Below are 66,018 nucleotides of genomic sequence, written 5' to 3' on the forward strand. Positions count from 1 at the left end.
CAGCAACACCGGATCCTTAATCCACTGAGCAGGCCAGGGATTGAACCCTCAACCTCATGATTCTTAGTCGGATTTGTTAACCAATGAGCCACAATGGGAACTCCCTGATGACTTTCTTGATCTTACAGTGGTCTCCCAGCATCCCCTGGGCTTCCCTCTTTATCTATGATCCCCTCTTGGGACTTCTACAACCACCTGTGCCTACTCCAGCCCTATCAGGACCCTGGAGCTCAGGTGGTAACCTGAATAGCGCTGCACTGATCCCTGAACATTTAGGGATCCAGAGCATGTCCAGCAGCAGCTGAGATGGTTTCCTAAAAATCTCTCCTTTCCCTGTGGAACTTCATAATGAAGTTCCATCACTGGATTTTATTTACATGGGCTTCTTCCTGCAACTTGATCTACATAGACATACACACCTAAACATGCCCCCAAGGAGTTCCAGGGTGATCGCTAGGCTCCATCACAACCATGAAGAAGAGCCACCACACTTCCCTCCAACACCTAGTGCTCCAGCTACACTAAATCACTTTCATACCTCCCCATGCCTTACACACGAGGTCTCTCCTGCCCATCCCCCCCCACCTCCACCTCCAGCACCCTCCTTCTTGGGTTTCTTTTGTGGGGCCTTCTTTGGCTCTAATTGTTATTCATGGTACCCCTCTCTAAACTTCATAGCACCTCTGGAGACTTTAGTAAAAGGTCTCCCCAGCTTTAAAAGTCCTCGTGTCTATGTGTCAATTATTTGTTTAGATCTGTTCCTCTTCCCCATAAAATCCTCAAAGCCTGGGATTTCCTTGGGTCCCCAGTACTTAATAGTGTCTGGCACAGGTGAAGTTCTTGATAAACACTTTTCCAACATTGAATGAATGAATGAATGAAACAATCTGAGAGCCACCAGCCCTCATTTGTGTATGAAGATGTTCCGAATCATGCCTTGCATTCGTTATCATGTTTTTAATGCTCTCAAAGCATTTCTTTTTTTTTTTTTTTGTCTTTTGTCTTTTTTTTTGTTGTTGTTGTTATTGTTGCTATTTCTTGGGCCGCTCCCGCGGCATATGGAGGTTCCCAGGCTAGGGGTTGAATCGGAGCTGTAGCCACCAGCCTACGCCAGAGCCACAGCAACGTGGGATCCGAGCCGCGTCTGCAACCTACACCACAGCTCACGGCAACGCTGGATCGTTAACCCCCTGAGCAAGGGCAGGGATCGAACCCGCAACCTCATGGTTCCTAGTCGGATTCGTTAACCACTGCGCCACGACGGGAACTCCTCAAAACATTTCTGACACTGCTTGTTACTTTGAGTCTCATCATATCCAAGAGGTAGGCAGGAAGAGGAATATGACTGCCTCTGGTAGACAAGGACCCCGAGATGCTGAGGGGTACAGTGACCTGCTGAAGGTCACAGGAGAGATGGCACAGAGTCATAGGAGAGTTCTGACCACCTGCCTCTGAAGCTGAGGCTCATCCCACCACAACCATTGGCTTCCTCATATCCCTGTGAGAGGGGATATCAGGAGAAGGAAAGGAGATTTGAGGCCAAGAATCCTTTGGTCCTTTGGGGGAACCATTCCTTCTTGACAAAAGCCCAAATTCACAGTTCTGGGAAGGAAGGTATCTGAGACTGTGGCTGCACTGAGCTCAGATTCTGCAGAGCTGGGCTTGTCTTCGTGTTTCCACTTTCTAGCTCTTTGATCCCGGATATGTCATTTACTTTCTCTGAGCCTCAGTTTCCTAAGAAGTGACATATATCTGCTTCACAGGGCGATTACAGAATCTGTCGGCATCCAGGGTTGAAAATAATTTATATCCTGTTAAAGTATCATATGTTTACATGGGAAAAGACAAAAATGATGTGGCAAATACAAAGGAAGGTGGACAAGGCCCCAGGGCCAGGGCCCCCCTGGGACATGTCCTCAGAGCTTTCTGTATGGGCAGAAGTCACTGGCACAGCACAGGGCCAACTGCCCTCTATCATATCATTCCTGATTCTCTTGCCACTGCCTATAGCCGACTGGGGAGAGCGCAGGGGAGAGGATTTCACTTCAACCTAAACCTGCACAAAGGCATTTTCCTAAATTCCTGGCCTTATAAAAATGATCTAAAAATGCCTGCACCGGAGTTCCTGATGTGGCGCAGCAGAAACAAATCCGACCAGGAACCTTGAGGTTGCGGATTTGATCCCTGGCCTTGCTCAGTGGGTTAAGGATCTGGCATTGCCGTGAGCTGTGGTGTAGGTCGCAGACATGGCTCATATTTGATGTGGCTGTGGCTGTGGCTGTGGCCGGCAACTGTAGCTCCAATTCGACCCCTAGCCTGGGAAACTCCACAGACAGAGGGTGCGGCCCTAAATAAATAAATAAAAATAAAGAAGGCAGCACAAAAGGCATTTTCCTAAATTCCTTGCCTTATAAAAATGATCTACTTACTGGGATAAGTAGATCGTTTACTGGATAGTGCTTACTGGGTAATAGATTCACCAGGTTCTGACCAGCAGCCTCTTCCCGTATTAGCCTTTGGCCATTTCACTACTTATTTCCCCCCCCACCCCCCGCAAGAGGTGGGTGGGAGGTCCAGAACATGCCAGCCCTGAGCCTGCGGGCTTTTACTGGGGTAGGGTTGGTATGCGCAGGGCCTTCAGGACAATTACTTTTAGTAAGGCCCCAGAAAAGCCACACTCACATCCTCAGTTACCCAAATATCATAAGGCCTTGCAGAGGGTAAAATGAAATGGCTGGCTACTGTCACACTGTCTACCCTCTCCCTGGAAATAGCCCGTTGCTCTCTGCTATTATTATTATTATTTTTTATTATACCACTGGGAACTATATCTAGTCACTTGTGATGGAGCATGAGGAGGATAATGTGAGAAAAAGAGTGTATATGTCTGTGTGACCGGGTCACTTTGCTGTACAGTAGAAAATTGACAGAACACTGTAAACCAACTATAATGGAAAAAATAAAAATCATTAAAAAAATTTTAACTTATTTTTTTTATGTTCCCATTATTGTGGAGTTCAGTCTCTGTTCTCACATAATTAACCACACCTAGAGACAGAGAGCTATTCCAAAGCTGTAGACAGTGGCGCTTTATTGCAGTGTTTGGTAAATGTTTACTTGCCTATTCTATCCACAAAAGAAACTCCTCAGAGGTCAGAAATCTGCCTATTCACGTATTTCCAGTAACTGGCACAGTGCCTGGCATGCTATAGAGATTTAATAATCATGGATACCCTTTATTATACCCTGTGCCAGGCACTATCTGATTATCATCTCATGTAATCCTTACAGCTCTATGAGGTACAAATATTATCATTCCCATTTTATAGATGTGGAAACTGAGGCTCAGAAAGGCAAAGTAACTTGCCAGGGTAACACTGCAAGGAAATAGCAGAACCAGGATTGGATAGAGGCCGACCAGTTTCAGAGTCTATTTTTCTTGTCATTCTTGTGGTTGGCTCACTGCCATCCACCTCCACTGCTGGGAAACCCTTTCCTTCCTTCATAGCACTGTTTCTTCAGCTGAGAGGCAGAGCCTGGCTCTGATTTTCTATCCTGTATTCCTGACTCTCTCTGGAGCCCTTACCCTTGGCTTTCCCAGCTGCCTTCAATTTTCCAATAGCAGAATGGGCCACTCACCCACTTTCCTATCCTCATACCTGATGTCTGCAGTGGTAGGGGCAAGAATTTCTTATCACAAGTGCACCGAAGCTGACTGCAAAGGAAAAATTCATGGTGATTAAAAGGATGAGGCAGTCAAGGGACACTTAGAGCTCCAGTCTGTCCTCAGGGGAGCCTTGCATCCTAACGTGGACTAAGCCACTGACTCCCTCCCCATTGGGGCTGATGTGATTGTCTGTAAAATGATGACAGTAATGCTGACCCTTCTCATGGGAAGGTGAAGGAGAGGAAGTACGTGGGAGGAGTTATGGCTTTGTGGGGGAGATTAGAGATGAAAAAGCTTGAGTTGCAGGCTGAATTTAGAGCATGACATCATTCTTTTTAGGAGTCAAGAGTCTCTTTTAATTCACGTTTATGAAACTGCTTTTTGGAGTTCCTCGAATTCCTCATTTTGCTAATTTTCCACCTCCTACAACAAAAGTCCAAAGCGGGGAGACTTGAGTCCAGGGGGTGCTGAGATTCAAGCCTTTACAGGAGAAACTAGAGACTCAGTGGCTCACACAGCCCTCCTACCCCCACCAAGGAATGAGGCTGGCAACAGCAGGAGAAACTGGTGACAGTACAAGGAGGCTTTGACTAGCTGCAGGTGGAGGAGAATTTTCAGTGGGAGACAAACAGGTCTTGAGGGGGGAGCTCACTCTGAGCTGGAGAGGGGTCCTTAACACCCGTGTATTCCCTCAGGCCCATGCGCAGACCACTAAAGCAGACACAGTTGTCTGAGGATGTGTGGGCTCAACAAAGATTTAAAAAAAAAATGGTATTTAACAGGAGAGAAAAATGTATTCATCTCCCAACCCAGTTATGAGTTAGATGCATCCGTGAGCAGAATAGCAATGAGCTCCGTATTTTAAGCAAGTGGTAGAGAGATGAAAATAGCTCGTGTGTTGAAGCAACCCAGGTTTTTGCAATCAGTGAATTGGATTGGAGACCACACCCTTAGTAGAGAGAGGAGAGAGAAATGTGAGGGGTCTTTCTTAAAAACGAAAGCCTCTCTTTTCAGAGAGGAGCATTCATATTGCTGCAGAGTGATTTTCATCTAAATCATCACTGGAGAAGGTTTAGACCCCATATTGGTGCTGGATTCAGAAAGGGAAGGAAACCGCAGCCCCTCCCCTTGGGCTTCTGGATCCAAGTAAGATCCTCTAAAAATAAGAGGACCATGGACTAGAGGGACCATCCAGGTTATCTGGCAAAAGCTATGGCAATGGCTCCCATTGATGATTTTGGTGCTGGCTACTTCATATATCTATTATGTCATTCCGACATCCTCATAAAGTAGGTACTTCTATCTACATGCAATACGCAGAGAAAAAAATGCTCAGGGTAAGAGTCTAGCTCAAGGTCACACAATGAAAAGGACAGAGCCAGGATCCGAACCTAGGCCTGTCTGGCCCCCACACCCAGGTTTTCTCTGCTATACCACGGAGGTCTTTGCTCAATTGCCAGTTCTAGGTGAAGCCTTCCGTGACCACCCAAGTAAACAGGCAATGCCTCCTCCCCGGCCCTCTACACCCATCCCTATTTTATTTCTCTTCTCAGCACTTAAAAGCATCTGGCACCATACCTTTACTTGTTTATTTTTTTATTTTCTGCTTTCTTGCCCCTCCAGCCTAGGCTCTATGAAGGCAAAGATTTTAATCCATATCCTTAGTGCCTAAGAACCGTGTGTGGAACATGAGTGAATATTCAGTAAATAAGTGAATGTGGAAGAAACTCGCTCCTGCCTTCCTGTCAGAAAGCTGGCAGAAATGATAAAAAGCAACCCAAAGGTCCTTTAGAAAACCTGAAGGTTCTAGACTCTGATGGAAGAAAAGGGAGAATACACAGACAGCAGGCCTGCTTTTTGGAAGAAAGGGCATTTGTAGGAGAAGATGGCATCCAAGCTGTCAAAGTGGGTGAGATGCAGATACGAGGTGCTAGTCCACAAGTTAATTTGAGCGCACACAGGGACCTGTGTGTAAGAAACTAAAACAGGTAACTAGAGATGCTGGGCAGACAACGGAGCTCAGTCTCTAGGAAGAATCAACAAAGCCTTTCCACAGCTTCGTTTGGCATGGACTGTGTATGTGGTCGTTGCCAATAACTTTTTTCTTCATTTAGGAAGATGGGGGGTGGGGGGTGGGGGTGAGGATGAGACTTCCCAGGAGCACAGGTATTGACTGTACCAGAGAAGAGATTCATGAAGTCCCTTTAAAGCAGGGGTTCTTTAACTTGCCCAAAATGATAACCTGATCTCAGGGAGGATTCAATGAGATTATGTATATAAAACCCTCCATAGAAGGTTCCAGGCCCACCTGGAACATGGGGGCCACTTGATAGTCACTATTAATATCTTTTCCTGAAAATCCATTAGACACAACAAATTCTCTCTCCAATGAAGTGCACATGTGACCATACACTCAAAATTTGGCATACAGTCTCAGAGGGGACTGGAGCCTTCCAGAGGGCCACTGAATCCGGGGTTAAGGACAAGGGCCTTAAGGAGACAGGTGGGCTCCTAGGCCAACAAGATTTGCCTATAACTTGCTAGAATATATTCATACACCTACAGAGACAGGGTAGTGTACAGAACAGGGGTTAGTCAACCTTGCGAGCACAGACATGGAGAGTTAAAGAGGCAAATACAGGCTGTCCCCACTCAAACACTACTAAGAGAAGGGTGCCCTGGCTCAAGAACCCCATCTGTCTGTCCCTGGTGGCAATGGCTTAGCCCTACCATGGAGATGTGTGCAGAGGCCTTAACCTGATGTGTTTAACGCAGGAATCACGTCACCTAATCCCCCTTGCTCTGACTGCATCCCTCTCACTAATCAATATGCTGATTATAACGTGTCTCTGCCAGCGGGGCCCTACAGGGAGAGAAATGGAGGGCCTGGTCCCCTCCACTTACACTTCTCTCTGTATGACTGAACCGGCCTTCTAGCTTTATAGAACCGCCTGTGAGTATGGCTCACCCCTCCGCCTCTGCTGACATACAGATCAGTTTTCTATGCCCGCCAGGCTGCTTGGGTGAGAGCCAGCAAACCCCAATGTGCTGTGATTGAAAGCTTATTTCTTACCGACTCTTCTTATGAGTAATTTCTCTCCTAGGACTCTACCCAAAGGAAATATTTAGAAGTTGAGAAGTACACAGGGTTGTACAAATGTTGTCCAACATAGTGGATTTTCAAAAACCATTTGAGTTAATTTTTAGATGAACAAAATAATATTGAGAGATTCCATATACTCTTCTCCCAGTTTAACCCAGTGGTAACTGTCTTAGTCTGTTTGTGCTATTATAATAAAAATACCATAGACTTGGGTGGTTTCAAAAACAATCATTTATACCATATGATATCACTTATATGTAGACTCTAAAATACAACACAAATGAACATATCTATGAAATAGAAACAGACTCACAGATACAGAAAACAGACTTGGGGTTGTCAAGGGGGAGAGGGGTTGGGGAAGGGAAGGACTGGGAGTTTGGAATTAGCAGATGCAAACCATTACATACAGAAAAAACAAACAGAAAGTTCCTACTGTACAGCACAGGGAACTATATTTGATATCCTGTGATAAGCCATAATGGAAAATAAAATGAAAAAGAATATATATGAGTCACTGAATCACTTTGTTATATAGTAGAAATTAACACATTTTAAATCAACTATACTTCAATAATTTTTTTTTTTTTTTTTGGCCATTTCTTGGGCCGCTCCCACGGCATATGGAGGTTCCCAGGCTAGGGGTCCAATCGGAGCTGTAGCCACCAGCCTACACCAGAGCCACAGCAACACGGGATCCGAGCCGCGTCTGCAGCCTTCACCACAGCTCACAGCAACGCTGGGTCCTTAACCCACTGAGCAAGGCCAGGGATCGAACCTGCAACCTCATGGTTCCTAGTCAGATTCGTTAACCACTGTGCCACAACGGGAACCCCCTTTTTTTTCTTTCTTTTTAGGGTTGTACCTGTGGCACAAAGAAGTTCCCAGGCTAGGGGTTGAATCTGAGCTGCAGCTGCCTGCCTACACCACAGCCACAGCAACACGGAATCCAAGCTGCATCTTTGACCTACACCACACTCACAGCAACGCCAGATCCTCAATCCACTGAGCAAGGCCAAGGATTGACCCTGCATCCTCATGGATCCTAGTCGGGTTCATTAACCACTGAGACATGAAGGGAACTCCAAAAGTTTTTTTAAAAAATCATTTATTTCTCACAGTTCTGGAGGCCGGGAAGTTCAAGATCAAGGCACCAGCCAAATATATGTCTAAGGAGAGTCCCTTTCCTGGTTCATAGAGGGCCATCCTCTCACTGTGTACTCAGGTGGTGGACAGGGCTAAGGAACTCCCTGGGGTCTCGGTCATAAGGGCACTAATCCCATTCGTGAGGGCTCCATCCTCTTGAATCTTCTCCTAATCACCTCCCAAAGGCCCCACCGCCAAATACCATCACATTGGGGATTAGGTTCAATGCAAGAATTTTGAGGAGACACAAACATTGTCTATGGCAATGATATCTTGTATAGTCAAAATCGAGGAATGAACATTCATATAATCCACACACCTTACTCAGATTTCACTATTTTATGGGTGCTCATTTGTGTTTATTTAGTTCTATACAATTGTATCACATGTAGATATGTGGGATCACCATCACAATCAAGACATAAAATAGTTCCATCACAAGAAATAATGTTGGAGTTCCCATTGTGGTGCAGTGGAAACCAATCCCACTATTAACCATGAGGTTGCCGGTTTGATCCCTGGCCTCGCTCAGTGGGTTAAGGATCCGGCATTGCCATGAGCTGTGGTGTAGGTCACAGACACAGCTCGAATCCTGTGTTGCTATGGCTGTGGTATAGGCCAGCAGCTACAGCTCCAATTCTACCCCTAGACTGGAAACCTCCATATGCAAACTGCATCAGCATCCATTAGGGGATTGCTTTCATAAATTATGGTACAGGTATAGAGTAAAATATTATTCAGTCATTTAAAATGAGGAATACCTAAATTATTATAAAATGTTTATAAAGATTGTTTAATATGGGAAAATGGTCAAAAGATACAATTTTGTTTTCTTTCTTGGCAGTACTTTTAGCATATGGAAGTTTCTAGGCCAGGGATCGAATCTGAGCCAGAGTCGTGATCTATGCCATAGCTGTACCAACCCTGGATCCTTAACTCAGAGTGCCAGAGCAGGAACTTCTAAGTTACAAAGTTTTATGTATGATATATATATATATATACACACACACATATATATACATACATACATATATATACACATGTATATATTAAGTGTTGAGGAATACTTGAAGGAAATTTGCTAGAAGTTTCTAATACTTCTTACCTTTAGATGGTAGGATAGGTTGTGCATTTCTTCTTCCTTTTTTTTTTTTGTTTTTTTGTATTTTTCAAAAATTTCTACACTAAGCATCTCTTATGGACTGAATGTTTGTGTTCCCCACCCCAAATTCATATGTTGAAAGCCTAACTCCCAGTGTGATAGTATTTGGAAGTGGCACCTTTGGGAGGTCATCAAGCTTAGGTGGGGTTATGAGTGTGGGTCCACAAGATAGAATTCATGGCTTTATAGGAAGAGGCAGAGATCACTCTCTCTGCCATGTGGGGAGAAGGCAGCTGTCTGCAGCTGTCTGCAAGCCAGGAAGGGGCCCGCACTCAGAACCAAATCACCTGGCACCTTCATCTTGGACCTCCCAGCCTCCAGAACTGTAAGAGCTAAATGTCTATTGTTTAAGGCACCCAGTCTCTGGTACTTTGTTATGGCAGCCTGAGCTAAGCCAGCATCTATTAATCAAGAATGGGGTGGGGTGGCCAGCTGTGGGAAAACACATGGGGGGGGGGGAAGGGAAATAAAACCAAATAAAAAACCAAATAAAAAGGGCAACTCAAGGCTGACACCCCAAAGTGAAGACGAACCGCTCCCTGAGGAGGCAATAGCTCTGTTTCCACCAGGGGTCCAGGGATCCAGGGGCTGTGACCTATCTTTTTTCTTAGCCACCCAAAGCAGTCTAGAGGAAATCTTATAGGCTGTGCAGCTTCAAGCTTGAATTGGGTGCAGCAGGAAGCTAAGGGCATCCTCTGGGCCTCAGTTTTATTTATCAAACATAAGGAGGATAGAGAGACTTTGTGGCAAGGGCCTGGGGGCAGGGGGCTGGGAGTGGAAGCAACCAGTTAGCTCACCCTGCCTGTTCCACCCTCACCTTCTGGGTTTGCAACCCAGGAGGGAGAGGAATCGGGTGTGGGGAGTGAGGCAAAAGGTGGGTGGAGCATCTGCTCAGGCCAACTGCCCAGGCAATGACCTATGGGAGACAAATGAGGGCAGAGTTTGGGCCTGGAATCTGTCCTGCCCCAGCCTACACCCAATCTGCCTGGAGACTGTGCCCTATCTGATAAGAGTACTGGCCTGGGAGTCAGCCATCTGAGTCTCAGTCCAACTGCGCTTCAAAGCAGGGCAGTTTGGCAAAGCCTATTTGATATGGGGGATGTTTGGACATGGGAGACATTTTGATAGAACTGAGTCAAATTATAAAATGACCATTAAAAAAAATTAAAGTAGGCGTTCCCATCGTGACTCAGCAGTAACGAACCCGATTAGTATCCATAAGGACACGGGTTCCATCCCTGGCCTTGCTCAGTGGGTTAAGATCAAGCATTGCCATGAGCTGCGGTGTAGGTCAAAGACTCGGCTTGGATCTGGCATTGCTGTGGCTGTGTGTAGGCTGGCACTTCCATAGGCTGAGGGGGTGGCCCTAAAAAGACTAAAAATAAAAATAAAAAATAAAATATTAAAGTAGCTTATAATGGAGTTCCCATCGTGGCGCAGCGGAAACGAATCCGACTTGGAACCATGAGGTTGAGGGTTCGATCCCCTGGCCTCGCTCAGTGGGTTAAGGAGCCAGCGTTGCTGTGAGCTATGGGGTAGTTTGCAGATGTGGCTCGGATCTGGCGTCGCTATGGCTCTGGTGTAGGCCGGCAGCAACAGCTCCGATTGGACCCCTAGCCTGGGAACCTCCGTATGCCACAGGTGCAGCCCTAAAAAGGCAAAAAAAAAAAAAAAATTTTTTAAAACAATAAAAAAAAATTAAAGTAGCTTATAAAAGACATACCCAATCCTTACTTTCCCTACCTATGATGTTCAGTCCATCATTAATCTTGACTCCATTCCTGATTTCTACCATGTCTCTGAGCCCCTCTCCCTTCCTGATTTCCAGAGGTAAGAGCTGGCATTGGGTGGAGCTCAGAGTGCAATTGGGGGTGTCTGCTTAGCATGTTCCACTTGAAATTAAAAAAAAAAAAAAATAGGAGTTCCCGTCGTGGCACAGTGGTTAACGAATCTGACTAGGAACCATGAGGTTGTGGGTTCGATCCCTGGCCTTGCTCAGTGGGTTAAGGATCCGGCGTGGCCGTGAGCTGTGGTGTAGGTCGCAGACGTGGCTCGGATCCCGCGTTGCTGTGGCTCTGGTGTAGGCTGGCGGCTACAGCTCCGATTAGACCCCTAGCCTGGGAACCTCCATATGCCGCGGGAGCGGCCCAAGAAATGGCAAAAAGACAAAATATATATATATATAAATTTAATGATTTGGTTTTTAAGGTAATTTTCCTCATATGAATAGAGGTGTATCAATGCCTCCATGGTTGAACGGCTGCTTTAAAATCTGCTAGAGGTATTGGAAGTACTTTCTAAACAAAGTGAGAGATTTTAGGATTCCCAAGTGAAGAAGCCGGAGGTCCCAGTAGGGAGAGACAGCTCCATCCAGGAATGAAATACCCTAAAATCCTCATGAAGATAGGGTTGGTCTGTCTGCCTGGAATTCTACCCTTTTGGAGCTGCCTGTCCTTCTGCTATCCCACATGGTTCTGGTAAACAGTCAGCCACCGTGCCATGCCTACTCTGGGCTCAGGCCTGGCTAATTTCAGTACCTACCTCCTGTCCAAAGTGATTCGTCCAAGAGAAGGGTACAGAACCCAAGCAGAGCCAGTCTCCTTCCGTGGGGGTCTAACAACATAGTCCCTGCAGAGAACATCTCCAGGATCTTTTTCTGGGAACGTGAACTATAGGATGAGGGGAATCTGGGGCTGCTGCCACCAGATGCAGACATCATACAGACATCGGCAACCCTACTTCAAATTTTTGAAGCTGATAAATTCTTTTTGCTTAAACTGGATCAAGTTTGTTTTCTGTCAGTCGCAACTAAAAGACCCCGAACACATATTCCACTTCTTATTTTGGCACTTACGGGGATCCCAAGACTGCCTAGAGGGATGCTTGCTTATTAACAGGGCCTGCCCACTTATCAGAGCCCATGATCAGACCTCCCAGTCAGGAAAGAGATCCTCTGTGAAAGGAAAACCTACACGCTTCAGAGGAAACCTAAACCAGCTATCTGTCTCTGCCAATCAACCAAGTCCTTTATTCATAAATGTCTTTCAATCAAAAAGAGGTGCATAAGGAGTTCCCGCTATGGCACAGTGGGTTAAGAATCCAACTATGGCAGCTTAGGTTGCTGTGGAGGCATGGGTTCGATCCCCAGCCTGAACAATGGGTTAAAGGATCCAGCATAGGTCACAGCTGCAGCTGGTTCAGTCCCTGCCTTAGAACTTCCATATGCATTAGTGTAGTCATAAGAAAAAAAAAAAAAAAAAAAGGAGTTCTCACTGTGGCTCAGGAAATGAATCTGATTAGCATCCATGAGGATGCAGGCTCCATCTCCGGCCTCGCTGAGTGGGTTAAGGATCTGGCGTTGCCATGAGCTTTGGTGTAGATTGCAGATGCGGCTTGGATTCCGTGTTGCTGTGGCTGTGGTGTAGGCTGGCAGCTACAGCTCCAATTCGACCCCTAGCCTGGGAACCTCCATATGCCGCAGGTGCAGCCCTAAAAAAAAAAAAAAAAAAAGACAAAAAAAAAAAAAAAAGGAAGAGATGCATAACTAGGTACATTTTGAAATGTCTGACCTTTGAGGATAAAGTTCGGCCTGGAACAAAAGGTCCAACACTTAGACTGGCATCAGATCTCACCCACAGTAGTGCATGCTGGAAGACAAAAGAGTGAGGTCTTCAAAGTTCAGAGGGAAAAAACAGATTTGAACCTAGAATTCTCTCCCCAGCCAAATCACCATATATAAGTTTGAGATCCTACAAGTTCCCCTTTCCTGCCTCACTTCAGAAAAAGGATACTTTCATTTTGCATACTCTAGCAAAATGAAAAATGAATCCCAGAAAGAAATGGACCTGAAATGGAGACAGGAAGCTAACCTAAGAGACCTATGAAGGTGGAATTTCATAAACTGCATGAACAATAGTCTCCAAATTATCAAATCCAGGTGGTGGATTTACAGGTGTTCCTTGTATTGCTATTTTAGCTTTTCTCTATGTTTGGATTTTTTTCATCATTTAAAGTTGGAAAAAATAGAAGTACAAGGATTAGAAAGAAAAAAATGATATATCTTTTATGTCACCAAGAAAAAAAGAGGCAGTTAAATGCTAAGATGAATTAAAATATTGGTTATTTAATGTTTTATTGACAACATAAATATTTCCTATTTTACTAGGTTCTACCATCTAAATAGTTGAACTATGTTCACTAAGAAATACGTGATTTTTGGGGTTGCACAACAATGAGAATGTAGTTAATATCACAGAACTCTACACTTAAAAATGGTTAAAATGCTAATTTTTTTGGCCACACCCATGGCATGCAGAAGTTCCTGGGCCAGGGATTAAACCCAGGCCACAGCAATTAGCCGAGCCACTGCAGTGACAACACCGGATCCTTAATTCACTGCGCTGCAAGGGAACACCAAAATGGTACATTTTATGTTAGGTATATTGTACCACAATTACACAAATTTATGAAATGTGATTTTTTTTTTTTTTTTTGTCTTTTCTAGGGCCTACGCCAGAGCCATAGCAACGCAGGATCCAAACCGCGTCTGCGACCTATACCACAGCTCACAGCAATGCCGGATCCTTAACCCACTGAGCAAGACCAGGGATCAATCCTGAACCTCATGGTTTCTAGTCGGATTCATTAACCATTGAGCCATGACAGGAACTCTTGAAATGTGACTTTTAAAAATTAAATATTTTCATGATTTTTAAAAATTTTATTTAGAGGTTTCTGGGAAACAACTTTTGTTATGAAGAAAGAGTTACATGCTGCAAGAACCACTTCTGTATGTGTTTCCTTTTACACACGTACACGAGCAAGGGTTTCTTCAGGCACATGCCTAGGGGTAGACTTGCTGGTTGGAGGGTAAGAGCATCTTCAACTCTGTAAGGCATTTCCAAAGTGGCCGCACCAATTTATGGCTGTCCCACCAGAAGGGCACGAGGGATCCAAGGCTCCACATTTTGCCAGCACTCATGTTTTCAGACTTGCACATTTGGGGTGTGAATTGAGTCATGGAGCAGGGGTAAGCTAGCTGTGTGTGATGCGTCAGCCTGGCTTAAAGAGTCAGGACAGCACCCAGCACCTGGCCCCGCAGTGACACAAGCAGGTATGATGTTGGCTGAAATGCACTGCCCAGGAACACTTGTCCCTCAGGAAGTCCTTTATGTTAAGGGGGAACTGGGGTGACCGCGAGGACCTGAGTAGGTTATACATACCAAGAGAAGTAAAACTAACAAACCTGAGGCATAGATCCAGAGCTGACAGCAGACAGGAGAGAGAAAATGCTGGAGCAGCTGGCACGAGGCTTGTGGGGTGGGATTCTTGGAGGATGAGAGTCAGCAGCAATGCTGGAAAGAGGGGAGGAGTGGAGCTTGGTGAAGAGAAGGGATGAGGAGGTATTAAGAGACTACAGCCTGATCCAAAGCTCAAAAGCAGCAGAAAATTCTTAAGCATTGAGGGAGAGAAGAGGTGTGTGTTCAGCAGAAAATAATTCAAACTAAAGGTGAGAAATCAGAAAATACACAACAGTGAGGGAAAATTACTAAACTGATTCATGCCTCAGTATCTTTGTTCATAAAACTCAGGATATGGATGGTACCTGTCTCAAAAAATTGTTGGGAAAGTTACATGAAATAATGTTTCTAAGGCACTTGGCATAATGCCTGGAACGAGTAAATGTAACGAGTATTAGCTCTTGTTAAATGAAGATCTTGTTAAACCAAGTCATCCAAGACCACACAGTCTTGTGTGGTCGGTAAGTGGTATCTAGGATTTGAGTAGTGTCTCCAATTCCAAACTCAACCACTGTGCTCTACCGAATGACTGTCATTTATTGAGCACAGTGCTCCCTACTCTACATTTGTTATTTAATTCCTGTAACATCCCTGAGCTGGGTATCGCCATTTTACAGACAGAGATATTGATCATCATTTAACTCACCTGCCCAAGTTCACATAGTTGGGATTCACACCCAGGCCTGTCTGGCTCCAGTACCCTCTCCCCAATACCACACTGGGAGTCAGGAGGCTCAGGTCCTAGTTCCAGATATGCCACTGATCAACCTGTGTCACTGAGCCTCAATTTCCTCTTTTTTTTTTTTTTTTTTTTTTTTTTTTTTTTTTTTTTTGGCTGCACTCACGGCAGGTGGAAGTTCTTTGGGCCAGAACTTCCCAAAGAAGTTGGGACCTGTGCTACTGCAGCAACCTGGGCTGCTGCAGTGATGGCCCCGGATCCTCAACCCACTGCTGCCCCAAGGGAACTCCAATTTCCTCATTTTTAAATTTTTTTTATTTTTTTGTCTTTTTGCTATTTCTTTGGGCCTCTCCCGCGGCATATGGAGGTTCCCAGGTGAGGGGTCGAATCGGAGCTGTAGCCACTGGCCTACGCCAGAGCCACAGCAACGCAGGATCCAAGCCGAGTCTGCAACCTACACCACAGCTCACGGCAATGCCGGATCCTTAACCCACTGAGCAAGGGCAGGGACCGAACCTGCAACCTCATGGTTCCTAGTCGGATTTGTTAACCACTGCGCCACAACGGGAACTCCCAATTTCCTCATTTTTAAATAACAGGGGCTAGGGTGGAGAATGGTCTCTCTGGTCTCTCTAAGCTCTGCTGTTCTGGGAAGGTGGATGTGATGAAGTCAGACCATGACCCAGGTAGGAGAGAGGATCCCCATCCCCATCGGATGGCATAACATGAACCAAGAGAGATCCAGAGGCGCCGAGAGATGAGTCCAGGTCTCCAAAGTATGAGTCATCGTCTGCTCCTGCTCCCCAGGGGACCAGCAGGGATGCTGTTCCAATTATGCTGGGATGATGAGGGACCTCTAGGATGATGAAAGGGTGGGAGAGGAGATGTCAGAGGACACAATGGGAGGGCTGACTCACTCAGCCCAGAGAAGAGAAAGCAAGAAGGGCCAGTCTTCAAGTCTCCAGTGAGTACGGGGGCTGGGTGGCAGGGTGGAGGGAACAGGAGGTGAAGAAACTCAGGGTGTCTGGGCCCTGGGCTCCGGTTCTGGCTCTGCTGCCAGCAAGCAGTATGACCTTTGTTTGACAAGTTACTTTACCTCCCGATCGTCAGTTTCCACGTGGAGGAGTTAGGGAAATAGCATTTTATACAAAGAAATGTATAATATCATAGCTAAAAACAACTAGATGTGGCTCAAACACCCTGGCAACGGAAAGAACTGCTAAGCAGACCCCAGGCGGTGGGAGGAGAGTTGATAACAAGAGAATGTTAAAATGCCATTTGGAATGCTGAATAATAACAAACATTTTTGGGTGTGTGTGTGTCTTTTTAGGGCTGCACCCGCCACATATGGAGGTTCCTAGGCTAGGTAGGGGTCGAATTGGAACTGTAGCCACTGGCCTACACCACAGCCACAGCATCACCAGATCCGAGCCGCATCTGCAACCTACACCACAGCTCACGGCAATGCCTGATTCTTTACCCATTGAGCCAGGCCATGGATCGAACCTGCATCCTCATGGATACTAATCAGATTCGTTTCCTTTCAGCCACGAGGGGAACTCCTTTTTAAAAACAAACAAACAAACATTTATTGAACAGTAGCTACACACCAGGCATGCGCCAGAGGTCTTGACACATACCATCTCATGTACCATGCTCAATATTATGTGAGGTGAGTATTATCACCTTCTTTCAGGGGAGTTAAGTGAAGCCACGAGAGGCTAAATCACCTGACAAGTTAATAAGTGATGACCTTGGGACTTATATCCAGAGGTCCATTTGACTCAGAGGACCATGCGCCCGACCTTTACACAGTACCGCCTTGGACTGTGTAAACTGTGAACACTGTGAAGAAATAGAAAAATGCATATATGGGAGTTCCTATTGTGGCTCAGCAGGTTAAGAATCTGACTTGTATCCACGAGGATGTGGGTTTGATCCCTGGCCTCACTCATTCGGTTAAGGATCTGGCATTGCTGTGGCTGCGGTGTAGGCCGGCAGCTGCAGTTCTGATTCGACCCCTAGCCTGGGAGCTTCCATGTGCCGTGGGTGTGACCCTAAAAAGAAAAAAAAAAGAAAGAAAAATGTACTATGAAACAGTGTTGAGGGAAAAAATCCTCTACAGTGATTATGTTAATGTAAGAATGTTGGCATCAATATTAGGTTTGGAATTTTATAAGCAGCAGGCAATTTAGGATGCTGGGAAAATATGTGGGGCTGCTAAAGTTTAGATATTTCGGCTTCTTTTTTTTTTTTTTTTTTTGCTTTTTAGGGCTGCACCAGCGGCATATGGAAGTTCCCAGGCTAGGGGTCTAATCAGAGCTACAACTGCAGGCCTACACCACAGCCACAGCAACACGGGATCCGAGCCATACCTGCGACCCACACCACAACTCACAGCAATGCCAGATTCTTAACCCACTGAGTGAGTCCAGGGATTGAACCTGCAACCTCATGGTTCCTAGTCAGATTCGTTTCCACTGCGCTACCACTGGAACTCCAATTTCTGCTTCATTTTTGTGGTAGAGATGATGAAACATAGAACACCTGAGTGAGGGGGTGAGTACAGGTGAGAGGGCCCTTCTGGTTCTAATATTTCATTTTCTAGGTGAACAGCGAAGTACAGCTGCATTTCCTCATCACTGAGAAAAGACTAGAAATCTAACCACATGCATCTCCTGCTTCAAGCTTCTCTGTTACTTCACGTTGCCTATAGCAATGGTTCTCAACCTTGGCTGCCTACTGGAATCACATGAGCAACTTTGAAAACTGCTGATGTTCAGGTCCACTTCCAGAGGTTTTTTTTTTTTTTTTTTTTTTTTTTGTCTTTTAGGGCCGCACCCAGGGCATATGGAGGTTCCCAAGCTAGGGGTCGAATCGGAGCTACAGCTGCCGGCCTACACCACAGCCACAGCAATGCCAGATCCGAGCTGCATCTGCAACCTATACCACAGCTCATGGCAACACCAGATCCTTAACCCACTAAGCAAAGCCAGGGTTTGAACCTGCCACCTCGTGAATACTACTCAGATTTGTTTCCACTGAGCCACGACGGGAACTCCCCAGAGATTCTTGTTTAATTGGTATGCTTGCAGCTTTGGCATTAGAAGTTTTAAATTTAATCCCATGATTCCAATACGCAGAAACATTTATTTGAAAACTATTGGCCTTTCCAATAAAGGTCTACCTCCTTCCCTTGGCATAGAAGGCCTTCTCTGATTTCTTCCATAAGCTTCTGTATATCCCTATTTTTCATCTATTTTCTCCAAGCCAGTTACAATGTCCTCAAACATGCTACGGTCTACTATTTACATTTCCGTGCCTTTGTATGTTATTTCCTCGGGCCGGAAGTCCTTTCTTCTTTCTCATCTATCTGGAAAACTCCATTCATCTTCAATAGCATGGTGGCCAGTCTCTAAGATGGCCCCTTTTGATCTCCACCTTCTTGTATTCACGCTCTTACAGGGTCCCCTCCCTCATGGACGAGGCCTGACCGGTGTGCTAAGATGATATTGTGGATGTGACAGTGTATGACTTCCAAGGATGGGTCATAAAAAGACACTGCAGCTCCCACCTTACCCTCTCTTGCAGTTGCTTTGGGAGAAGCCCCTGCCATGTCTTCAGCAGCCCTGTGGAGAGCTCCACGTGATAAGGAACTGAGGCCTCCTGCCAACAGCCACGTGCAGGAGCCAGCTTGGAAGTGGATCCTCCCATCCTTGTCAAGCCTTCAGATGACAGAAATCCCAGCTGACAACTTGACAGCAATCTCATGAGAGATCTTAAGCCAGAACCACCCAGCTAAGCCATCCCAGAATTCCTGAGCCACAAAATGTGAAATGTTGTTCTAAGCTGCTAAATGTGGGGGTAATTTATTATACAGCAATAAATAACTAATGCAAATACCAAGCTTAAGTCTACGATACTTCGTGCAGCCTTTTTAGCCTCTCTCCTCTGCTGAAGTTGAACTGACCCCCTTGTGGCACTTCTGAGCCTGATGCATCCCCTGTGATAGCACTCATCACAAGGAGCCCACCTGTGACTTGCCTTTCTTGCTCTCTGGACTCAGTCCCAGGAGGACAGGGCCAGCTATAGTGCAGGCTTCAGTAAGTGCTTATAGAATGAATGAGCACACAGGAAAACGGCCATTTGAGTCTAGCCTGGGTTATTTCCCTATAAAAACTCCAAGCTATGGTGGCTGGAAATTATCGATGTCATGGTGAATGGGTCCTGAAGATTTTCTTTTTTTCCTTCTTTTGTCTTTTTAGGGCCATACCCATGTCATATGGAGGTTCCCAGGCTACAGGTCTAATTGGATCTGCAGCTGCTGGCCTACGCCACAGCCACAGCCACACCAGATCCAAGCCGCAACTGCAACCTACACCTCAGCTCATGGCAACGCTGGATCCTTAACTTACTGAGAGAGGCCAGGGATCAAACATGCAACCTCACAGTTCCTAGTTGGATTTGTTTCCCCTGCACCGCGATGGGAACTCCGGATTTTCTTAATAATGCAACAAAACCCTGGGACCCATGGATGTATCTAAAATACTAGACTGAAGTCAGATGATCTGGATGTTAATTCAAGTCTGCCAACTACCTGATGAATTTCTCTGAGCTTCGGTTTCCTCTTGGACCAAAAGACTCTCTTCCAATTCTAAAATTTAATGATTTTATATTTTCAGCAAGAAATTACTCCTGATCCATAAAAGAAGGGAAAATAGGCTAATAGTGTTAAATCATAGCAAGGATTCTCAAACTTGGCTGCTTATCAGTAATATCCCTGGAGTTTCTCTCTTTCACACACACACACTGGAGTTTCTCTCTCTCCCTCTCACACACACACACAGTCCCCACCTTATACCTTCTGAATCAGCTTCTTCAGGTCTCTGGAGACATGGCCAGAGCATCTGTATTTTTATATAGTTCCAAAGTGATTCTGATGTGCGTCTAAAGCTGAAAATCATGAGTCTACAATATGTAGGTCAGAGACTTACAAGTTTTTTTTGGCCAGCTGGTTGGCTCTATAGTTTACAGAGTACAGTATTAATGGATTTATTCTCTAAACTGTTAACTTATATGTGGTGGATGGATGGATGGATAGATGGAACTAGTCTGCTTCCACTGCTAGAAAGACAATTGAAGAGTTCCCGTTATGGCTCAGTGGTTAATGAACCCAACTAGTATCCATGAGGACACAGGTTTGATCCCTGGCCTCGCTCAGTGGGTTAAGGATCTGGGGTTGCCGTGAGATGTGGCGTAGGTCGCAGACGCGGCTTGGATCCTGAGTTGCTGTGGCTGTGGTCTAGATTGGCAGCTGTAACTCTGATTCGACCCCTACGGAACCTCCATATACTGCGGGTGTGGCCCTAAAAAGACAAAAAGAAAAAGAAAGGCAATTCAAGGTGTACTGTCAGAACTCAGTCAGGTCTTCAACAGAAAGGACTCTTCGTATGACTTAACTGCTTGGGACATTTACTAGGGTATTTTAGCCTACATAAGGTAAAGAATCTGCTTTCTTTTTGTTATATAGGAATGAACAGGAATTAAGAGCACTGATTTTGGAACCCAAAAGCTTAGGTTCCTGGCTCCAGCACTTACATGCTGGATGACTGCGGCCTGGCTAGCAAACCTTTCTGAGCCTCACTTTCCTGATCTGCTGTATGGGGTAATGTGCACTTCCTTAAAGGAATGCTGTTAGGATTAAATGATATAATGTATGTAAAACACTTAGCACATAGTCTCTGGCACAGAACAGGTGCTCATCAAGTAGTAGCACACTAGGGCCAAAACAAAATGTGGCACCTTTATTATTAATAGCAACATATATTTGTCTAGTGCTTTGCAAATTACAAAGTGCTCTTACCTCTTACATTGAAGCCCTCCCCCCCCCCCCAAGAAATCCTGAAGTGGGCAAAGCAGGCATTAGCGACCCCATTTTACAGAAAAAGAGTGAGAGGCTCTGAAGGGCTCACTGGCTCTAGATCAAATGGCAAAAAAAAAAAAAAAAAAAAAAAAGTGTCAGTGTCTGGATTCAGACCTGGGTGTGATTCCACGAAAATGAATAATTATTATGCACACTTGGCAGGCTGAGCATCTAGGGACCATCTGGCTTAGCAGGCTGAGGAGGACTGTATTTCTGAGCAGCTTCTTTTTTTAGATGAAAGCAAGATGGGAAAAATAAGCTGGCAAACTACTTCCTCTCGTTTTCAACATTGGTGTGATTTGTGCTCAGTTTTGCCCTCTTTTTAACTCTCAAATGCTGCATGTCCATGATTTTCTGTTCATTCCACCTGCCCTTGGCTGCTCTGTCACTGGCTCTGCCCTGGGCCCCACAGCTGGGATCTGGGAACACCCACCCCCCACACGCACCCCCAAAAAGGAAGCAGGGGCAGCTGGAGATATCAGAGGGCTGGGCGAACACCAGCTGTTCCCATGTCTGGCTGAGGAACAAGAAGCCTGCTGATGGGGGAACGGGGGGAGGGGACAGTGATCCCTGCTCCCCGTGTCAGTCAACAGGAGGACGCTTTTCCCATCCAACAGATGGGTCCTGCTCCTGGAATAATGTAATGAAGTGCAATACTAAATATGGCACAGAATCCATGTCTCTTGGGGAGCAGGAGGCCAGGAGATCAAATGTTCGCTGAATCTAATCAAGAAGGCTCTCGCAGATGAGGTGGGCCTAAAGGAACAGTGGCGTTTGGATTTACAGAAAGGAAGTGGGCATGCATATTCGTTTGGGGGATGAGTGAGCAAATTAAGGAAACTGTGGAAAAAGAATGAATGGTAGGAAGCAGAGGACAGGAGAGGCAGGGCAAGAGAAGACAAAATGAGAAGAGATGCAGTTCTACAGGGAAAAGGGAGTCCTGTAGATTCTTGACAACTCAGTGACAGAGACTCGACCACCCCCCACATCCCAACTGACAGATAGGGAAACCAAAGTCACAAGAGAAAAGCATGAACACAGGTCCCTGAAGGAGGGAGAATGATGAGAGTAAAGAGAAGAACCTGGGGCTCCAGACAATCAGTTTGGTCCTCTTTCCATTAGACCACTCTTCCAGGCTGGTATTTTGTTACAAAAGTAGTGTTGCAGGCAGATCTGGCAGCAGAATGCAATGGAAAAGAGAAGTTCAAGTAGGAGACTGTAAAAATTATTCCAGGGCTGAGGTGATGGAGGGACCAGACTCAAGTGAAAAGGAAAGGATGGGCTGGGCATTGAGCACCAAAGAGATGGAAGAAACAAGAGCACTCAGTAGGAATCGGATACGGAAGCCAGGGAGAGAGCTATGCGGAGGAAATGTGCAGGCCAGCCTCAGGCCTGGGAGTTTCTCCTGAGGTCACAGGGCACTCTAATCCCCTGACCCCAGAGTCAAGGGCAGCAGACAAAAATTCATACAATTGGACTCTACGACAGCTTCCCTAACCCCAGGTCCTCGTCCCTTTGGTCAAATTCTACACAGACCTCCTCTGAGTCTCCAAGTCCACATTAAGTAGCTCCCATGATGGCTTAGTGGGTTAAGAACCTCATAGTGTCTGTGAGGGTGCGGCTTCAAGCCCTGACCTTGTCCAGTGTGTTAAGGATCCAGCAGTGCCGCAAGCTGTGTTGTAGGTCGCAGATGCAGCTCGGATCTGGTGTGACTGTGGCTGCAGCTCTGATTCAAGCCCTAGCCCAGGAACTTCCATATGCCGCAGGTGTGGACATAAAAAGAAAAAAATTTAAAAAAGCAAAAATGAAAAACATTTTAGGACCTTCGGTTTACATCTGGAGTTTAAATGTGTGTGTTTGGACGACGGGGTGTGAAATTGAAACCCAGACCAGAAGCTAAGTGTGTGGACGCTCCCTGGTGAAAAGCACCTACAGAGCCAGAACTGTGGTGCGGATTTTGATCTTTGGTGGGAGAGCCAGGAGATCAGAGCAAGGCGGATGGAAAATCTGTCTCTGTTCATTTAGCTCCACCCTCGCGCAACGGTAGTGGCTGAGTGGCAGTTAGCAGGCTTCCTGTGAGGGGAGCTAACTGAAACTGAAAAGCCTGGAATGGCAATTAAACCAAGTCCATCTGGGGCCACTCGGCCCAAGGGCAGATTCTATCTAACCTTATGGTTAGGCAGGGAGGACCAAATAAAACAATACTAGTAATGGCTAATGTTTATTAAGCCCTTAATACAGACACTGTGCTAAGGGCTTAACATGCATTACTTCATTTAATGATTACAACCACAAATTTTACCAACGAGGAAGGGGAAGCTCCCAGAAGTTAGTAAATTAGCATAAAGTCACAAGGCTAAGAGTGCTGGAGTTGTCTGATTTCAGACCATGTTCTTCATTCCTGAACAGCTTTCCTCATCTGTCCAATCAACAGAGCGCCTGGCCACAGTTCTTGGCAAAGCTCAGTTCTCGCTCCTGAACCCACTGCTCAGGAGCACTAAGGATGTCACTGAATCTCAATACAAGTCATACAGAAATTCCTAGAGATACTGACCTCCTCAATTCAAACTCATGAAATTACATTCTTCATAACCTGACAGTTTAAAGAGACAGGGAAGGCCTAAGACCAAGTGTGTCTATTAAGCCATACGGCCCAGTGATTAAGAGCTTGGACTTTGATGCTCAAATTCCAGTTTTGCCAAATTCTTCCTTGTGAGAGCTTGATTAAATTGCTTCCCTAAGGCTCTGCTTCCTCACTCATAAAATTAGGCTAATGCCACCTGACCTCACAGGCTTACTGTGAGCAGCAAATAAGATGATGCATGTAAAGCACTGAGCACAGTCCAGGACACACAGTAAGGGCACGATAAATATTAGCTCTTACCACCACCACCATCATCATCATCATCATCGCCATTTTCCGTACAGCTGTGCCCAGGGACACTTGGCCTCTGCATCTGGCTGTGAAGGAACAGAAAGTGGCTTTCCTTCTGAGGCTAAGTCCCAGGTACACAGAATGACTTCTCCTATCTCTCTGTCACTTTACAGGCCTAGGGATAGTGGTGCCCCAGAAGAAAAAAGGGGTGGATAAAGACGCCCACAAGGCCAAGACAAGTTGAAGTCCGTACAGCTGTGCAGACTTGAAACTGACATTTCAAGAGCCTAGTATTCTTCTTGAAGAGGGGCAAGCAGGACAGGTGTATCAGGACACACACCAGAGTGGGGACTGGGGACTGTTGAGAGCAGAACAAGAACCTAATCAGCCTTAGTCTGACATGTTCAGGAAGTGGAAGGGATGAGGAATCTCACTGCATCCTGTATTTACTTCTGTCCTTAACTGATGCACCACTGTGTGCACAGGAAGTTCACAATATATCACGAGAATGCCTCCATGGGTACGGTCCTATAATTGCATGGGGAACCAGAAGATGCAAGTGAAACCCAAGACATCTTCTTTGCTTTTGGAAAGGATTCACTAGAATGCAATTTATCAGCACATATCAATTGATATGCAGATTACATTGCATATCTAAAGGCTCTTTGATTCCCAAGAGCCTAACCAAAAATCAGGACAAAAGACCAAAGGCCTGTGATGCCCCCGCTCTGAGCAGTTAAAGGAAGGACTACAAAGTCTAAGCACTACTGGCAGTGCATTCGAGTTGCAGGACAGTCCCTCAGGCCTGTTCTCAGTGACTACTTAGCTTTACTTAAGACAGCTGTAAATAATGTGGCTGATCAGAAGTTATAAATTTGAAGTGAACAGGAAGAGCTGCTAGGGGCTGGCACATGCAAGGCAATGAAGAGTAATGGCTGGCAGGCTGACCACAAGGGAAAAAACACAAACCATGAAAAGCAATGAAAAGAACTAAGAGGCCAGCAGTTGGGGCCATGCAGTACAGCTATCCGCATCTTCACAGACCAGAGGGCACCATTGCTCTGGCATCAGACCTGGTTACAGATGTTTTTGCTCTCTGGGACGGTAGGGGATGTTAGGAATGGCAGGAGGACTTGCTTTGCCAATGCTCCGTCAATGGAAACAATGAAGGTCCACCTCTAGGCAGGAGCTTCAAGAGCCAAGCAGGTGCTTCCTCCTGCTCTCTTCCTGCTCCACCATGGCCAGTGGCAACAATTCCAGGTAGCTCTGCCAGCCTGGGTTCCCAAGTGAGGATAAAAATGACGCAGAGCAGGGCCTCCAGCTGACCCACAGAGGACATGTAGCATCAGTAGGAAATAAACTTTTATTGCTTTCTGGGATTGCTTATTACTACCACATTCTCTAGTCTATCCTGATTAAAAGAAATATCCTACAAAATTAAATGAGGTCAGATCACAATTAAGAAGTGTGTGCATTATCTTTTGGGCAAATTACCATTCAAAATAATCAAGCAGTTCCCACTGTGGTGCAGCAGAAACGAATCCAACTAGGAACCATGAGGTTGCGTGTTTGATCCCTGGCCTCGCTCAATGGGTTAAGGATCTGGCGTTGCCATGAGCTATGGTGTAGGTGGCAGATGAGGCTCGGATCTGGTGTTGCTGTGGCTGTGGTGTAGGCTGGCAGCTGTAGCTCCGATTTGACCCCTGGGAACTTCCATATGCTGCAGGTGCAGCCCTGGGGGGAAAAAAAAAAAAAGTCAATATGACAATTTGTGACATAAAGGATAACTGTCAATGGGGAAAATTCATCTATTCCAGTGACGCTGGATGAATGAGTCATTATCGAACACAGACTGAATGGAGGAGATGGACCCAGCTTCTGAACAACTTCTTTCTCTAGGAAGGTTCCAGGACTTTACAAAATATACCTGCATTATTTATGAGTCTAATGTAGAACTTGGGTCTCCTAGGCTAATGCTGTCAGTGCTTCTCAGCATCTGCAGAACCAGCCCAGGCACAAAGAGATGGCTTCTACCGGTTCTGTGAATGCCAAGGGGCTCTGGTCCCCATCTAGGGGTTGGAAGGCCTGATTATCTATCTGTATTCGCTCTCATAGAAGGAAACACATAATACATTCTTGAGTAAAACAGCAAGCCAACAACTTCAAAATGTACGGTCTTACTAAATGTACATGGAACATTCACAAAATCGACCTCATACTGGGCCAACAAGCAAGTTTCAGGACAAAAACCATGTGGGTCGTTTTCTCTGACCAAGAGCAATTAAGCAAGAAAACAACAGCTAGAGGGTAACTAGAAAAATCTCTTATGTTTGGAAAGTAGGAAACATACTTTTAAATAACCCACGCAGTATACATTCTTTCACTTCATCCTCCTGTCTATTTACAATGCAGATCCTCACTTCAGAAATGCAGGAATCGAGACTGGAAAGAGAACATGATTTGGTCAAATTTACCCAGTTAGCAGTGGTGGAGCCTGGACTCAAAACCAGACCACAGGAGTTCCCATCATGGCACAGCAGAAATGAATCCGACTAGGAACCATGAGGTTGTGGGTTCGATCCCTGGGCTCACTCAGTGGGTTAAGGATCCGGTGTTGCCATGAGCTGTGGTGTGGGTTGCAGATGTGGCTCAGATCCCACATTGCTGTGGCTGTAGTGTAGGCAGGCAGCTGCAGCTCTGATTAGACTCCTAGCCTGGCAACCTCCATATGCTGAGGGTACGGCCCTAAAAAGACAAAAAACAAAAAAAAAAAAAAAACAAAAAAACAAAAACAACAGACCACAGAGCTCTAGAGACCAGGCCTTAATTATATTCTCCTTGTGCTTTGCCTCCCGGGAACCCACAAATCTCTGAGAGTAAATCCACAGCCTCAAAGGATCTGGTGTTTCACCTCTGAGAAAGAACAGCTGTTGGGGATGGGAGATGTAGTCCCAGCCTGCTTTGGCGACAATGACCTTGGACCTGTTGTGCAGAGATGCATTTCCCTCTTGCTCTTGCCTCCTCCGGGGTTCCATACTTGGACTGAGGTGAGATGTCTAGAGTAGAGGAGGGGGTGTTTCACGTTGATGTTCCCAGACAGCTTCCAACGAGATCCCTAGGAAGACCTCCTCTCCTTTTAAAGTTTTTTTCCCCCCACATGGGCATAAGTGGTAAGTGATCAAAGAAAGACAGAAGGAAAAGTTACTTCCAGATGGCTCCCCATCTTGCTGTGAGGCAGATTAAAGACAGAGAATATTCCAACATATCGTTAGGCAAACATGAGTATTAATATCATTCATATTATAAATGGAACAGAATGGAAATTCAATCTATATCTTGACTTAAATTGGAGGCGAGGCCCTCAGAGCCAGAAAACAGACAACTACAGCACCCTGTTGGAAGCTGACAATATCTCAGGTAAAAGGCAGGACCAAAGTGTTCCTAAGCTTCTCTCTAGGGATGGCCTGTGAATTTGAACCGACCAAACTCCCTCCCTTTTGTGGTGAGGGCCTGTTCAAATGGCTACTTAACACTGTTATTCTGCCTTCTCCATCTCAGCCTACTTGTGTTGTTTCCTGTCGAGTTACATTTTCAGCAAAACTCTGAGATATCCAGAGTTTTTAAGATACCCTCTGTCCCTCAGCCGCTCTCCCTCTGCTATCAGGTCAAAGCTGTTTGCCCCTTCCATGGGCTCCCAAGTATAGCTTCATCCTGACTAAATGCCTGGGGCTATGTTTCATGCCATAAGGGGCTTGAAAATAGATAGAAAAATCTGATGGTGGTCCCCATCCTAGAAAGCTACCTTAAGTCCTCAGAACTCACCAAGCGGCCCTGGGGAGGGAGAAGGCAGAGAGGTAGGAAGAGAGTGTCAGGTGGGCTAGAGGGCCCCAAGGTGGGAAATTTCCCTCCATCCTGTGGCTTCATTTCTTCCACACTGGCCCAAGGTGAGGAGTCGGCTGGCTGGGTTGATAGGGCTCATCGTGCTCAGCTTGGGGCTTGGGCCTCCCCAGCCCCATCCCACTGCTTGTTCCCCACACCATCGGGGCTCAGTCCCCAGAAAGTCAGTTTCCCAAATCAGTAAGTGATCCAAGTCCCAACATGAGTTTAAGATTAAATTACCCAGTCATCCAATCAACAGTGCAATTACACCCTCTCAATCTATGAAGAAGGAGCGTGAGGACCACTTTCTAATAGAAGGCCATGGGTGTTGCTGGGCAGCCCCCGTGTGCCTATAGGTTGGGCAGATGCTGTGGGGCCCCTGGGGTGAGTGATGGTCCAATGCCTTCAATGAGGTTGTTCCATTGATCATAGTTCTCTTTGAGGTCTGAATGAGAAAAAGAAACAGAAGGATTAGGTCAACTGTCATAAGGTTAGATCAAAGGGCAGCTCCTATGGATTTAGTGGGTCTCCTCTAGAGAGAGAAGGACCTGAGATACTAAAAGGACTAGTCATGGTGGTTGTGGTGGTGATGGCAGCAATGATAACGACCGTTTTCCCAGTGCCACTTATAAAAATGTGCTTCTTAAATGATTTGCTTAACCCATCACAACTCACTAATGATAACAGTAACAGAAAGTCACATTTGTTGAAGGATAATTCATACTAGGGACTTTGCTAAACATGCATTGTTTCATTTAATTTTCATAATATTCCTGTGTGTTAAGGACTATACTGGCCCTATTTTACCATTGAGGAAAACTGAGGCTCAGGGAAGCTACCCAATTCATCCAAGGTCATAATAGCTGGTAGGTGTAGAGAACAGAATTCAAACCCTGGTCCAAAGGAGTGAGAAAGTGGAAAGCCCACTTCTGAGGATGCTGCTGAGCAATAAGAGATCCTTCACACGCCAGTCCGTGGATGTGGATCCAGGGCCACCTCAGTGAAGAACGGAAGCGTAAGGACAGCGACATCATGAAGCAACACAACCCCAGGCGTGATTCAGGAGAGGGGCCCTGGGACCACTGGCAGATGGTAATGACATGGCAAGAACAGTCAGAAACCCAAGGCCTCGGGCTGAGGGAGTGGGACACAGCTGAGAAGGCAAATGGGGTTTTTGTCCAAAACAAACAAAACCCGGGACAGAACGCATCGACCACTCTCCTTCATCTTTAGATCCTCGGGACCCTGCCAAGAACCTGGCATGGCACAGGTCCTCAACAAACAAGTGCTACATGTTCATTAACTCAGAAATCACTGAGCACACCACCATGTGCCCCGGGTTGTTCTCGGTGCCAAAAAATACAGCCACAGACAAACAGAGTTCACAATCTAGGAGAGAGAGGTGACAACAGACAAAACAGAGTACATAGGATATGAAAAGATGAGAAGTACTGTGGGAAAAAAGAGCTAGACAGAGGCAGTGGTGGTGGCATGGGGGCAGGGGTGAGGGGAGGAAGGGGCAGCACACGTCTTAAAAAGGGTGGTCAATGGGAGTCCCACCGGGAAAGTGAACTGTGAGCAAAAACTTGAAGGAGTTGGGACTGAGCCCTGAGACTCCATGGGAAGAATGTTCTAGGCAGCAGGAATAGCAGTGCAAAGGCCTGAAGCGGGAGTGTGCCTGGGGTGTGGAGGCTTGTGCAGCGACAGTGACGTAGGCCAGGGGCAGAGCCGCAGGAAGAGGAGGGCAGGAGGGATGCTAGGCGCTGGCTTTGACTCTCAGAGAAATGAGGAGCCACTGGAGGATTTGAACAGAGGAGCAACAAGATCTGAGTCACTTTTTGAAAGGATCCTTCTGGCTGCTTGATTAAGAAAGGACTGTGGGAGTTCCCGTCGTGGCGCAGTGGAAACAAATCTGACTAGGAACCTGAGGTTGCGGGTTCCATCCCTGGCCTTGCTCAGTGGGTTAAGGATTTGGCGTTGCTGTGAGCTGTGGTGTAGGTCACAGAGGTGGCTCGGATCTGGCATTGCTGTGGCTCTGTCGTAGGCTGGAGGCTACAGCTCCGATTCGATCCCCAGCCTGGGAACCTCCATATGCTGTGAGTGTGGCCTTAAAAAGACAAAAGGACAAAAAAAAAAAAAAAAAGAAAAAGAAAAAAGAAAGGGCTGTGTAGGGAGTCAAGGGTGGCAGTAGGGAGACTAGTCAGGAAGCTCAGTAACTTAGGTGAGAGCTGAGTTGGACAGGATGGGGGTTGTGGAGGTGGTGACACGTGATTACTTGCCTTTTTTTTAAAACTTTTTTATTACTCAATGAATTTATTACATTTATAGTTGTTGATTACTTTCCATTTGTATTTTGAAGGTAGAGCCAATAGGATTTCTTCTTGGGTAGAAGCCCAAGGAGAAAAGCTGAGTAGTGGGTTAAATAAATCTGATGTTCAGGGGAGGGATCAAACCGGAGAAATAAACTGGAGAACAGTCAGCATGGAGATGGTATTTAAAGCCATGAGACTGGACGACTTGAGGGGCTACAGGGAGAGAAGAGGTCCGAGCACTGAGCCCTAGAAGCAGCAACAGAGACAGAGGAGGGGCAGACACTGAGAGAGGAGAAAATTCGCAGTGGGGTGTCTTGGAGTCAAGACAGGGCTTCTCAGAGGCACACATAGCCAACTCTGTCAGAAGCTGCTGAGAGTTGCAGTGAGATGAGGAATGAGAAGTGACCACCGGGGAGTTCCCATTGCGGCGTGGCAGAAACAAATCCGACTAGGAACCACAAGGTTGCAGGTTCAATTCCTGGCCTCGCTCAGTGGGTTAAGGATCCAGCATTGCCATGAGCAGTGGTGTAGGTTGCAGATGCGGCTCGGATCTGACGTGGCTATGGCCGTAGTGTAGGCTGGCAGTGTAGCTCTGATTAGACCTGTAGCCTGGGAATCTCCATATCCCACAGGTGTGGTCCTAAAAAGACAAAAAAAAAAAAAAAAAAAAGTGACCACTGGACCTATCGTGAAGATCACTGTGACCTTGACAAAGGCAGTTTTCATGGAGGACTGGGATGCAAAAGCCTGACTGGAGTAGGTTCAAGAGAGATTGGGAAGCTAAGAAGGAGAGAACGGGAAGATTCTTTACAGGAGTTCTGCTAAAAGGGTGGTAACTGGGGGATGAAGTGTGGGTCAAGACACATTTTCTTGGAGGTCCCGTCGTGGCGCAGCGGTTAACGAATCCAACTAGGAACCATGAGGTTGCAGGTTTGATCCCTGGCCTTGCTCAATGGGTTAATGATCCAGAGTTGTCGTGAGCTGTGGTGTGGGTCGCAGACACGGCTCAGATCCTGAGTTGCTGTGGCTCTGGCATAGGCCAGCGGCTATAGCTCCGATTTGACCCCTAGCCTGGGAACCTCCATATGCTGCAGGAGTGGCCCAAGAAATGGCAAAAAGACAAAGACACATTTTCTTTTTTGGCCATACCCATGGCATGTGGAAGTTCCCAGGCCAGGGATCAAACCTGACAACACCAGATCCTGCTGCTGCACCACAAAAGAACCCCATGAGACAGATTTTTTAAAGAGACATTTCATTGAAGTGAAAACCAGTAGAGAGAGAAAAATGGACAATCTAAGGTAAAGAAGAAAAAACTACTAGCACAATCATCTTGAGCAGAACAAGGAGGGTGAAACCTAGTGCCCAGGTGGAGGGGCTGGCCTCAGTAGACAGACGAGTAGGAAACTCTAGCAACCGGACAGAAAGCTGGGTGTACGCAGGAAGGCAGTGAGACGCGGTGCTGGGCACTGGTGGACTGACCGCTTCCGTGTGCTTGGCGAAGCGGGAGGCAAAGGTAATCAGCTGAGAGACGGGAGAGGGAAGGTAGGTGTTAGAGGTTTGAAGAGAAAGAAGAAGGTGTGAAAGGGTCTCCTAGGAGAGTGGGAGGGAGGATGAGGAGGTGGAGACAGGAGCCGCTTGTAGGTAGTATGAAAGGAGCACCAAGCTTCCTAAAAGAAGGTAACGCTACCCCTGTGTCAGCGGGGCCTATGCTTGGAGGTATTTTTGAGGATCGGAGATTATGTTTCAGGAGTGGCAAGAGGGTTCAGCTAAGCCACCTATTTTAGCTTTCCATGTGACAATGTACTGTTTGGCCACCAAAAAACTTTCCTCTCTTTGCAAAGCTAACTACCCTGAGCAGAGAGAAAGCCTCGGTCTTTTCCACTCCATCCCCTCTCTTATCACTTGGATACTGGAGCCTCCCACCTGGGTGCTTTGCCTCTCAACTGCCCCATCTTGCCCATCCTCCATGATACAGCCAGACCACAAACACTAGTCTAAGCATGGCATCCCCCACTTAGAACCCACCAAGGACTCTCTTAGCCTATGGAGTAAAAATTCAAACTTATTTCAGCCAATACATGGGCTTCGAGATCTGGCTTCTGGCTTCTACCCATTTCTCTACCTTTTTTTTTTTTTTTTGGCTGTGCCCATGGCGTGTGGAAATTCCTAGGCCATGGATCGAACCTATGTTACAGCAGCAACCTGAAATGCTGCAGTGACAGTGCCAGATCCTTAACCCATTGCACCACATGAGAACTCCCATTTCTCTACTTTTATCTTCCAACAGTTCACTATCTTGAACTCCAGTACATTAAACGCAGCTTCTCAAAACTGACCTTGTACCTTCTATCTAGAAGACTCTCGCCCCTTCCATGCTTGGTGAGGCTTACTCATCTCTAGCATTAAAGAGAAGCATCATTTTGTCTAAGGAGCCTCCTTTTCCTGGTTGTCATTTCCCTCCTGTCAGAGTGGGGCCTGTCCTCTGTGTCTCCCAAAGATCCTGGGCACCCCTGGGCCAGCAGAGTCACTGGCAGAACCGTGCAGCCATGAAGCACCTGGCCTTTCAAGTCAGACAGCCTAGGTGACATTCTGGCTTTGCCACTTACTAACCAGATAACCCTGGACGAATTATCGAAATTCTCTAAGCTTTAGTGTCCTCATCTGTAAAATGGAGTCAATAATACCAGTACCCATTGGAAAGGGCCATCTTCGGGATTAAACGTGCTAATGCAACTGATGCAACTCAAGTACTTGGTGGTAGGCCTTGCATAAAGCAAGTCCCCAATAATCTTCCTACAGTCTAAGACTCTTCTAATCTTCTGCTGGTCTCCAATAATGAGTATCTTAGCTCAACGGACACTGCTACTCAAGGGAGTCCAGTCACACCAGGGTGGGCTCCCCTGACATCCTTAGCTCTTCCCTGATGATATGGTGCCTAAGAGGAAATAGGGAAAGTGGGATGAGGACCCTGCCATGAGGCCCCATTAAAGTCTTGAGATGTGGATCCATTCCTCTCCTACCACGTGATAAGGATGATGCTCCAAGGCCCCTATTAACCGTAAAGTCTCTAAACCCAGGCTGGCAAGTGGCTCATGATGAGCAGATGAAATGAACATGTATAAATATAGAAGTGCAAATTTAGGTTCAAAAAGTCAATACAATCATAATAGGACAGAAATGTTTTAAAAGCAAACTCAGTTGTGGCTTAGCAGTAACGAACCCAAGTAGTATCCATGAAGACAAGGGTTTGATCCCTGACCTCGCTCAGTGGGTTAAGGATCTGGCATTTCCGTGAGCTGTAGCATAGGTCGCAGATGCGGCTCAGATCCAGCGTTGCTCTGGCTGTGGTGTAGGCCAGAAGCTACAGCTCTGATTTAACCCCTAGCCTGGGAACCTCCATATGCTGCACATGTAGCCCTAAAAAGACAAAAAAATAAATAATAAAAATAAAAGCAAACTCAATCCAAGTCATATTTGTTCAGCACTTGATGGAGAGGTTTATACACTCAGGCCATCCAACTGGAAGTCTAGGGTCCAGAGCACAGAGGCAACGGTACTGTTGTACCAGGCACTGGCCAGACCATATATATCTAGCATGTCACACTCAAGTCAGAGCAGCACACGTAAAAAGGCACATCAATAGACAGGGCATCCAAAGCGAGGAATAAATGGCAATGTGGGGATCAGGGGACAGGCAGAGGAACCACAGACATTTACTAACGCCAGAGGTGACTTCGAACATCTAAACAGCTACCGAGGGTAAGGGGTCTGAGGTGGGGATGCCCAGGGCAAGTGAAGAGGAGTTATAAAGAATCAAATTTTGGAGTTCCCGTCATGGCGCAGTGGTTAACGAACCCGACTAGGAACCATGAGGTTGCGGGTTTGGTCCCTGCCCTTGCTCAGTGGCTTAACCATCCAGCGTTGCCGTGAGCTGTGGTGTAGGTTGCAGATGCGGCTCGGATCCCGTGTTGCTGTGGCTCTGGCGTAGGCTGGTGGCTACAGCTCCGATTCGACCCATAGCCTGGGAACCTCCATATGCCGCGGGAGCGGCCCAAGAAATAGCAAAAAGACAAAAAAAAAAAAAAAAAAGAATCAAATTTTGGTCTTAGGCTAGAGTTAGGTCCAACCTTAGAAACCCAGGCCAGCCTGGCTCCCTTCTGAAGGAAGCTGCCCTACGCACAGCATGTGCTGAGAGATCAGCCTTGTACAGATAATAGCAGCCTGTTCCATTCTGACTGGATCAGAAAGGCACATCTGATCAAGAGAGCGCCAGGCCTGAGCCGGGCAGCGGTCCACCACGTGCTCTGGCAGGTAAAGATGAGCTAGCACAACCTACTTGTCTCTCTTGGGAATCGGTCTAAGAAATCCCAGAAAGTATGGCAGTGAGCTGTGGGAGCTGATGAGAGGATGTCACGAGGAGAGAGAACAAGCCACAGGCAGTTCAGGCCAACCGAAGTCAAGAGGAAGCAGAAACTGTGAATAAGCAGATGTTCTCGGCAAGAGAAAAAGGACAGAGCAGCAAGAGGAAAAATGCAGACCTGAGCAAAGAGAAACAGAGATGTCATGAAAGGAAGAGATGGAGCGATAGAGCGAGAAGTCAGTCCTACATGCTCCCTCGCTTCCTGTCATGGTTCACGCCCCACCTGGCCAGGTAGACGCTCTTAAACAGACTCCTCTTTCTTCTGGAGGTAAATTCATGAATCTCTGGTCCTTATAACCAAAACAAACAAAGCCTACTTGGAATATCAGTTCTTAAAATTATTAGTTTCCAGTGAAGGAGAGGGCTGACACTCGGGGCAGTGTGCTCTCCACGGTGCTGGACCACACGGCAGGAAGAATAGGCAGGTACATTGCCTCCGGCGGCGGCGGCGGTAGGGGTTGGGGCGGGGGGTGGGGAGCTGGACCAAAGACCTCTACAGCCCTTGCCATTTAGCTGGCCTGTGACTTAGGACATTAGTTATCACCTTTCTGTGCTTTCTTTTAAAGAGCACTTCCGCAGATGTAGCCCTATCATGATAACCTCCTCCACAATACAGATGAGCGATAATGAAGTAGGACAGAGGTGGTGGAGTAGAGAGAGGTGAATGGCCCACTTACAGTGAAGAAATCAAGGCTCAGAGGAGTTAAATGACTGGGCCAAGGTCATTCGGGTGGTAAGAGACAGGATTAGGCTCTCTAAACTTTCAGCTAAGTGTTCTTTCTAGAATTCTATGTAACTCTCTCCTTCACTCAGGTGAAGGAGGTTTATTTGCCATAAATCTCCCTGATCCGAGACATGTCAGTACAGACCACTGTGCAGGGAAATCTAAAGACCCCTCCTGCCCCAGAGCCCCGGTTCTCTCCTTACCAAGGTGCTTCTGCAGGAAGGCCAACATGGCCCGCACCACAGTCTCCTGACCCTCATAGGGGTCCAAGCTCCCACGGGTTGGATTGGAGAAGAATTTAGCAATCCAGTTACCAGCCACAAAAGCAAAGTCCGTTAGACTCCGATGAACAGAACCACTAGAGGAAAAGAAAAACAAGGATCTGGAGGCTAGGGTACACGAATACTTAAGCACCTACAATGTGCAAGGGGCTTTGCATGCATTATCTGTTGATTTCACAACGATCTCGTAAGGGAAGTATTTTCCTCTTCGACAGAACCAGAAGAGAGAAATGATCCGCCCAAGGTCACACAGCTAGTAAGGGATGGAACTAGGATTTGAGAGCAGGTGTACCTGGCTTCAAAGCTGACTCAATGAATGCCTGACAGTGCAGGGGAAAGGCTGGAGAGGGGGTAGGACAAGGAAGTGAGGCCTGTGGCACCTGCCACTTCCAAGTTATTACAAACTCTTACCCCATGGCTTTTACCCAGTGACTTTTGAACATTCACAAAACATATAAGCTCCCTCTTTAGCTCAGAAGTGCACCACAATGTGAACAGGAAAAAGAAATAACTTGCCTTTAAGTAACCAGGAAAGTTAGGGCTAGCGCTTTTAAAGGAGGGCTTCCAGATTAGAATTGAAGTCCTTTGACATCGATTGCACTAAGTTTGAAGGTGAAATTCTCGGAAGGTTCATTTCGAACTAAATTACTCATCCCTAAATTTACTGGTCAATTCAATGAGGGAAGAAAACTATAAATGCTAAACTTGATATCATGCAGGAAAAACTGACTTTAAAGGGTAATATTTAGGACATGTGAGAAAGTATAAAGAATAATATAATGGATTTTTGACTATTCAGCATTCAGTTTAAGACACAACACATTATCAAGAGTTAAATCCGAAGTTTTTGTGTACCCCTTTCCAGATGCTCTCATCTCCCTTCCCTCCAGAGGTTACAATTATCCCAGATCTGAATGGCCTGGAGAGAGCAGTCCTCTGCTGCCATGAAATCAAAATGAAAGGGGAGGGACTGCCCCCTCCCACCCCAGGAAGAGAGTGTGGGCCAAGATGGGCGAGGGGAAAAGCCACAGCCTACTGACCCAGCACTCCAGGCTTTAGATCTGGCCTTTCAACCACCTGCACGAGTCCAGAGGCCAATGATGTATAGTTATCTGCTGTTTTGCTGAGATAGAACCTGAGATCCTTGAAGTATGTGTGCTACTGGGCTCAAGGACAGGGCAGGATTGAGTCAGAGACTTGAAAGTGAGACTCTGGCCCTGTAGCTGTAGCTCTAAGCCACTTCCCACGTACAGTATCTTTCCTAAAGTTACTCAAAATTTTCTCCCTGTGAAAAATGCCTCCTAAAAACAAACCATCTGATAGTGCTGATGACAGAAATGAAGAGAATGTGGTTTCTCTTGGCAGAATATAGATGGTTTACAGAAAAATATCTTAATTGAGGTATTCATGAAGGGCTGTCTTGTGAAAATCAAAGGTATTATATCCACACTCTTCAAAAGACTCAATAAAACTGCCAAACGAGATTAGAGATTTCCAGAGTCCACCCAGACCCACACCTCTTCCTCTCCAATACCCCTTTTTCCAAAAAGCAACAGGTAAATCCTGTCATAAAGTAACATAGGAGTTCCTGTCCTGGCACAGCAGAAATGAATCCAACTAGAAACCATGAGGTTGCGGGTTCGATCCTTGGCCTTGTTCAGTGGGTTAGGGATCCGGCGTTACCGTGAGCTGTGGTGTAGGCCGCAGACGCAGCTCGGATCTGACGTTGCTGTGGCTCTGGTGCAGGCCGGGAGCAACAGCTCTGATTAGACCCCTAGCCTGGGAACCTCCATATGCCGAGAGTGCAGCCCTATAAAGACAAAAAGATAAAATAAATAAATAAATAAATAAAGTTATATAAGCCAGTGAAGAAATCACTGCAGGGGGAGCTAGGTGGCAAAAAAGGACGGATATGAAATTCTAAAGGAATTAAGACTTTGAAACTCTGGAAGTATTTTGGTATTCTTTCAATGGGTAGAGCCCCTGGATAATTTAGAAGAAATTAAGGATGCCATGGCTGAGTAGAAAATGGAGAGGACACTGGGGATCATGAGCTTGGGGGTTACTCACAGGACAGTTATGATCTTGGAATGGTCATGCTGGGCACAAATCTTCTTCATCAAGTTGACACTCTCCATTGTCTGGAATTTCTCTGCATTGATGAAGAAGACAGGGCCCCGGGCTGTGGGGTAAAAGTCACGTTCCAGCGGAAACATCCAAGCATCCAGAGCCACAGCACACCTGGAACAGGACCAGACATTTGGAACTTCCATGCAGAAAACCAAGCAAGAGTGGGGGACAAGTTGGAATTCTTCCTTCAGTGGGATAAAGGCTCAGAAAGCCAGGTTAGGACCTTGGCTAGAGATCACTTGTACCTGTCACCAAAAGTCTTTTAGGCTTTAAACTCTCTTAAAGTAAGAATCAGAACTCTTCTTTCCCTTAGATCTACTCTCAGGCACCTGACTTGAGTCACACAGAACCCCACTTGATTCATTCATGTGCTTAGTTAGCCTTGTGCTGTGACAAGTACCTACTATGTCATTTATCCAGAGATAACTGACACAGTTCTTACTCTCATGGAGCTCCAAGTATAGCAGTGGAGACAGAACACACAAGGTATCAAAACATAGCTTAGGAGTTCCTGTCATGGCGCAGTGGTTAACGAATCCGACTAGGAACCATGAGGTTGCGGGTTCGGTCCCTGCCCTTGCTCAGTGGGTTAAGGATCTGGTGTTGCCGTGAGCTGTGGTGTAGGTTGCAGACACGGCTCAGATCCCGCGTTGCTGTGGCTCTGGCGTAGGCCAGTGGCTACAGCTCCGATTGACTCCTAGCCTGGGAACCTCCATATGCCGCAGGAGCAGCCCAAAGAAATAGCAAGAAGACAAAAAAAATTTAAAAAAAAAATAAAAAAATAAAAAAAAAAACAAAACATAGCTTAGTGCCCTGACTGCACATGGTGCTATGTCAGTCAAGACAGCACATGGCAGGGAGGTCAGCAAAAACCTCCTTGGTGCCATGACTCAAAGTCATGGCCAGTTTGTCAAGCCATAAGCTCTGATACCAGAGCTCCTGCAGTCTCCTCCATCTCAACAGAGGACAATCGTCTTCCACTCAAATGATGGCTACACACGTGAAAAACCTTGATTTCTCTCTTTCCTTTATCTCATGCATCATTAAGTCCTGAAAATTCTAGAAACTATCCTGACTCCCTTCACTTCTCTCCATCCCACTATCTCCATCCTAGTGCAAATTCATCATCTCTCGCCCTGACTCTGAAAGAGCCTCCTTCTAACTGGCTTCCTTGTTTCCATTTGCATCCTGTTACAACCCACTCTTCACATACTGGTTTTTAAATATAAAAAAGGGAGTTCCTGTTCTGGTGCAGCGGCAAGAATCTGACTAGTATCCATGAGAATGCAGGTTCCATCCCTGGCCTCGCTCAGTGGGTTAAAGATCTGGCGTTGCCATGAGCTGTGGTGTAGGTGGCAGATGTGGCTTGGATCTGGCATTGCTGTGGCATAGGCATGCAGCTGTAGCTCTGATTCAACCCCTAGCTGGGAACTTCCATATGCCACAGGTACAGCCTTAAAAAAGAAAGAAAAATATATATATATTATATGTGTATATAATATACTTAAAATCTTTCAATGGTTTTCCTTCATATTTAGAACAAAAATCTAACTTCCTTACTCTGGCCAAAAGGCCCCATGATCTGGCCGCTGCTTGCTCTTCTCACACTGACACGGCAAGCTTCCCTCCACCTCAGGGCCTAGAATGATCTTCTCCTAGAACTTTGTGTGATTGGCTTCTTTGCCTTTGAGTCTTAGCTTATGTTACTTTCTCAAAGAAGCTTCCAGATACTCTAGCTTATCACATTATTTTGTATTCTTCATTGCACCTGGGTGCTGGGGATTTCATTATTTGTTAGTTTCTTTATTAGTCTGTCTCCTCCCACGATAACAATTCTGTGAAGCCAGAGACCTTGGTTTCTTCTTCCGCACTGAATCCTCAGCCCCCGCAACAGTGCTTTGTACATAGTACTTGCTGAATGGATGAATGGTATTAACATACATGCTAACAGCAGCATCACTGGGAAACTCACCGAAACTGGGTCTCCTTGGCTAAAGCCAGGACAGCTGTGGCCCCTCCAAATGAATGTCCCATTATAGCCACGCGGCTCATGTCGATGCTGCCCTGAGGGAAGCCAAGTCAGAAAGCCCAAGTCAGGGGTGCTTTTTTAGGAGCGCTTCATGGGCAAGAGGAAGAAACAAGGAGACAATGGTGCAGAGGCACAATCCAGTGGGTGAGGCCTCCAAAACCACGTCACTAAGCGCCTCTGCCCACTGGAGAGCAGCTGGTGAGGCCACCCCTGTACTGAACAGCCTTCTGTAGGCAGGAATTCTGAAAATCAGAATCTCATCTTTATTTTTATACTCTTGTCCCATACATAATACCTGGTAGATATAATACAGTGTTATGTAGGTATTCAAATATCCATGAATAAGTGAATAGACAGAAATTATGTGACTATCAGTAGCAGAGCACGTTAAGAATAGGAATTTTCTCAATCCTCTAGATCCTGCCTTACAACCAGTCCAGCAGGAGGGATGACACGTGCACCAAGTCAAGGACAGAGCCAGGGAGCTCCTGTTGCCTGTCCATTTTGCTCTGAAGCAAGGACTGTTTGTACCCAAACCAACTCAGGTTCTACCTCTGTTGATATCTGTCCTGACTTTAACCCAGCAGAGTGAGCCTCCTCGCTCTAAAATGCTCAGCAAGAATCTATTTCTGGTTGATCCCAGAAGCCTTTAGGACATGGTTACATAAAAAGCTGCTGCAGCTGCCAGCCAAGGGGCTCGGGAAATCTCTTTAGGCTTTGCTGCCCAGACTCTGCCCTGAACGAGTGGTCTTCCCAACTTTTTTTCTGAGGTTCTGTATCTAAATTCTCCCCCTTTGCTCAGTACCTTCAGATTGGTTGAGGCCTCTTTGGCTTTTTTAATAAATTAATACACTCACATATCTCTAAAATCAGGAGTATATAGGAGTTTCCACCATGGTACAGTGGGTTAGGAACCCAACTGCAGTGGCTCAGTTCCCTGCGAAGGCATGGGTTCAATCCCTGGCCTGGCGTAGTGGGTTAAAGGATCCAGCATTGCCACAGCTATAGCTCTGATTCAAACCCTGGCCCAGGAACTATAGGTGCAGCCATAAAAAGAGAAAAAATAAGTTTTTAAAAATTGGGAGTTCCTGCTGTGACTCAGCAATAATGAACCCAACTAGTATCCATGAGGATGCGGGTTTGATCCCTGATCTTTCTCAGTGGGTTAAGTATCAAGCATCACCACGAGCTGCAGCTTAGGTCTCAGATGTGGCTCGGATCCCACCTTGCTGTGGCTGTGGCATAGGCCAGCAGCTGCAGCTCCAACTTGACCCCTACCCTGGGAACTTCCATATGTCATGGGTGTGGTCCTAAAAAGACAAAAAATAAAATAACATTCAATTCAATTAAACTAAATCAGGAGTATATAGGGAAGTCTCCCCCTAACCCTACCCCCTTTCCACACAGTTGCCCACCCCCTACTCACAAACTGGTGCGTTTTCTGTGTCTGCACAGCTTATCTACACCTACACGGGTAAACATGAATATATACTTCCCCCCCTTTACACAAGTGATACTGTTATCTTACTTTTTTGCATAATAATATTAGTACATAAAGAGCTTCCTTGTCCTTTTTTTACAGATACGTTGTATTTCACCAGAGTACAGACAGCTAGGATCACCAAATCGGTCCCTCTTCTTCCTGGACACACAGTGAGACTCTATTTCCCAGCACTTAGATGTGGCCTTGTGACTGGATGTGAGAGATGGTGGTCTTGCGATAGAATGTGGGTGAAAGTGATTATTTCCATTTCCAGACCTGATCTATAAAAACTGTTCCTTCCATATAAACCTCCATGTCCTTTCCCATTCCTGGCTTAATGGACATGGGGAAGTAGGGTTTCACAAATGGAAGAGGGTAGAGCACTTAGATAAAGGAAGCCTGGATCCCTATGTCAGTCCTGACATAGCAGCACCCGTTTGGGGCTTCACGTGGGAAAGAAGTGAATTTCCCTTTGTTGAGCCACTGAGATTGGGGGCTTATGTGTTATAGCAATTAATATTACCCAAACAAATACATCTATTGTTCCATAGCCCATTAAACCAGCTGTGGTCACTTAGAGGTGAACATCTGGGATACTATCAATCTCTTGTTATTACAAACGAGGATGAATTAACTTTATACATACATCATATTACATGAGTGCAGGTATGTGACAAATCAGTTTCCAGAACTGGAAATTGCTGGTCAAACACTATGGGCATTTGTGCTGTTGATAGCTGTTGCCAAACTGCCCCGCGTGGGGCAATTCTGCACTCACACCAGCAAGGGAGCCCAATCTACTTCCCCACAGCTTTGCCAACACAGTGAGTAATCAATTTTTAGATCTTGCTCAATCTGATAGATGAAAATTTACTTAGCTTTTTTTTTATTCTCTATTTCTCCAAAAGGCTGCCTCTTAACAAATCTAAGTACACTTAGCCTGCCCGCCCAGTGCCTGTCTCAGGCCTAAACTTTAGTGCCTGGACCCTGCTTGTCTGGTGAGGACTGACGACACACACCATACTGCTGGTGAAACTCTCTACATTTCAGGCTCTGCCTTACCCATTGGCCATCCAGGCTGATGCTTCTTCCCAGAGGACTTTCCCAGAGCCTTTAAAAGATACGTCCTAAAGAGGCTTTGGGGCACACGACACAGGCTTCGGAGTCAAAAAGCCCCAGTTTCAACTTTGACTTGGAGTTCCTGTCATGGCTCAACGGTAACAAACCCAACTGGTATCCATGAGGACGTGAGTTCGGTCCCTAGCCTGGGAACTTCCATACACCATGGGTGCGGCCCTAAAAAGACAAAAAAAAAAAAAAAAAAAGTGACTCTACAACTTACTTAACTGTGTAACCGTGGGAAGAAACTTAATCTCTTTAATCTTTGGTTTCTTTCTAAGTAAAGAGATAACAATATTCACATGGTAGTATACAGAATGATTGGCCAACAGGGACCTGCTGTAGAGCACAGTGAACTCCACCCAATATTCTGTGATGGTCTATGTGGAAAAAGAATCTGAAAAAGAACGGATGTGTATACATGTAAAACTGAATCACTTCGTCATACGGCAGAAATTGTCACAACATTGTAAACCAACTATAAGTCAATAAAACTTTAAAAAATGAAGAAAAAAAGAGATAAGAATGTGAAGTTGCACTGTGGCACAGCAGGTTAAGGATCTAGCATTGTCACTGCAGCAGCATGGGTCACTGCTGTGGCGCAGGTTCAATCCCTGGCCCAGGAACTTTCACATGCCAAGGGCACAGCCAGAAAAAAAAAGAGAGAGAGAGATAACAATGCTTACTGCGTATGTTTGTATAAAGAGCTCTTCTTACAGGAAGTACTCACAAAGGAGTAACTGTTATTCTATATATATGTATCATTCACAGTCATACAATGGAATATTACATGGCTATTAAAAATTATGCTATAGATAAATATTAACTGGCATAAGAAGACATTTATACTGTTTTGCTAAGTGAAGAAAAAGGCCACTAAACAGCTTGTATTAAAATATATATATATATCTATTTTTTTTTTTTAAAAACACATTTTAAAAGAAATGGAAAGGAGTTCCCACTGTGGCACAGTGGGTTAAGAATCTGACTTAGTGGTTTGGGTTGTTGCTGAATCTCGGGTTGGAGCCTCAGCACAGCACAGTGGGTTAAAGAATCCAGCATTGCTGCAGTTGTAGTGTAGGGTCACAGCCACAGCTCAGATTCAATCCCTAGCCTGAGAACTTCCCTGTGACATGGGCGCGGCCATTAAAAAAAAAAGAACCCGAAGGACAAACACCAAAATGTCCAAGAAATTTCATTGTTTTTTCCTTCATGCTTTTGTGTGATTTCTAAATAAAGGCGACTACTTTTTTTTTTCTTCTTTTGTCTTTTTAGGGCCACACCCATGGCATATGGAGGTTCCCCAGCTAGGGGCTGAATTGAAGCTATAGCTGCCAGCCACAGCCATGCCAGATCCAAGCCGTGTCTGCAACCAACACCACAGCTCATGGCAATGCCAGATCCTTAACTCACTGAGCAAAGTCAGGGATCGAACCCACATCCTCATGGATCCTATCGGGTTCGTTAACCACTGAGCCATGACGGGAATTCCAAAGCCAACTACTTTTGAAATCACAGGCAAGGAGTTCCCGTCGTGGCGCAGTGGTTAACGAATCCGACTAGGAACCATGAGGTTGCGGGTTCGGTCCCTGCCCTTGCTCAGTGGGTTAACGATCCGGCGTTGCCGTGAGCTGTGGTGTAGGTTGCAGACGTGGCTCGGATCCAGCGTTGCTGTGGCTCTGGCCTAGGCCGGTGGCTACAGCTCCGATTCAACCCCTAGCCTGGGAACCTCCGTATGCCGCGGGAGTGGCCCAAGAAATAGCAAAAAAAAAAAAAAAAAAAAAAAAAATGAAATTACAGGCAAAAGGACTACAGGCACCCAATTCCATAGCTGGGACAGTTTCTCTCCTCCTGGGGGTTTTGGGGATTCCCTTAAAGGAAGGAACTAGCCTGCAGCAGACACAGGTCGTTTGCAGCTCAACAGCCCTTCCTTTGCAGATAAACCCTCTCTCCCTCATCCACGTGGCCCTGCGGGGCTGCCAGTTCTGGTGCTCAGGTTCCCTTGACCCAGAAACGGGTGCATAGCCCACAAAGGCCAACTGGAACACCCTACCTCTCTAGCACAGTGATTGGCCTGGAACAGGCATGGGGACCCAAGCAGGGCCACGGCCTTCTCCCATTAGTGGAAGCTAACAGAGTCTCTTTTCCTTTTAAATCTTGAGCTGAGTTGAAACGCAGGCTTGGAATGCCAGCAACCACCTTTCTTGCCTAATGGAGAGAATCTGGTGAGAATGAAGCCCATGCACACACACAGAGTGGAACTGAACCGGAGAAGGGAGAGAGTGCCAGAGCTTTGGTGACAATGTTTGAGACCCTAGATCTAGCTATACTGGCTAAAGCCAATCTGCCTTTGGTCTTCCTACTTATTTGAGCCAATAAATTCTCTTTTGGTTTAAGTTAGTGATTTGGGTTTCTGTTATGTGTAACCAAGAAAGTCTTAATGAATAAAATGTGCTCCAGGTCACGCTGACTGCTACCATACCTTCAAGGTCATCAGATCCAACCCGCCAGGCAAGATGTTGAGGACGGTCTGCCCAGCAGTGACCTCCTGCAGGATCCTTAACACCCTCATGCACTCGCTTACCCTCTGATGCACCTGCAACAGAGAAAGTCCCAGTGGGAGCTGGAATACCGCACAACCATCCACTGGGAATCTCACCCCCACTGAGCCAAGGAAGAAGGCAGGGATGGTGTGGCCGCCCACATCTCAGCAAGTACCTCGGGCCCCATGTCCTGGGAAAGGCTCAACTCCCTCACAGAGCCTCAGGTAAGCACCAGGTAACAGCACAGTGCAGTCAGGCCTGCTGCTCAGGTCCTACCTATTCACGCATGGCATATGGGCATATAACACGGCTATGCAGTGTGGTATAGTGAAGCGTTTTGAAAACAAAAGGGTGTAAAAGTGTTCCCATTATCAAACCAGTACTGGATTCTACTTGCCCATTTATAACATATATCTATTGTTTTTGTCTGCCTAGCACTCACCCTCCCTCACCTCGCCTGTGAAACCTGACTTTTGAGGCTTGCCCCCACCCCCTGCCAAAAGAATCTAGCAATGCATTTCCTTTGTTTTGTTTGGATTGTGTTTTGCTTTTGTTTTGTCTTTTAGGGCCGCACTGGCGGCACATGGAGGTTCCCAGGCTAGGGGTCGAATTGGAGCTGTCACCGCTGGCCTATGCCAGAGCCACAGCAAAGTGGGATCTGAGCCGCGTCTGCGACCTACACCACAGCTCACAGCAATGCCAGATCCTTAACCCACTGAGGAAGGCCAGGGATCAAACCTGCATCCTCGTGGATGCTAATAGGGTTCGATAACCACTGAGCCACGACGGGAACTCCTAGCAATGCATTTCTGATGGGAACTTTGTATTTTGGTACTTCCCCCATCTTAGGACCCTCCATCCAGGATTTTGCATCTTGCAGCTTAGAGCAGAAGTGGTGGACAACCCCAAAAGAGCCCTATTTTCTCAGACAGTGAGGGTAAACATATGTAACCTCATAAGGTGAGCCAGCCAGCAGATGAGATCAACCAGCATAGGGACAGAGAAAGGAGTGAAAAACAAGTCCCGATGACATTTGAATCTGGTTCTGGTAGCCCTGTCCTTCCTATATAAGCCAATCAATTCTCCTTTTTCCTGAAGAAGCTGCAGTTTCTGTCATTTACAATTATCAGTCTTAATTAATACCCCTTTTTTCTGATGTGGCAAGCTCAGACCCACTGTGACTGACATTTCAAGAGAGTTTAGTTCAAAGTGATCTTAGGGAGTGTAGTACAGAGAGGACAGGCTTAGTAACTCTTCCCTCTCTCTGGCACAGCCTACCTGGTAATTCCGAACATAGAATTCCTTCTCCCCTTCCTCAATTTGACGGTGGGGGATCCATTCCTCCTCCGATGACTCATTGTCAGACCGGCTGTCCTCTGGGGCCTGCTTGCAGAAACAGGTGGCCGCAGCTGACCCATCCCTACCATACATGTGCCACCAAAGAGAAACAAGAAGACACTTGGACTTATTTCTTCCCTTACCAAATCCTCCTTTTCAGCCAAGACTAAGTCATCCTTTGGCTAACAGGGGAAAAGATCTCAGGTGCATATATAGGAGAGTAGAAAAGAATGTGGATTTGGGAGACTGACTTGGGTTTGAACCCCAGTTCAGCTGTGTCACTTTCAGCAAGTTACTTAACATCTTGGAGCCCTGGTTTCCTCACCTTTAAAAGGGATATAATCTCTACCTTGCGTGGTGCTGTGAGGATGAGAAATAACATTACTTATAGGGAACTAGCCTATATCCCCACCCAACCCTGACAGTTCATTATGACTGTCCTCCCTCACCTGTGCTCTGGGACAGCCACCACAAAGCCACGGGAGGCCAGCTCCATGCAGAAGGCTGAATACAGTGTCCTAGAGATCCAGGAAGGAACCAAGAGAAGGGATTAAAAGAATAGCCTACTCTGAGCCTCAGTCCAACCATGCTCTGCTGGTGGCCATCTCAAAAGACTGAATGGAGGAAGTTTCACATGTGGCAGCTCTTCTCAAGGAGTTTTTGTTTTTTCCAGCCAGCACACCCCTTCCCTCACCAAGGCCCCAAGGGTGCGAATCAACCCAAGCTGAGTCTGCAACCCACAGCACAGCTCACAGCAATGCCAGATCCTTAACCCACTGAGCAAGGACAGGGATTGACCCCCCATCCTCATGGATACTAGTCAGGTTCATTAACCACTAAGCCATGACAGGAGCTCCTGAACCAGAGATTTCTGATCTCTTCCCAGTTCAAACTGCAACCTTGGGCAAGTTTGCTCCTCTGTAAAATAAGCATCCCCCCACCTACTTTTCAGGACTATGTGGGAACCAAAGGAGACAAAGGCACACTGCAAATTGCTGGGTGGTACTTGAACACAGGCTCTTCCCTGGGATGGGAAACCATAGATCTGTGACCCATGGCAAGGACTTCAGGTCCTGAATTAACCCTAGATGCAACAGAAGGAAACCATGCCCCTTTTACCTCTCTGCCCTTTTTCTTGGCATTTTGCTCTGATTAATGAAGAGTATTTATAACTGATATGTCTAGGTCTACTGAAGCCTCAAAACAGAGTCTTAGACCATACAGACCACTCTAAAGTCAGGAGCTCACCTGCTCTCTCTATAAAATACCTGTAAGCTTAGGAAAGAATGTTTCTTAGCTTCTTTTCCCCACAAGACTACAACCTGAAAACAGAGGCTCTGTCTTATTCACTACTGAATACCCAACTCCAGCAGAGGCCCTGGCACATAACAGGTATTAAATTTACTGAATCAGAAAGTAACATTGAAAACCATCTTGCTGCCTTTCTAGCCTCATCTCCACATCTGCTCTCCATTTTCCGCCATGGGCTATAGTTATGTGAATCTACATTCGGTCTTCACTAGTAGATAAAAATTCCTCGATTTGTTTATCTCTATATGTCCCACCTTCTTTTCATTTCAAGGGGCTGGCACAGAGCAGGTACTTAACAGATATTTGCTGAGAGAATGGAACCTAGAAAAACATATACTTTTTATTTAAATGTATTTGGAAGCTGTTTTCCAGGTACTGCCCTAGGCACTGGGAAAGACAGAAGACAGACCTGGTCTCTGCCTTCATGGAGCTCACCGTCATAAAAAAGACAGACATTAAAAATAATCACAGAAACAATTCATTAATCAGAATTACGTTATGTACAGAGAAGTACAGATTGTCGGATGACAGCACATCACTGGAGGAAGTTCCCTTTGTGGCTCAGTGGTTAACAAACCCGACTAGGATCTGAGAACGCAGGTTCAATCCCTGGCCTTGCTCAGTAGGTTGAGGATCCAGTGTTGCCATGAGCTGTGGTGTAGGTCTCAGATGCAGCTCGGATTCGGCATTGCTGTGGCTGTGGCATAGGCCAGCAGCTGTAGCTCCAACTCAACTCCTAGCCTGGGAACTTCTATATGCAGCAAGTGAGGCCCTAAAAAGAAGAAAAAGGAGAAAGAAGAAAGCAAGCAAGCAAGCACATCACTGGAAAACTTAACCTAACCTAATACAAGGGTCAGAATGGGTGTCCCTTAGAAAGTGACACCTGGATCTTGAAAGTAATGTGGAATGAGCCATGCAAAAGACGAAAAGGAGGAGGAGGAAGAGAGGAGTAAACCAGCAAAATATTCTAGGCAAAGGGAACAGCCACAAAGCACAGAACAGATGAAAACCCTGAGGCAGACACTAACACAGTGCCTTTAGAGCTGTCTGTCTGGAGAGCTGGAGTGGGGCAAGCAGCAAGCAACGAGGCTGGAAACTCTCCCTTGGACCTGCTGCATTCAGGTAAGCCCATGACAAAAGCTGAATTAAGTTCAAAGGGCTACTGAAAAGATTTAGGGAAGGAAGTGACATTCATTCATTCAGCAAGTATTTACTGAGCACCTACAATATGCCAAGCACTGTTCCAGGTGCTGGAATGACAAGATCATATTCCTTTTTAAACAGACCTCCCTGGCTACGGGTAAAGAATGGTTTGGGCTGGGGGTCGGGAATGAAAAGGCAAAAACAGATGTCTTTGTGTAACTCTCTGGGACATAAACTAGACTTCTATGTTGATGAAAGAGCGTACAGAGAGAATATTCATAGGCTTACACAGAAACACATATACTGTGGTTATTAAGAAGCTACATAACACACCAAGGTGTAGAAATCAGAATTCCCAGGGAGAATTCTGAATGGATACTGACTTGTAAAACTTAGGCCAGTGTTTCCCAAAGTCTGATGAAAAGAGATCCTACAGTCCACCCCCCACGATCCTCCATGGGGAGAGATGGAGAGGAGAACCGGCAGGCGTGTGCACCCACCAAGCGCCTGACTGAGTCCTCACAACCCACCCTGGGGGAGCAGCATGCCATTTGACAGTGAGGAAATCTAGGCTTAGAGAGTCCTACCACGGTCCCAAGCTCACAGAGTGCCGTGGTGTGGCTGAGATTTACAGGTGAGGCTGCAAGCTCCACAGGAGCAGGGAGCAAAACTGTCTTCCTCACCGCTATGCCAGGGCCTCAGGCTGAGGTGCCCTCAACACATGTTGAACGTTTCTCTGGCCATGAAGCCCAAGCTCCTTCTCATACTTCTGGGCTGTTACAGAGGAAGAAAGCCAAAAGCGTGAGTTTACATAAATGCCGGAACATGTGATGCAAAGGAAGTGACTCCTGCTGAGAGGCTCCACCAAGTGAAAGGGGCTTGGGAAAGGCCTTCTAGAGAAGGTGAACTCAGTGCTTTGGGATGAAGCAGATGGTACAGAAGACAGCTGGCAGATGGAAATCTGTTTCTTTGCCCTCTGAGAATCAGCTAAGACTCAGCAGCTGCCACCAAGCAAGGAATATGACAAGGTCTGGGGGAAGAGGAGCTCTTACCTGAAGGCCCCAAGGCCATGGGAGAAGATGACCAAGGGGTATCCAGAGTCCTTTGTCTTAAAGGGGCCATTCCAGCTAACAGGCAGGCGACAAGATCCTAGCAGAGACATGGGCTATAGAATCTCCAGCTGCCCCAGAGGTGTAATCCCAAGGTTAGCCTGGGCACAGGCATGGTAGGGACATGTGGCCCTCCTCTTAGGACAACCACCTTACACTTGAGCAGCCAGGGGTAACCGATCATCTATTCTTTCCCCTTTTCTCCCCCAGGGAGCAAAAACACAACAGAAAATAGGATGATAGGAGTTCCCGTTGTGGCGCAGAGGAAACAAATCTGACTAGGATCCACGAGGATGCAGGTTCAATCCCTGGCCTCGCTCAGTGGGTCAGGGATCTGGCATTGCTATGAGCTGTGGTGTAGGTGGCAGACGCAGCTTGATTCCCACCTTGCTCTGGCTATGGCTATGGCCAGCAGCTGTAGCTCTGATTCAACCCCTAGCCTGGGAACTTCTACATGCAGCAAGTGAGGCCCTAAAGAGAAAAAAAAAAAAAAGGATAATAAATCCAGAGGGGAAGTACTGAACATTACAGGATAAATCCTGAGACGCCAAGGCAGTGGGCAGAGCTCCTAACGATGGGGCCTCTGGGGGCAGTGGATGACTCGATGGGATCCTAACTGGAAAAGGGGAGAGCTAGAGGCAACTGCAGGAGATGGTATGCTCCTTGGTAATTGAGAATGTTTCTTTGATCTGCACTGTAGCTGGCACAGCGTGGAATTAATACATGCCAAATAAATGAGCAATAGCCACTATTTATGGAACACATCCTATATCCTACTAAAGTGCACATTCTATGTACATACATCTTACAACCCTGCAAAGGGAGATATTCAGACAGGTTAAGAAACTTGCTTGAGTCCCACAGCTAGTAAGTGATAAAGTCTAGATTCGAATCCAGGACAGTCTAACTTTATAACCAAAGCTCTTATGTATGTTGTTCTCTCCAACTCTCCATACCAGACTGGCTAAGGTGTGCCCCACTACAAATGGCTAGACAACACCAACTATAAGGTAATGGGTCTGTCTGGTGATCTCCTAGGAACATAACCAAGCAGCTGGGAGAGCATCTCGGGGTGAGGCCAGCCCTTACCCACAGCCAGGTTGAACAGCGACCCCCCCCAGCGCTTATTAAACTTCAGGTAGTCCGCCAGGCCAGTGCAGTACTCATAGCGGGGAATCCACAGGGGCTGCTCTGTGGCCTCCTCTGCTTCTTGGCATGGGTAGAAGAGTCGAAAGAAGCTCCCCTGTGAGAAAGAAAAGAGAGCAGCTGCTCAGAGCGAGAGGCCCAAGCCCAGCTAGATTTCCCAAGAGGCACACTCAGCAGGTGTTTGGGGCACCAGTGAAGCATCAAAACAGGGAAACTTTTAGCTTCAATTCATATACCTGAACTTTGCATTCAGAAAATCCAGAAAGAAACAACTTTATGTTTAGCATACACGTAAGGCTTATCTTATTCCTAACAGCCAACTATATTTTGAATTACATCTGAGGGGCACTGAAATATTTCCACTGCCTGGGACACTGAAAGATTTAAATCTGGCCCTGAGCCCAGGCCTGGAGAAGCCCCAGGGCAGAGGGATTAGCCCCTGTGCTGAATGGGGTGACACCGGTGGGTCACCCAGGCCAATCCTCTAGGCTGGTCCTTGGGAAGCAGAAGCACACTCATTTTACATGGAAGCAGGCGAGGGATTACTGGGAAATACGTGCCTCTTACAAGGGAGAGGGGACAGTTCAAGGGCCAGCAGAGAATAACCTAGGAACTGAGAGGACAGTCCCAAACCAAAGCAGGAGGGGGAAATAGATGAAGGCAGAAGAGGAGAAAAAGGAGACTTTCTACCCAAGTCGGGGAATCAAAAGTCAATGGTGCATGGTCCACTGCTCCTCCTCCCAGACACTCAGATTAGGATGAGATCCAAAACTTTTCCAGGATCAGGCATCTGCCCTCAAGACACCTGAGAGCCATCTCTGAAATTAGAGCCTTGTTTCCTCTTAGCTGGAAAAATAACCCATCTTCTCTTATCTGTTGAGATGTTTGTAACTGGAAAGAGGAAGAAAAAGGTCAGGGAAAAGAGAACTGGGGGCTCTAAAACCAAATCCAGACCAGCTCTCAGTTTCCCCCTGCCTGGAATGGCACAATCAGACTTGCTGTTGAGAAGCCATGTGCAGAGAGAAGCAGAGGAGACACGCTGGAGTCACTTACCTGGAGACTCTGACCCTCCATTACATCCCCGCAGCCTACGAGGTGGGGTCCCGTGACAGGAGGAAAGCCCACGGACAGGTTGACCCCCATTTCATCACCAGCTGAATCAAACGACTTGGGCCGTGGCTGAACTTGGGTGGCTGGAGGGTGGAACAAAGAACGGCCTCTTGCTGGTTTCCTCTCCGCTTCCTGTTGCTTATTCGAGTCATCTGCCAACCCCGTCCACCCCTCCTCCCCACCGGTGACTTGATTCAATCTTCCACGTCATTCACTCTGCTAAAGTGACGTTACTAATGTTTAGGGGCTGCTTTTTCTGTTGGTGGAGGTGGAGAGTGAAGAGATGGTCATGAAAAGAGAGCCTCTGTACTCCTCCCAAACCACCAACGAGTGTTTACTCAGCACGTACGCTGTACCTGGCACAGCAGTAACTGCTGCAGAGAATACAACCCAGACCTTGTCTTCATGAGACTAAGAATAACAATAACTGCTAACTCCTATTACTTACCCTGTGTCAGCACTGAGCTAAGCTCTTTACATACATTGTGGCATTTCACTCTCTCAACAACTGTCTGAGGAAGGTACTGCTTAGACCGTTCTACAGATGAGGACACTAATGCACGAATAACTTTCCCAAGTTGCACGGCTTCTCAGTGGCAAACTCGGGTCTCTAATCCAGATCTGGGCTCTTAACCCTCACGGATCCTGCTCATGGGGAGACTCAGTTATATACACATGAAATCAGTGACCTAAACTATTAACTCTAAAGCCACTTATGCCAGGCCTTGAAATATGAAGATTTAGAGGCATGGGGAAAGAAGGAAAGCATTTCTAGAAGGGATCTAATATAAGAGCGGAAAGGGGCAGAGATAGGGAAGAGAATAATGGCAGAGATCAAAGAGGAGCCTTCGAAGTGGCAGGTGTGCACAGTTTGACTAGAAAAAATTTCTGTAACTTGGCTGCTTCTTAAATTGGGGCTAATACCGTTGTTCTCCACCCTCCTCAATCACATCATCATCACCAGCAGCAGCAGCAGCAGCACGCCTACTCTGGGCCAGGAACTACGCCAAGTGCTTTACATACACATATCATCTAATTAAATCCTAACAACAACCCTCTGGGATATGTATTGTTATCTCATCTTACAGATGAGGAAACTGATAATAAAATTAGGTGATTTACCCAAAAACATACAGCTAGCAGGGCCAGATTTGATCATGGGCAGTGTGACAACGGGGAATGTGGCCAAACTTCTTGATATCCATTCTACCCCGCCCTCAGACACAGACGCCTTGTGATTGTTTTGTGGGGCTGATCCCTGCCCAACCTCCAGAGTTGGGCCTGATTAATGACCCAAGCCAATCAGCTCTGAGTACCTCCATCAGTATGTGATGAAGAGTGGGCTCATGACATAAGTTGGTCCAACTAGAAGAAAGCCCAGGACTTCAGTTTGATGGGTGAGGGTAGAAAAGTTCTTTCTTTCTTTGAATTGGAGTGATGTGGGGATGCAAGGTTGGAACTGCTGCAGCCAGGATAAAGCTACCTGCAGAGGATGGCAGAGTTGAGAGAATCACAGAGAAATGGAGTCTTATTTGTGAAGAAATTAAGAATCTCTGGATTATAGGAGTTCCTGTTATGGCTCAGTGGTTAATGAACCTGACTAGTATCCATGAGGACGCATGTTCGATCCCTGGCCTTGCTCAGTGGGTTGGGGAGCTGGTATTGCCATGATCTGTGGTACACGTTGCAGACGTGGCTTGGATCCTGAGTTGCTGTGGCATAGGCCAGCAGCTTCAGCTCCAGTTCGACCCCTGGTCTAGGAACCTCCCTATGCCATGGGTGTGGCCCTAAAAAGACAAAAGACAAAACAAAAAACAAAAAAAAGAATCTCTGAATTACAGGTTCCCTGGTGGCCTAATGATTAAGGATTCAGCATTGTCACTTCTGTGGCTGGGGTTCAATCTCTGGCCTGGGAACTTATGCATGCTGCAGGAGCAGCGTTCCCCCCGCCCCAACCAAAAAAAATTTAAAAACCTCTGAATTATATCAGAAACCTGACCCACTCCTAGACTTTCTAGTTACAGGAGTCAATAAATCCCCCTTTTTTTTTTAATCGACTGGGTTTAGATTTCTCTTGCTTGAACCAACAGCATCTAAACTGATACACTGAGTTCTGGGCCCACATTTTCAGGCATTACATTACTCTGATTTTTTTAAGATGCTCTGGGATGGATCTGAAAGTTCAAATCAAAGCATGCCAGTGCAAGAAGAGACCTTAGAGATCATTTCTCCCCACAATCATCCGCTCACCAACCGCCCCTCCTGATGTAGTCAGTGGACTACTTAGCCAAAGTGAAGCTGAATGTGTGCTGCTTAGTCTCAGACTCTGACCGTTTCCCCTTGAAGGTAAGTGCACGGAGGACCCAGGGTGGAGGTGGGGGGTGCACAGGACACATCACCCACATGACAATGAAGCAGCTGCAGTTCTAAGTGCCAAAAAAGACAGACAAAATACTGTGGGAGTTCCGAGAAGAAAGAGAGCTCCTTTAGCTTGGAAGTGGAGGGCAGGGGAAGATGGGAAAATTGTCTTTCAAGTAGAAGAAAGTGTGTGAGCCAAGACAAAGAAGTAAGAAAGCATATCTGAGAAACCTGGAGTAGTTTGTGATGGATGCAAGGTGAGAAAAGGAAGACATGACCAGATCTGGAGGGTAGCAGTCCCTCAAGTGCTAGGCTAAGGAGTTGAAATCTACTCTGAAATAAGCTTGTGGACACGATGGATATTAAGTCTGAAAGTCTCAAGTCTGAGGCTCAGCCCCTCCGCTGCCTAGCTTTCTTACCTTGGGCAAGTTATCATATTGCTCTAAGCCTGATTCTACATCTGTACAATGGGAACGCTATCTATCCTCACAGAACTGCCATGGAGAGAAAATGAAATAATGCATGGAGCTTCTGTCATGGCTCAGTGGTAATGAACCCAACTAGTATCCATGAGGATGCGGGTTCAATCCCTGGCCTTGCTCAGTGGGTTAAGGATCTGGCATTGCCCTGAGCTGTGGTGTAGGTTGCAGATGTGGCTCAGATCCCGAGTTGCTGTGGCTATGGTGCAGGCCAGCAACTACAGCTCTGATTCGACCCCTGGCCTGGGAACGTCCATATGCTGAGGGTACAGCCCTGAAAGAAAGAAAAAGAAAAGAAAAGAAATAATACATTTAAAGCACCTAGTGTAGTACCTGGCTCTTAGGAAGTAACCAAGAAATATTTGGGTTTCTGTTTTGTTTTTGTTTTTTGGCTGCACCCACAGCATGAGGAAGTTCCCAGGCCAGTGACCAAACCCACATCACAGCAGCAATGACGCTGGATCCTTAACTCATAGAACCGGCAGGGAACCCACAAAGCCATATTTTTTGATTGAGTGAAAAGTAGAAAAAATAGGATTTGGCATTTTGGATTTGGCAATTTGAATTTAGTGAGTCAAGGGAGAGGGAAGAGCCAAAGATGAGTTAGGTTTCAGAGCTAAGTGAACAGAATGATAGTAGCTTCTTATAGGAAGAGATTTTGGTCTTAACCTGAATAGAGAAGACAGCGAGGGATAGGAATCAGGGTACAGGAAGCTGAAAACAGCCAAACAGAAGGGGAGCAGAATGCTCTGTTATTCCTGGAAAGTTTCTGGGAACATGATCAACTAAATTAAGTTTGGAAATCAATAAAAACTAAAGAAGCTAATTGGCCCGTGTGAGGCTAACATGAAAATGAATCTGCATTCCCTGGGCTCACGCTGACTGATGCCCAAGTAGAATGGGGAGATGGGAAAATCAAATCTAACCTGCACATTTTGCCCAAGAAACATCCACACAGAGCATCCAGAGTCATTTCCAATAAATGCCATGGAATTCTCCAAGGAAATCAGCCCAGGTCTCTCTACCAGCCTTTGCTCACCTTATCTAAACAATTCATGGTGGTGCCTGCCTTGCAGTCTCTCTATCCATCCAAACCTGCCCCACCCATCAAAGCCCAGTGAAATCTCTGGTCCTCTGTGAAGCTTTCCAAGTCCTTCCAACCTTCTTCCTCTCACCTCTAAGAACTGTCTGCATCCCTCAACTGACAAGCAATGACAGGCTGCCTCTGGATAGCTCTTGAATTAATACCTATTTCTGGCAGTTTATAGTGACTTGCCTCCAAAAAAGGTCCAAGTAGAATCTAGATCAGAGGTTCCTGAATCTATCATCACAACCACCTGGAACTTTTAAAAAATAAAGCTTTTAGGGCCCTCTGTTGTCAGAAGTCAATTAGCTTCAAGAGCCTCTGGTCCAGACGGTACCCAGGACTTTTCTTTAATTCAGTCATGTGTGCATGCAACAAACATTCACTGAGTACGTGGTATTCCAGTTCACCATTTTCCGTCTTTTGTCTTTTGTCTTTTTAGGGCCTACCACATATGAAGGTTCCTAGGCTAGGGGTCCAATCAGAGCTGAAGCCGCTGGCCTAGGCCACAGCCACAGCCACAGCAACACAGGATCCGAGCCGCGTCTTCAACCTACACCACAGCCCACAGCAATGCCAGATCCCCAACCCACTGAGCAAGGCCAGGGATCGAGCCCAAGTCCTTATAGATACTAGCCTGGTTTGCCAACCACTGAGCCACAATGGGAACTCCTTCTTTTTTTAAAGTGTAGTTGATTTACAACGTTGTGCTAAATTCTGCTGTACAGCAGAATGACTCAGTCATACATATTACCATTTTCACATTAATGAAATAATAACGACTGTGACATCACTTGGTTTAATCCCCATGGCCGCCTAGAAGCATGTTTGTCAGTTACTAGGCTTAACATAGTGCCCTGCATAGAAATGGTCTCAATAATCAATTTATCCAATAAACGCTACTTAATTTTATTACACACTTATGCATTATCTCTTCACATATACTACAGGGGTAGATTGTGTTTCATATTTCTTTGGAGGCCAAACCATCAATCTCCATGCTTTTCCCACATAGTAGGGATCTCACAGTTGCTCCTTTATTTGGCTTTGATTTAAACCCTCTCAATTCTTTAATCTCTGTCTTTTCGATCTAAAAATTAGGCCATATGGTACAGTGGGAAAAGAAAGGCTTTGATGGCAATCCGAACTCCACCTCCACCACTTAATTGGCTGTGACTCTGAGCAAGTTCCTTCAATTCAAAGCCCCTGATAATTTCTCCACATGACAGAAATGACAATCACTCATGAAATAGTTGATAAGGACTAATTGAATGTATGTAAAGCACCTGAATACAGAAGGCACTATAACCATAAACTAACTACATGACCTACACCTCTCTGAGCCATAAGTGAAATTTAATGAGAAAATTGATTTTGCCTAGGACTTGGTACATTTTACGTGCTCATAAAACGTTAGGGATTCATTAACAATGCTATGTCTCTCATCAGGCCCAGCCAAGCTTTTTTTTTATACCCCCTCCCACACTCCCAGATTTTTCTGGTTTTTCTGGATTACACCCTTTGACAAAATGGTTTCTTTCCTCCCAGCCTTTTCAGGCCTGAGACACTCCTACCAAAACCAGAGTCTACTAAACAGGCCCAGAAGAGCCCAGAGGGAATGGACAGGACTTGCGCTGCAGCTGTCCATCTCCTGGTGGGGCCCCATTTCCAGTGAACAGGGACCGCCCTTCTGCCAGCTGCCTGGACTTTTCATCACTGGCTATTTCAGGACAGAGTCCAAGATAAGCATTTCTCTGGGACTTCCTTTCAGACAAAGCTCTCTGGAGACTTAAAGCTCATTAGTCTGAAGTTTGGTCTCTGAGGGAGTGAGTAATACCATCCTGTTCTTAGAAAATGGAGCCGCCAAACACTCGATGGCAAGTTTGAGCAACAATGGGGCGGAACTATAAAAGGAGCCAAGAGAGCATTCTAGAACATTCATAATTATCATAAAAATGATCGCTCTCGCTTGTGGAGGCTTTACAGTTTATACAGCACTTTCACACATATTAGTCTACTGGCTCCATAAGACAGCCTCAAGCTAAGACTGAGAGAGCAACTGTCACCTCCACTTGGCAGACAAAGAGAGTGAGTCCCAGAGAAGTCGTATGATTAGCCCAGTCACACTGCGAGAGAGCTGCAGAGCTGGAATCAAACCCCGGTCTGCTGACTTTAAGTCCTGGGCTCTTCCGTGGATTGAGAAGGAATGGTGACCCTTCTTCCACTAGCATGAAAAACAGAAAAGTTAGGGCAAGAATGAAGCACACAGAAGGGGCAGCGCACAAGGAAGCCCAGGTTTCAGAGGGGTGACGCCGTGGGCTCAGGGTGGGGCTGTGGACTCCGCTCACCGTGGGATTCCGGGGCAGCTGGGGGAGTGACAGCGCAAGATGACAGTGGGAGAATGAAGGATGCGGGTGGATACTCGAGGTGTCTCAACAGGAAACAGAAAGTAATGTGCAGTTGCTAGGATTGAGAGGAGGAGTCTCCAAACCGGGCTGGAATATGAGAAACTCCGCAGACACTTCAGTTCAGAATAAAAGTTTTCTCCAATCAAACTTACCCAGTCAAGGTGATCCCTCAGAAGCAGCCCAGACTATCACCTCAACGGAATCGAGACGCTGCCCCGGAGCCCCTGGCCCTTCGGTAGTTGTAGTTTCCACAACTCAACCTTAGCGCTTAAAAACGTGTCCCGCCCCTCTGTCCGGAACTATAACTCCCGAGGTGCACCGCGCGAGATTGCCCATAAAGACCCTAGGACTACAATCCCCAAAATTCCACACGGCCCCCCTCATCGTTGGGCGCAACCCCAAGGCCGGGATGCGGTACAATTCCTCCACCTGGTGGTCGATTATGAAAGCCTGAGCGGAGGATTACGGTTTATAGTTCCGGTTAGTAACCCTCCGCCTAATTGTTCCTCAAATAATCCCTGGGTGTGTCTGAGGGTAGCTGGAGCTTTTTTTTTATTCTCAGGGAATAAGTCTGATCTTGTTTTGTGTTCCCCACTTTGCTTCCTGTGAGAGTATAAAACTGCTCATTCAAATTCAGGGCACATTCCCCACCAACCTGTACCTGTTGACACGTGATATTCCATTGTCCTACAGAAATGCATGGCCAGAACTGAGAGGATCCTGAGAGATCCCGCGCTGTCCCACCAGCCCCTCCGTCCATCCTCGCTTTGCCGGTTCTTAGGGACACAATGGTGAATAGGTTACTGTCGCTAGCCTAAAAAGAATTCACAGTCCAGCAGAGGATTGGGACAAATGAATAATTACACAGTGCTGTGCGTTTTCTAATGGGGAAAAACCAAGGGGTTGTGGGGGCCTTCTTGTAAAGAAACACCTGCCCAGGCCTGGGGAAATGGAACGGTGTTATCACGGCTTCCTGGAGATTTTACAGAAATGTTAAAATTGAGAACTGAAGGAATAGAACTTACCGGGGGTACTGAGAATGTGAAGAATGTTTTACACCCCAGCTGGAGCACAGAGCATGCGGGATGGAATAAAGAGTCATATCTGAGGAGGAAGGGCCACATCCTCAGGAGCCTTGTAAACTTCCATAAGAAATCTGGATTATTCAAGCAGCTCAAAAACTTTCAAAGGCTTCCTACTACCTACTGAATGCAGTACTAACTTCTTAGCTTGGCATTCAATGTCCTCCCCAACCTGGACCCCCACCTACTTCCTCAGAAGTATTGCCAGTGGTGTTCTCTGCCAGGAATCGCCCCTCTTCTGCCCTACCCCCAGCTGTTCACCTCCTCACCAATCTCAGGACTAGCAGGTTCTGGAGTCCTAGTTGTGGTACAGCAGAAATGAATCCGACTAGGAACCATGAGGTTGCGGGTTTGATCTGTGGCCTCGCTCAGTGGGTTAAGGATCTGGCATTGCTGTGGGCTGTGGTGTAGGTCACAGATGCGTTGCTGTGGCTCTGGCATAGGCTGGTGGCTACAGCTCCCATTCGACCTCTAGCCTGGGAACCTCCATATGCCGGGGGAGCAGCCCAAGAAATGGCAAAAAGACAAAAAAAAAAAAGAAGACTATCAGGTTCTTATTGTTACCTCCACACTTATATTCATGCTCTTCCCTCCACTAGGCACTCTGCCCTGCCTGGTGGCCTGTCTAATCCTGTTCTTCCGTGGAATCTACCTCTCCACGAAGCTTCTCTGATTCCGCTCCAGTCCCAAACCACCTCTACACCCTCTAGGTGCTTACCTCACACCGCCTTGCATCTTCTACCAGGTGGGAGGCCTTAACTCTCCAATAAGTTGTGAGCTCCTTAAGGTCAGGTGCTGAGTCATACAGCTGATCCCTCCATCTACCCTCAAATCACCAGGGTCCGGATTCCATGCTCCAGACTTTAGACTGTCCTCTCTTCCTGACACACTGTCACCACTACTGTCCTTCCAGAAGCCAAGATAAAGTCATCAGGAAAGAGTGATGGCAGCAGTACCCTGTGATAATCAAACCCTGGATTTAATTAAAGCTGTGCTTGGTGTCGGTGACTACAGAACATAAAGAGCTTAGTGCAAATCGGAGATGGTTCTCTTTGGCTAATTAATCAGTGCTCTGCAGCTGACTCAGAACACTCATGATTAACCAGAGTTCCTAGTCATGAGAGGGGCAGCTGGAGTTTGTTCCCCTCCCAGACAAGGCCATGCCAGGGACATTTACTGGCCAATCAAGATTAGTCTTTATTTATTTATGTATTTTTGGCCGCAGCATGGAGCAGCTTGATGTGGGGTTTCAGTTCCCAGACCAAGGATATAACCCTGGGCCACAGCGGTGAAAGCACTGAATCCTAACCACTAGACTACCAAGGAACTCCCTAGCCAACTAAGTTGTAAACTTCCCAGGGACAGCAATGTCACAGCCTCCTTTACCTCCTTTGTCACTGTTAGGAAGATCTACCTTGGGCCCAAACTCCTGTGGCCAAATAACCTACTTGAATTCAATTGCATTTCCTTCCAATCTAGTCTGTTTGGGGAGAAACAACCCAAATGCTTTAAGTTTTCAGCAAGTGGTTTCTTTCCCAGGCTTTCATTATAGATCCTGTTCTCAAACGGCTCAAGGATCTCTTCTGGTCGGCTACCATCCCATTCCAGAACTACCTTGTTGCTAAATTACTTTAAGTTGGCATCTGTGTGACCAGCTTTGGATGTTCTCTCCCCACCTCCACCTGCTGAAGTTGGTAGACAATACTTTTTAAAATTAAACTATAATATGCATACAATAAAATGTGTGAATTGCACTAATATTAACTGTACAACTTAATCCTTTTTTTGGCCACATCTGTGGCATGCAGAAATCCCCAGGCCAGGGTTCGAACCTGCACCACAGCAGTGATCCAGGCCGCTGCAGTGACAGCACCAGATCCTTAAACCCACTGCACCACAAAAGAACTCCCAACTTAATATTTTTTTGTTGTCTTTTTCTTTTGTCCTTTTAAGGCCATACCCACGGCATAAGGAAGTTCCTAGGTGAGGGGTCTGAGCTGGCTCAGAGATGTGGCTGCCAGCCTACACCACAGCCACAGCAACATGGGATCTGAGCCTCATCTGTGACCTGCACCACAGCTCATGGCAACACAGGATCCTTAACCCACTGAGTGAGGCCAGGGATCGACCCCAGGTCCTCATGGATACTAGTCAGGTTTGTTACCGTTGAGCCATGATGGGAACTCCAACTTAATCTTAAAAAAAAAAAAAAGAAAGAAAAAGAAAGAAATTGATGTAGCCATCCTCTCGTTTAAAATGTAGGACCATTTCCAATACCTCAACAAGGTTGTCTCTTGTCCCTTCTCCATTTACAATCACTCATCCCCCAGAGGGAACCATTATTTTTCTCTGTCATCTTATTGGGACCCAGTTAGTCCAGACAAATCCTCCTTTAACCTCCTATGAACAGAGGGAGTATATGCTTAATAAAGATCAAGAACAGTAACTGTCCTTCTCTATTATTGTTGCTGTAATAACAATAATAAGTGCTGAAAATCAAGCCATGAATAAAGAGATTAATTCCCTACCCACATAGTATTTTCGTTCTATTGAGGAGAGGCAGATAATAAATTACCAAGATAATCGCAGACTGTTAAATGCGCTAAAGAAAGTAAGATGCTTGGATGGAGAATACAAAGACTGAGCTATGCTCAACAGGATGGTCAGGGAAGGAATCTCTGAGGCATCTGAGCCGAGTCCAGCTTTCAAATCCTTTAGCTCATTTAGTCCTCCTGGGAATTACATCAAATCTTTTTTTTTTTTTTTTTTTTTTTTTTTTTTTGCTATTTAGGGCCGCACCTGCGGCATATGGAAGTTCCCAGGCTAGGGGTCAAATCAGAGCTGGAGCTGCTGGCCTACACCACAGCCACAGCAACACCAGTTCCAAGCTGCATCTGCAAGCTACACCACAGCTTATGGTAATGCCGGATCCTTAACCCACTGAGCAGGGCCAGAGATCGAACCTGAATCCTCATGGATACTAGCTGGGTTCATTACGGCTGAGCCATAATGGGAATTCCCCATCATATTCTATTTTTCAGACAAGAAAACAGAGGCTCAAAAAGGTAGTAGCAGACATTGTTGGTACCTGCCTCATATGCCCTCATCCCTCTCTGAGCCTCCTTGCCAGTGGGATAGTTTCCAGCGGCTGAAAGCCCCTCCACTCAAAGTCCCTCTTCTCTCTGCTTCCTTCCCTGAGGGCTTCCTTAGGCATCTATGAACCAGGAAGGGGGAGACATGTGCTACCCACCCCAAGGGCAACCTTCAGCCATCAATGAAGTCTATGACTCCCCATCCTTAAGATGATTCTGAGGTGCATTTCACAGATCTCTTAAAGAGTTTCCAGGAGGAGGGAACCCAGTTGCTCCCAGCAAGCTGCACATTAATTTACCCATCTTATTTTCTCCCCTCCCTGTCTCACTTTCTCCATGCTCTTACCTCTGCTTTTTTTTTTTTTTTTTTTTTTTGGTCTTTTTAGGGCCGTGCCCATGGCATATGGAGGTTCCCAGGTTAGGGGTTGAATAGGAGTTGTTGCCACCAGCCTATGCCACAGCCACAGCAACGCCAGGTCCAAGCTGCATCTGTGATCTACACCACAGCTCACAACAACTCTGGATCCTTAATCCACTGAGTGGCGCCAGGAATCAAACCTGCATCCTTATGGATACTAGTCAGATTTGTTTCCACTGAGCCACAACAGGAACTCCTCACCTCTGCTTCTTGCAATCACCTCCCAAATAGACTATGAGCACCCAAGTCTCAGGGTCTTCTATTGGAGGAACTGCCCAAGCACAGTAGAGTGCTTGGGGACATAACATTCTCCAGTCTGGCCATGTTCTGTCACCCTCCGTGCCATTGCAAATGTTGTCTCCTCTGCCAACACATGTGTTGAATCCACTGTGGTCCATCCAATGTCCACTTCAATCCACCCCTGCCACCCTCCACCTAATGAACTCCAGCCTCCGGTCTCCAACACTGGTAAAGAATCATGTTCGTGGGTTATTAAGTGGGTTAAGTTTCCCCAGTGGGTTAAGGATCCGGCGTTGCTGTGAGCTGTGGTGTAGGTCGCAGACGCAGCTCGGATCTGTCGTTGCTTTGGCTCTGGTATAGGCAGTGGCTACAGCTCAGATTAGACCCCTAGCTTGGGAACCTCCACATGCTGCGGGCGTGGCCCTGAAAGAACAAAAAACAAAAAAAAAGAAATAAGATTTTTGGAGACTAGGCCAAAAATTGAATTCCTTTAGGCAAGCCACTCACTGTCCAGTTTGCCACAGTCCTTCCTGCTCCCTACTGCCTTACACCTGACTTGCTTGGACCCCGAAGGCATTCATGTTTGCAACCTCTGCTCTGGGTACCTAGTAATCATTCCCTGATTCTTTCAACCAACACTCACTGTTGCCAGGTGCAACAGTGTCAGACTTACTCCTGTCAGACTTACTCTTCCTTCTCATCCGAAATGACGAGCTGGTCCCGAGACAGGCATGAGCTCAGCCATCTCCATGCGTTTGTTTGTGCTTTTTCCATTTGCTTGTGCTGCACCTTTTCCATCTGCTTCCAATCGTTCAAACCTGGCAGAGATGTCACTTGCTCTGGGAAATCCTTCCTGGCTGAATCACCCTGTGTTGTTTGATGTTTTGCTAATACTCATTGGCACGGCCATGACAGCATACATAACAATGCAGTGAAGCAACCTGTGTGCAGATTTCTTCTGAACATGGCCATGGGCTCCTTGAGGGCATGGATGCCATCCTACTCATCTCCATGGACCTAGCACAGCACTTGGCAACAGTGAGTGTTGGTTGAAAGAATCAGGGAATGATTACTAGGCACCCAGAGCAGGGTGGCAAACATGAACGCCTTCGGGGTCCAAGCAAGTCAGGTGTAAGACAGTAGGGAGCAGGAAGGACTGTGGCAAACTGGACAGTGAGTGGCTTGCCTAAAGGAATTCAATTTTCTTTTTTCGTCTTTTTTTTTTTGCCTTTTCTAGGGTCACTCCCGCAGCATATGGAGGTTCCCAGGCTAGGGGTCGAATCAGAGCTGTAGCCACCGGCCTACGCCAGAGCCACAGCAACTCAGGATCCGAGCTGTATCTGCAACCCACACCACAGCTCACGGCAATGCCGGATCCTTAACCCACTGAGCAAGACCAGGGATCGAACCCGCAACCTCATGGTTCCTAGTCGGATTTGTCAACCACTGCGCCACAACGGGAACTCCCAGGAATTCAAATTTGATTAAAGAGCTTGAGTGGGTGAAATTCAACTTCTGTTAAAAACAACAATAACAATAATCATTACTGTAAACTTACTATGGACTAGGTGATAAAGTGCGATGGTTCAGAGTATGGACTCTGAAAATGAGCTGCTAGGTTTAAACCCCAGCTCTCCCACCTGTCAACTGTGAGACTTTGGTCATGTCACCTAACATCTCTAAGCCTCAGTTTCCCTACTTATAAAATGGAAATAATAATAATAATAATACCTACCTTATAGGGTTGTTGTGAGGATTCAAAGAGTGAGTACGTGAAAAGTACATAAAACAGAGCCTGCTCGTGGAAGACACCCAGAAGTGGTAGCGATTGTTATGCCTTGATGGTGAGTGCTCGGAGAAGGCCTCCCTCGGGAGGTGACATGTAAACTGAGCCCTGAGTGTCGATAAGGAGCAGCCTATGCTGAGCTTTGGGAGAAGAATGTTCCAGGCAGAGGGGACAGCCAGATGAAAGGTCCTAACTTGGAAATGGCTTTGCTGGATCAGGAACCAGGGAGAAGGCAGGAGACAAGGTCTTGAGGGCAGGCAGAGGCCAGATCAGGGAGGGCCTTCCAAGCTGTGGGAAAAAAATCTGGATTTTGTTCTGTGTGATGGGAGCCACTGGGGCATTTTTTTTTTTTTTTTTTTTGTAACACATAGGTGTTATTATTTAGATGTAGCGAGGCTGACCAGGTGAGGATTGCCATTGGAAAGACAGTTTATTATACTCATAGATCCCAAGGGGAGTGCACACCTTGCCCCAGGGGGCCACACGAGGAAGCACCAGACTCAGTCAGGAGGCAGAGAGAGGGAGGAGACCATGCAGGCAAGGACCTTTATTGAGGTTTCCATGGGAGGAACAGGCAAGGCATCAAGTAGGCTTAGAAATGACTGGTAGGAATAACTTCAGGGAGCTCTGAGGTAGGGGCTGTCTCCAGCTGCCTGGTATCTGCTCCTGGGATGCATAGAGCAGGGACATAGTGGCCCTGAGTATGAGGGCCCAATAGAGGAGGTGACAGGGTCTGGGCTCTAGATTGCTTGGTTTACATTTGAAAGGCAAGCTCAAAGGCCAACTGTTTACCACCTGTAGGAGTCTGAAGGCTACCCTGGGAGGCTCAGCAAGGCCCCAGTGCCAAATAGCAAAACACAGAAGCTAGGGAGTTCCCTGGTGGCCTATAAGGTTAAGGATCCAGCGTGGTCACTGCTGTGGCTCCAGTCACTACCATGGCACAGGTTGTATCCCTGAAATTTCCACATGCTGCAGGTGTGGCCAAAAAACAAACAAAAATCCCCACAGGAACTGAAGAGACATGGTTAATAGAGAATACAGTCAAGGAAGAGATGGACCTTACCTTTTAACAAATCCTCTGGCTACTCTGAGGAGATAGTGTTTGAGTAAGACCAGAGGGACGCAGAAACCAGAGG

General features: G+C 46.5%; 1 protein-coding gene across 21 annotated transcripts; it reads right to left on the bottom strand.

Moving 5' to 3' along the window:
* Nucleotides 1–25,200: 25,200 nt before the first annotated feature.
* Nucleotides 25,201–58,481, bottom strand: PAFAH2 (platelet activating factor acetylhydrolase 2). Of its 21 annotated transcripts, none has more exons than XM_084963391.1 (13): nucleotides 58,417–58,481; nucleotides 53,252–53,418; nucleotides 51,879–52,018; nucleotides 51,516–51,716; nucleotides 50,769–50,922; nucleotides 49,623–49,719; nucleotides 46,566–46,634; nucleotides 46,057–46,198; nucleotides 44,718–44,831; nucleotides 39,577–39,668; nucleotides 37,545–37,715; nucleotides 35,397–35,551; nucleotides 25,201–28,179 (listed from the first exon to the last, which is right to left on the bottom strand). In XM_084963391.1, the coding sequence occupies exons 7-13, from the start codon at nucleotides 46,610–46,612 to the stop codon at nucleotides 28,085–28,087; spliced, it is 816 nt and encodes a 271-aa protein (XP_084819517.1). In that variant the 5' UTR covers nucleotides 46,613–46,634; nucleotides 49,623–49,719; nucleotides 50,769–50,922; nucleotides 51,516–51,716; nucleotides 51,879–52,018; nucleotides 53,252–53,418; nucleotides 58,417–58,481; the 3' UTR covers nucleotides 25,201–28,084. The 21 variants fall into 21 exon arrangements, with proteins under 21 accessions (XP_084819517.1, XP_084819518.1, XP_084819519.1 ...); XM_084963392.1 differs by lacking the exon at nucleotides 58,417–58,481 and adding an exon at nucleotides 58,205–58,391; XM_084963393.1 differs by lacking the exon at nucleotides 53,252–53,418.
* Between the last annotated feature and the right edge of the window lie 7,537 nt (nucleotides 58,482–66,018).

The sequence above is a fragment of the Sus scrofa genome, chromosome 6 (genome assembly GCF_054392235.1).
Source record: "Sus scrofa isolate SSC_HxYL_T2T_F1_AM1 chromosome 6, Sscrofa_HxYL_maternal_Yorkshire_Landrace_v2.0, whole genome shotgun sequence".
Classification (NCBI taxonomy): domain Eukaryota; kingdom Metazoa; phylum Chordata; class Mammalia; order Artiodactyla; family Suidae; genus Sus; species Sus scrofa.

Coding starts and splice junctions, on each gene's coding strand:
- PAFAH2 (XM_005665126.4), bottom strand. CDS start 51,968: ATGGGGGTCAACCTGTCCGTGGGCTTTCCTCCTGTCACGGGACCCCAC. Junction 50,923..51,878: donor TGGAGGGTCAGAGTCTCCAG/GTAAGTGACTCC, acceptor TCTTTCTCACAG/GGGAGCTTCTTTCGACTCTT. Junction 44,832..46,056: donor TCTATGTTCGGAATTACCAG/GTAGGCTGTGCC, acceptor TCTCTGTTGCAG/GTGCATCAGAGGGTAAGCGA.